This window comes from Nicotiana attenuata, unplaced genomic scaffold, assembly GCF_001879085.1.
Source record: "Nicotiana attenuata strain UT unplaced genomic scaffold, NIATTr2, whole genome shotgun sequence".
Lineage (NCBI taxonomy): Eukaryota > Viridiplantae > Streptophyta > Magnoliopsida > Solanales > Solanaceae > Nicotiana > Nicotiana attenuata.
Genome location: NW_017673253.1, coordinates 56,376 through 113,858, shown reverse-complemented (window position 1 = coordinate 113,858; position 57,483 = coordinate 56,376). Strand labels below are relative to the sequence as shown.

At 38.7% G+C, this 57,483-nt stretch overlaps 2 protein-coding genes across 2 annotated transcripts; both read left to right on the top strand.

Moving 5' to 3' along the window:
• Nucleotides 1-22,578: 22,578 nt before the first annotated feature.
• On the top strand, nt 22,579-23,376 carry LOC109215846 (histone H2B.3). Its single transcript, XM_019379959.1, has one exon. The coding sequence runs from the start codon at nt 22,774-22,776 to the stop codon at nt 23,212-23,214; it is 441 nt and encodes a 146-aa protein (XP_019235504.1). The 5' UTR covers nt 22,579-22,773; the 3' UTR covers nt 23,215-23,376.
• An 11,354-nt stretch (nt 23,377-34,730) lies between these two features.
• Nucleotides 34,731-38,597, top strand: LOC109215845 (DNA-directed RNA polymerase III subunit RPC6-like). Its single transcript, XM_019379958.1, has 2 exons — nt 34,731-35,144; nt 37,630-38,597. The coding sequence occupies exon 2, from the start codon at nt 37,630-37,632 to the stop codon at nt 38,350-38,352; it is 723 nt and encodes a 240-aa protein (XP_019235503.1). The 5' UTR covers nt 34,731-35,144; the 3' UTR covers nt 38,353-38,597.
• The last annotated feature ends 18,886 nt before the right edge of the window (nt 38,598-57,483 follow it).

Genomic DNA, 57,483 nt, shown 5'->3' with positions numbered 1-57,483 from the left:
TAGACTGTGCTGAACGAAGTCTCTCCTGAATGATCTTGACCTTGTCCAAGGCCTCCTGAACCAAATCCGTACCTATCAACCGAGCCTCTCCCGGCTCAAACCATCCAACCGGAGACCGGCATCGCCTACCATATAAAGCCTCATAAGGAGCCATCTGATGCTCGACTGGTAGCTGTTGTTGTAAGCAAACTCCGCCAAAGGCAAGAACTGATCCCACGAACCTCCAAAATCAATAACACAAGCTCGGAGCATGTCCTCCAAAATCTGAATAGTCCGCTCGGACTGACTGTCCGTCTAGGGATGAAATGCTATGCTCAAGTCTACCCTTGTGCCCAACTCTCGCTGAACCGCTCTCCAGAGTGTGAGGTAAACTGCGTACCCCGGTCTGAAATGATAGACACGGGCACACCATGAAGGCGAACAATCTCCCGAATATAGATCTCAGCGAACCTCTCAGAAGAATAGGAGACTGCCACAGGAATGAAATGCGCTGACTTGGTCAGCCTATCAACAATAACCCATATCGCATCAAACTTCTTCCGGGTCAACGGAAGTCCAGTAACGAAGTCCATAGTAATCCGCTCCCATTTCCACTCGGGAAGCTCAATCCTCTGATGTAAACCACCAGGCCTCTGATGCTCGTACTTAACCTGCTGACAATTCAAACAACGAGCCACATATGCTATGATATCCTTCTTCATCCTACGCCACCAATAATGCTGCCGCAAGTCCTGATACATCTTTGCGGCGCCCGGGTGAATAGAGTACCTGGAGCTATGGGCCTCCGCTAAGATCAACTCTCGAATCCCATCGACGTTGGGCACACAAACTCGCCCCTGCAATCTCAAAACACCATCATCACCTAAGGTAACCTGTTTGGCGCATCCTCGCTGCACCGTGTCTCTAAGGACACATAAATGGGGATCATCAAACTGCCGATCACGGATACGCTCCAATAACGAAGAACGAGCAACCGTGCAAGCTAACACACGACTGGGCTCAAAAACATCCAGTCTCACGAACTGATTGGCTAAAGCCTGAACATCCAAGGCAAGCGGCCTCTGACTGACTGGAATATAAGCAAGACTGCCCATGCTGGCTGACTTCCTACTCAAAGTGTCGGCCACCACATTGGCCTTCCCCGGATGATATAAAATAGTGACATCATAATCCTTCAACAACTCCAACCATCTCCTCTGTCTCAAATTCAACTCCTTCTGCTTGAACAAGTACTGAAGACTCTTGTGGTTAGTGAACACCTCACATGTCACGCCATACAAATAGTGCCTCCAAATCTTCAAGGCGTGGACAATAGCCGCCAACTCTAAATCATGCACTGGATAGTTTTTCTCATGAATCTTCAACTGCCTCGAAGCATAGGCTATAACCTTGTCATCCTGCATCAATACTGCACCAAGTCCAATACAGGAAGCATCACAATAGACGGTATAAGGCCCAGATCCTGTGGGCAAGACCAACACCGGTGTCGTAGTCAGGGCTGTCTTGAGCTTCTGAAAGCTCGCCTCACACTCCTCCGACCATCTGAACTGGGCACCCTTCTGAGTCAACCTGGTCATCGGGGCTGCAATAGATGAAAACCCTTCCACAAACCGACGGTAGTAGCCTGCTAACCCCAAGAAACTCCGAATCTCCGTAGCTGATGCTGGTCTAGGCCAGTTCTTGACTGCTTCTATCTTCTTCGGATCCACCTGAATACCCTCAGATGATACGACGTGGCCCAGAAATGCTACTGAACTCAGCCAGAACTCACACTTGGAGAACTTGGCATATAACTGACTATCCCTCAGAGTCTGAAGAACCACTCTAAGGTGCTGCTCGTGCTCCTCCTGGCTGCGGGAGTACACCAAAATATCATCAATAAAGACTATCACGAACCTGTCCAAATATGGCCTGAATACTCGGTTCATCAACTCCATGAATGCTGCTGGGGCATTGGTCAACCCAAACGACATGACCAAGAACTCGTAATGCCCGTACCGAGTACGGAAAGCTGTCTTAGGGACATCGGATGCCCTAATCCTCAACTGGTGGTAGCCAGATCTCAAGTCAATCTTGGAAAACACCCTGGCACCCTGAAGCTGGTCGAACAAATCATCAATCCTCGGTAGTGGATACTTATTCTTAATTGTTACCTTGTTCAATTGCCGGTAATCTATACACATCCACATCGAACCATCCTTCTTCTTGACGAATAACACTGGCGCGCCCCAAGGCGAAACACTGGGTCTAATGAAACCCTTATCTAACAGATCCTGCAACTGGTCCTTCAACTCCTTCAGTTCCGGCGGGGCCATACGATATGGAGAAATAGAAATGGGCTGGGTGCCTGGAGCCAAATCAATACAGAAATTGATATCTCTATCGGGCGGCATACCCGGCAGGTCCGAAGGAAAAACATCGGGAAACTCCCGGACAATAGGCACAGAATCTATGGGAGGAACCTCGGCACTGGAATCACGAACATAGGCCAAATAGGCCAGACACCCCTTCTCGACCATACGTCGAGCCTTCACGTACGATATGACACTACGGGTAGAATGACCTGGAGTCCCCCTCCACTCTAAGCGAGGCATACCCGGTAAGGCTAAAGTCACGGTCTTGGCATGGCAGTCCAAGATAGGGTGATAGGGTGACAACCAATCCATACCCAAAATGATATCAAAGTCAACCATATCTAAGAGCAACAAGTCTACACGGGTCTCAAGACCCCCAATCACTACAACACACGAATGATGGACTCGGTCGACCACGATAGAGTCACCCACCGATGTATACACATATACCGGAATACCAAGGCATCACTAGGCATGACCAAGCATGGTGCGAAATAAGATGAAACATATGAATACGTAGATCCTGGATCAAATAGTACTGAAGCATCTCGATCACAAACCAGAACCGTACCTGTAATCACCGCATCTGAGGCCTCTACCTCGGGCCTAGCCTGGAGTGCATAGCAATGGGGCTGAGCCCCACCACCCTGAACTGAATCCCTAGGTCGATCTACTGCTAGCTGACCTCCGCCCCTGGCGGTCTGAGCTCCACCTCTATGGCCTCTACCTCCACCTCTATGGCCTCTACCTCCACCTCTAGCTGGTTGAGGAGCATCCGGTGCCTGAATCATAGGACGGGGACCCTGCTGCTGCGACTGAGTACCCCTCAATCTCGGGCAAGCTCTCCTGATGTGACCATACTCACCGCACTCATAACACCCCTCTGAACGCTGTGGCTGGCCCTGGCGACCTGAATGACCTCCACGGAAACTCTGAAGTGGCGGTGCGCTGATGGGAGCTGACGGTACACTGAGGGACTACTGATCAGAATAATGCCCACGGTAACCACTATCACCTGGGGCACCTTGAGAAACCTGGAGGGCTGACTGGAAAGGCCTGGAAGGCTGACCCCTATCATAAGAATCCCTGTCTCCAGATGAGGCACCACTGAAACAACCTGAGTGACGGGGTCTCTTGTCTGCTCTATGGCTACCCCCCTATGCTAGAACCATCTCAACTCGGCGGGCTACATTGGCCGCCTCCTAAAAGCTGATCTCACTACCAGTCTCCCTAGCCATCTGGAGACGAATCGGCTGAATCAAACCATCAATAAATCTCCTCACCCTCTCCCTCTCAGTGGGGAGTATAACAATAGCATGGCGAGCTAGATCGATAAACCGGGTCTCATACTGAGTGACTGTCATAGATCCCTGCTGGAGACGCTCGAACTGCCTGCGAAGAGCCTCTCGCTGAGTAACTGGGAGAAACTTCTCCAAAAATAACTCTGCAAACTGATCCCATGTCAATGCTGGCGACCCCTCTGGTCTGGCTAAACAGAAATCCCTCCACCAGGTCTTGGCGGATCCTGCTAGACGAAAAGTGGCGAAGTCGACCCCATTGGTCTCCACAATACCCATAGTCCGAAGAACCTCATGGCAGCTATACAAGAAATCCTGGGGGTCCTCTAAAGAAGCACCGCTGAATGTGGTGGTGAAGAGCTTGGTGAACCTATCCAGTCTCCACAAAGCATCTGTGGACATAGCCGCTCCATCGTCGGTCTGAGTCACGATACCCGGCTGAGCTATCACAGCTGGCTGAACCACTGGAACCTGAGCCTGGGGAGCTACCTGCTCCGGAGTACGTGTAGCAGGAGTCTGAACTCCTCCTCTAGCCTGAGAAGTGGCTGGTGCTACTGGAAGCAAACCCGCTCTAGCGACGCTCTCCACAAAGCCTACCAATCTGACCAAAGCGTCCTGAAGAACTGGGTGGCTATAAACCCCTCTGGGACCTGAGCTGGGCCCACTGGCACTGCTGGGGCTGGGGCCGGAACCTCCTCGTCAAAACCGGCCTGGGGCTCCGCCGCTGGTGCTGCTGCTCGGGGCTGAGCTCTGCCCCTACCTCGGCCTCTAGCACGGCCTCGTCCTCTGCCCCTAGCTGGAGCTGCCTGGGACTCGGACTGCTGGTCTGAAGATGAGGAAGCGCGTGTTCTCGCCATTCTGCGAGGAAACAGAGTAGAAGTTCAATTAGCATTGAGACCTCAGACTCTACTAAGCTTGTCCGTGAGTTGTAAGACCTATGCAACCTAGAGCTCTGATACCAACTTGTCACGACCCGGAATTCCCACCCCCGAGAGTCGTGATGGCGCCTACTAATAGGAGCTAGGCAAGCCAACTTAATTAACAATTTCATTAAACACATGATCCTTTTTAACAATTAATGGCATTAAATAAAGGCGACAAAATTTAAAATCATAGCGGAAGACTTAAATGTAGGTAGATGATCAATAATACAGAAGTTCCAACACATATATCTCTACCCCGGGACTGGAGTCACATCCTCACGAACCACTAAGGAGTACTACATACAAAGTCTGAAAGAAACATAATCTGTTTATCTAGGGAATAATGAGATGACAGCCAAAGCGTAAAGATAGAAGGGAGACGCCAGGCCTGCGGACGCCTGCAAGCTACCTCGGGTCTCCCTGGACCGAAGGTTCGCCCCCGAGCTAAAGCTACTGCTGCTGCTCAATACCTGGACCTGTGCAAAAATGCACAGTGTGTAGCATCAGCACAACCGACCCCATGTACTGGTAAGTGCCTAGCCTAACCCCGGCGAAGTAGTGTCGAGGCTAGACTGGACTCCACATAAACCTGTGCAATTATAAATATACAACGAAAATCGAAGTACAAGGCAACTAACAGCATGGGGGGAAATCCCAACAAGGGTGCACAAACAACCAATAACAACCATGCAAGAGTAAATCGTTATTTCTCTTTTTCTTTCATTTCCATATCCTAACTCTCATTAGCACTCGTGTCAAGCTCTAAGGCATTTCTCATTTCACATACCCTCACCATTTGTATTTCAGACCGAGCCAACGCTCCACGAGGTTCTACAATCACAATATCTTTCACAAGGTGTTTACCACGTATAGAAGCCATTAATAACATGGAAGGCATAACAATATCCAAACAACTCACATATAAGGACTCACGGTCATGCTAGACCCCAATGTATAGGAACTCGTCACCATGCCTATACATCGTACTCGATCATTTAGCAATTAGCAAACAAGACTCGACTCATATTCCCTCAAGCTAGGGTTAAACCAAACACTTACCTCAACTTTCGCGGCCAATACAATCCTCCAAAACCGCTTTCCCTCTCGAATTCGGCTCCAACTCGACCAAATCTATGCAATAAGGACTTCATGATATCAATATGTGCTAAACAAATCAAACCCAATGACTAACTATAGCGTTTTCATCAATTTACCCCAAAAGGTCAAAAATGCCCCCGGACCCACATGGTCAAAACCCGGGGTTCGAACCAAAACCCGTTTACCCATTCCCCCAAGAACTCAAATATGTAAGTTATTTTGGAATCGGTCCCCGAATTGAGTTCCAAAACCCCCAATTTTAGAAAACCTAGGTTCTACCCTAAATTCCCAATTTCCCCATTAAAAACCTTTGTTTTGAAGTTGAAATTATGTTTAAGGATGTTAAGGAGTAAAGAAAATCAGTTAGAAAACACTTACCAATCGTTTTGAAGAAGTGAAATCGTTTGGAAAATCGCCTCTTATGTTTTGGGTTTTGAAAAAGTGAAAATGACTGAAAATCCCGACTTTATATACTGTGCTGGAGACTGGCGCAGACCGCACAAAAATGCACCGCGGCCGCGCCGAGGAAGGGAAGAAAAATGACTCTCTGAACCTACCCAGCGCGGACCGCACTGATTTGGTGCGCGGCCGCGCTGGTTGAATGGACCCAAGACCCACTCTCTGAATCTCCCAGCGCGGACCGCACTGATTCGGTGCGCGGCCGCGCTGGTCGACCTAGACTTCACTGGCCCTCTGAACCTAGCCACGCGGACCGCGCAGAGATGCACCGCGGCCGCGCGGCTTCCAGCGCGGACCGCGCGGAAATGACCGCGGCCGCGCTGGGGGCCTGCAACCCCTGAACCTGCAACCATCTGCTATATTTCTAGCCTAAGACCTCCCGGGACCTACTCAAAACTCACCCGAGCCCTCGGGGCTCCAAACCGAACATACATATAAGTTCAGAAACATCCTACGGACTCATCCGTGCGATCAAATCGCCCAAACAACATCGTAATCATCAAATTAGGCCTCAAGACCCAGGATTTCCTTCCAATTTTCATAAAACATCAAGTTTAGAGTTTTTAGTCCAAAACACGTCAAACGACGTCCAAATTCAACCAAACTTTACAGAAAGTACGTAAGCCATATATAAGACTTGTACCGGGTGTCGGAACCGAAATACGAGCCCGATACCACAGTCTTTTAATCAAATTTCATTTCCAATTTTCTTAATTATTTCCAGAAAAACAATTTCACACAAAAATTCATTTCTCGGACTTGGGACCTCGGAATTTGATTCCGGGCATACGCCCAAGTCCCATATTATCCTATGGACCCTCCGGGACCATCGAATCACGAGTCCGGGTCCGTTTGCCCAAAACGTTGACCGAAGTCAAACTTAATCAATTAAAACATTAGAATTTATTATTTTTCTCACAAATTCATATTTAAACTTTTCCGGCTACGCGCCCGGACTGCGCACACAACTCGAGGCAACCCCAAATGAGGTTTTTACGGCCTCAGAAGTACAGAGGGAGTAGGAATACAGGTGATGACCCTTTGGGTCGTCACAGAACAACTTCTCAGAGAAATTGCAAAGCAACTGCAAAAGGACAGTAACACAATAGTTATTCAGTATGCTATTACTCAAGGATATCCACCAACTACAATTTGCAGCGATATGAGTGTTAGTGTTTACATGCAATTGAAACAATCATGTGAGGGATGACAACACTTCCCCTGTGTGTGTCGTTTGCTAAAAATACTATAGCTGCAAGCACCTCCAGTTTCGATGTTGCTCCAGTTTCATCAAAAATTGCACAATTTGAAAGCACTGGTATGATTAGTACGTTTGACGTGCAAGAAGGAGATGACAACAGTATAGAACTTGATGATGCAAATATCATAACTGATCAATTTCATCAAAAAGTTGAAAAAGGACAAACTTACAAAGACAAGAACTTGCTAGCTCTCGTTATGAAACAATATGCCGTTAGAGAAAAATGTCAATATAGGGTTAATAAATCATGCCCAAGAAGGTTCATCTACATGTTTTCAAGTAAAAAACTATGTGATACATACATAGTATATAATTATGCTAAATCAGTATACTATGCGAGTGTGGAGTTGTATTGGTTTGTCTGTGTTTTTTATCAGTGATACTGGTATAGTATATAAGTATGATATATCAGTATACTGTGCGAGTATATAATTGTACTGGTTTGTGTTTGTTATTATCAGTAAAACATAATACCAATATAGTATATATGTATGCTAAATCAGTATACTATGTGAGTATAGAATTGTGCTAGTTTGTCTATGTTTTTTATCAGCAAAATATGATACCGATACAGTATATAGGTATGTTATATGAGTATACTATGTGAGTATATAATTGTACGAATTTTTGTGTGTATTTTTATCAATAAAAAATGATACATAATTGTATTTGTATTATAAGCAGGTATACCCTTGAATGCATGGATGAAAGATGCACTTGGAGACTTAAAGCATCAAGCATGCGAGCATCAAATCTATTCAAAGTGACGAATTCTAATTCTGTCCACAGTTGGTTAAATGATAAGAGATTTTGTTCACAAAAGCAAGCTATCTCAGCTTTTGTTGCAGCTGTGGTACAAGATAAACTTGTCCCGAAAACCATATATACACCAACAGATATCCAGAGAGACATCCAAAAAGAATATGGTATGGACTTAAGCTACATGCAAGCATGGGAATCAAAGAAAAAGCAATTCAATTGTTGAGAGGAACACCAAGTGAGTCATACAAGAAAATACCAACATAGTACGCTAACCCAAGATAAGTGACACGACTGCACACTGAAGGATATGGGAGCTTCTTGTATGCATTCATAGCTATATATGCATCGATTAGAGGATGGATCTATTGTAGGCTAACAGTTGTAGTTGATGGAAGTTTTTTAAAGTCAAGATATAAAGGGACCATACTCACGGCTTCCATGCAAGACGCAGAGGGTAAGAATACAATCCAATTACATTCAGTTAAAGAAAAAAAAAAGATTTTCAAATATTATATGATACAAGTATGGCATACAAGTATACCAACAGAGTATATAATTATTTTGCTACATACCTGCACCTACCTATGACTATACTACTATATGAAATACAAAATTTAATAGTGTGTACAATCCAATTACATTCAGTTAAAGAAACAAAAAAGATTTTCAAATATTATATGATACCAGTACGGTATACAAGTATACCAACATAGTGTATAGTTATTTTGCTACATACCTGCACCTACCTATGACTATACTACTATATGAAATGCTAATTAATATTGTATGTTGTAATTGATATTTTGTTCTTTGGGTTTACAGGACAAATTCTACCCCTCGCATATGCAATTGTTGATTCGAAAAATGATGCATCGCGGGAGTGGTTCTTCGTGCATTTCAGAGAAACCTATGGACAAAGAGAGGGAATGTGCATTGTATCAGACATGCATGATGATATATGGAGAGCAACTTCAATTGTCTATCTAGAAGTCCCTCATTGTGCTTGTATGTTCCATCTGTGGAACAACATAAAGATAACTTCAGGAAGAGCCAAAAACAAATCAAAGAAGTATACTTTGCGTTAGCTAGAGCATACATTGTTGAAGAATTCAACTGGCATATGACAGAGTTAGAAGCCATTGATAGTAGAGTGAAAACATACCTGATGGATATTGGATATGATAAACGGTCCCGGGCGCATTCCAAGGCAAATAGAACCATGACCATGACATCGAATATTACAGAATCATTAAATGCAGCAAACAAGCATGCAAGAGACCTCCCAGTTGTGAATTTGCTTGGCTTTATGACAACATTGATTCAAAAATAGAATTACACCAATCAGAATGATGCAGTGGAATCATTTATGAAGATTGGTGCAAAGTATGAAAAAATATTGGCAGATAATACTATCTTATCACAGACGATGACGATATGCATTTTCAAAATCATAAAAACACAGCACGTACTGTAGTTTTACTTTTGTACCTTAGTGATTTCACTAAACAACTGAATATTGTTATTTAAAAAATACTATTACTTCATATAGCTAATGACTTTTCTTAATTAATTATTAGGTGTTGCCATCAACTCAATTCTTACATTTAGTAATTGATGGCCAAACAAGAAATGTGGTGCGCCTACATGAAAAAAACTGCACTTGTGGGAGGTTTCAGCTAGACGATATTCCATGTCCACATGCAATGGCAGTTATACAAAAATTCCATATGGATTCATACAATTATTGCTCAGATTACTACAGCATAGACTACTTGCTGAAAACATATGAGATACCAGTAAATCCTTTGCCTGATGAAACAACGTGGCAAATTCCAGAACATGTCTCTTCGCAGGTGGTACTGCCACCAAAAGGAAAAATCAAATCAGGATGACCTAAAAAGAAGAGAGGCATAGGAGGCTGGGAAGGAAATACAGTTACATGTGCACTATGCGGGAGAAAAGGACACAACCGGAGAACATGCCGAAATATTCCAAAAAGAGATTGATATAATGCTTCAATGTTTTTATAGAACTCATATATCATAGAATCATATCATTTGAATTGCAAAGAAATAAAATACATTTCTTGCGACATATATTTGGTATGATGATTCTTTGCTAAATTACTTTTTGGCAACAAATTTATATGACTACTTGTGTTTTTAATAAGAAACTGTTTATTTTCTATTTTAGTATATAAAAGTGGGATGCATTTACATCTAGTTGCTGCAGGAAAAAAGATGCTAAAATTTAAATGTGATACCCAAGTGGTATATCTGTATACCTTATTGGTATATCTGTATACTTTATTGGTATCAAAATATGTGCAGAAATAGAAGTGGTGCCCCAAATGCAATATTTGTACATACATCGTTAACAAAATGGGCACGCTTTGCAGCTCATGTATGTATTGAAGTATAACAAATTGGAAGCCATTTACATGCAGTCATTGTACATCATCAGGTACATAAATACAAGGTGATACCCAAATGGTATATTTGTATACCTTAATGGTATATAGTTGTATTGCACTAGTATGGATAAATCAAAATATGCGCAGAAATACAAATGGTGCACCAAATACAATGTGATACCCAAAATGCGCACGTTTTGCAACTCATGTCGGTACTTACATCTAGTTGTTGCAGGAAAAAAGGTACTCAAATATAACGTGATACCCAAATGGTATATCAGTATACCTGATCGGCATATAGTTCTACTACACTAATATACCTGAACCAAAATCTTTGCAGAATACAACTAGTGCAGCAATGCAAATTATGCACAGATTTTCTTAGATTAAACTACAACTAACAACTACTCTCGATATAATTTCAAAACCAATTCACTTTCTAAAAATATTTCTTCTCATTCAAATCAATGCCCGCCATGTTCTTCAACAAAATAACAACATAGTTCCTCTTTTTGAACGTCGTAACTCCCTTAAAAATACACCTCCAAAAACAACTTCTGTTGGCAGCGAACTAACAATGCTCCTCCTACTGCAAATGGCAGTAGGAGTAGGAGCTAACAGTGCTGCTGTAGCAGCCATGTTCTACACTAATGGCTTGACTTCAAGTGCTGACAAAATTCTGTCTCCGAAAGGCACTCCTAATAAACCAACAACTTTATGGAAGAAGCCTAAGAAAAGCCTAAAAACAAACTGAAGATAAATTCCAACATTAAAAAGTTATAGCAATATATTGTACTATAACAATTATATTCCTAGAAAACACTTTTAAAAGCTAGCATTTTTACAATCTAATAATGCAAAATACCATACTTCACCAAAACCTATTAAAATCCTGTAAAGTTTTCATGCTACGATTAACTAAAACCAAAAGGAGACCTATACTACTTCTTGTGTTTCTTTCCACGAATCTTTTTAGGTGCTACTGGAGCCTCAGATTCACTTGATTCGCCATGCAACTGCTTGTTCCTCCCATAGTGCCACAATAGTATACCAAACCTAGCTCGAAGACCATCCACACCAAAATTGGCAACATGGATTGTAAGATCTTCAATAATATACTCAGGAAAGCATGCAACATATACTCCACAATCTCTTAAATAAAACAAATGAATAGAATATAAAAATCGATTAGAAGTGAAAAATGTTAATATGAATGAGGAAAACAAAGTAAAAAAAAGTAACTATTCTTACGAATTTTGTTGTGTTGGCAGATTTGTAATCAGTTCAATCTCAAAAGGATCAGTCAACTCCTTTCCCATGTGCAAACCATTTTGTACTACAATGTCACTTCTTTGGTTATAAGATTCAATGCTAACTAGAAACAGGGGGATCAACACATCATATGCCCCTGCCACCTTTTGAATAGCTTTTTTCTGCTTTCGATTACGTAGCGAGTCATATACGTAAAAACATCTCTTGTGGAATGATACACACCCCAATATCTAATGCCACTTTTCTACCAAATTAATTGGAAAGAGGACATGATCAACCTGGTGCCATGGAGTGTTGCAATGCATCCTAAATTCTTTCATGTACTCCATGATATCGTATGATCTATCAACCAAATGATCTTGTTTCCCACCTTTTACAAATTATGTGAAAACCCTTTGAATGGTATTATTAAAAAAGAGTATATGTAGTTGTGACATTGATTGGCATATTAATTCCATATTTCGCCTTCTTCCTAAGATAGTAGAATATAATATTCAAGTGCTGCAAAAAAGAGAGGAAGAAAACATGACTAACACTAACAATATAAATGAACTACTACAACAATAAATATAAAAAGCAGTACACATACCGAACTAGACAACTGCCTGCCAAAATAGTTTAAGGTATGGAAAAACGTCTTATCATCAATCTGTTCAACTTCAAAGTCAAAACAAGGGTCCAACTTTTGATCACCGGGTAAATACAATTCCCTATTCCGTATAAAAGAAGATATGGATAAGAAATATAGCAACAAAAATTAAGAAAACATGAAACCAAAAGTACATGGAAACCAATACGCACTTTCCCAATTGCATGTTTGCTTCGACAAAGTCTGAGAATGCAGTCGTAAGCTTATAATCAACAGCTACTGAAATGTCATTTACAAATGGAAATCTTCCTTTGATAACCTTCGGGGATCCCCCAACTGCACTAACACCAGATTGCCAGTCATTCCTATATGGCGACTGTTTTACAGCTGCAGGGCGCCTTCTCCGTGTGAAAACTGCAGGAGTTGTTTCAACATCTGTTTGTGTCTGGACAATACTTCTTTATATCGACTGATCAGGTTTAGACTTATTTACATCACGAGTTGTCAATTCATTTCCAGATTGATTTACATTATGTCTCCCTCCTTGTGTAATGGCAGCAATTAGATCAAGTTGAGAATCAATATATTCAAAATCAGAATCCAAGTGAAGATCACCCCCATGTTGACATGGAGCTTAAATTAAAAAATGCTAGTGAATAAACAAATATATAAAGTTAAGAAATTTTAAAAAAAGAATGAAAAGTTATACATAGAAGACATTACCAGAAGGTAAATTCACATTACTGCCACCAACATCCACTTGACCAACACCATCAACCCGAGATGCTGAACACATAAAAGCATTGTGAGCACGTGATTTTTGCCCTAAGCAATAATTCCCAAAATTTCAAACAAAACAATTTTTCTAGTATTTTATAAATTTTTGTGAATTTTGTGGCATTCTTTGGTAATTGTTGCATTTTTATTTGTGCATTTTAATCCATATGAAAATACAAAAATATGCATTGGCATTTAGGGATTTAATTTCACAATTTTAGTATTAATTAGTTTTAGAATAAAATGTAAAGAAAATTGCAAGAAAATAGTTCTTTGCATTGTTAATTATTGCATTTGTCTTTAAATAGAGTTATAAGTAATTTTAGGAGTTAAATAGTGTAATTAGGTCTTTGCTTTGTTTTAGCATTTTATAAAATCAGCCAAAAATAAATAAATACAAAAATACAAAAATTGATAAAAGAGAAAAAAAAAGGGTATTAAAAATGGTCTTAATTGGAGACCAAATTTGGGCCAAAATCGGTCAGCCCAAACGAAATACCCCAATCCAGGCCGGTCCATACCCGTCCCAACCCGGTCCGTCTCCCCTACCCAGCCAAACGACGTCGTTTTGGTCCTAGTCAATCCTGGCCGTCGAGGTTTCATGATCTAACGGCCAGGAAGCTAGGGTCAATTCATATATATGTGTCCAAACGCACCCCCCCTACCCCCCTCACCACCCCTCTCTCACCCCATCTCTCAGATGCCCTATACTCGCTCGTGTAACGCCGTCACCCCACCGCCTTCCTCTGCCATTCTCCACCCCAGCGCCGCCGGCCGAAAATCGCCGTCGCCGGCGGCATTGCTCCGATCAACCCCAAAATAACACCCCGGCCTCTCCTGCTCGTCCTCTTCCCGTTCCTGCCCTTGGTTTCCCTCGAATCTCGCCGGAGTTTGTCGAATATCCCGTTAAAGTTTTCCGGCCAAGTCGCCGGTTACGCCAAACGAAAAATACTGTTTTGTTCAATTTCTTAAGTTAATTTCAAATTTTAGTGGTTGATTTGCATTTCTTAGCTCAATTTCTGGTAGCTGAAGTTCAAAAGTAGTCCTGGTTTGAGTTCAAGTAGGTTTTGAGTTCAATCAAGTCAGTGTTGGGTCAACTTATTAGGTGCTGGTTTCTGCGATGTATTCCTGGGCTTTGTGAAGTGTCTTGGTTTAAAATCGTTCCTGAACTGCTGCTGAAAGTTGTTGTTACTACTGCTGACTCTATCCTTCTGCTTTCCTTTGCAAATTCCAGGTACACAGTTTTGACCCACTGATGTAGCACCAATTTGGAGTGAAATGAATGATGTTTCAGCTTGTGTTCATTTGAATATCTGAAATATTTAGCCTTACTTGTTTGAATTATATTAAACCAGTGATTGTGTAATTAGGACTGTTTTATTTAACGTGTAGCAGACTGTTTAATTGGATTGTTTGGGACCGTTTTTTTTAACTTGTAGCCTGTTGGCCTAATTCAGTGAACTCCAATGAGCATGTGAACTCTGCAGTCAGTAGTTTAATTTGGTTTAATCTGTGGAATTCCATTGGTATTTGTAATAGTTGGATAGCCTAAACATGGTTTGAATATGAAACTGGATTCTGGCCACAAGTAATTCGCTAACCTGAGTAGATTGTATACCGTTCCTATCGTCTCCAAAATCAGACCATTTTGAAATAATTTTAAGTTTAAATCAAAATTCTGTTTGGTACAAGGCTTGCCGGTAAATTTAAGGCTCAATAGCCTTGTTTGTTGATTTTGGGCCTTAGTGACTTAACGAGCGGCCCAGACTCAGGTCAGTTTTCAGTGTTCATTTGGGCCAAGGCCTTGACTAGTAGCATGCTAGTATAACATGGGTGCAAGTGCCCTTCGTTGGGCTCATCTTGAAAGCCCAATGGGTGGTTTTGACACAGAATCCGTCTTTGGTTTATTGCAGTCCAATAACGGGTTAATTAGGACCTTCCCTTTGTCATTGGAGACATTAACATAAATTATAGATTGCTGATTGCCTTTTAGTTAATAAAAGAGATGAGCCTCGCCCAAACGATACAAATAAAGCGCGGGGCCCTCGATAAATGCTTATACTAAAAATATTAGATTTCGGAGTGGGCCGTTTAGCGAATTTCACGGCCTTCCTTAAAGATAATAACGCGTTAGTCTTTTAGGCGCGTATTTTAATAATATTACCTTCCTAAATTCGGGTGCACATTTATGTGACCCAAATCCAAATCCCAACGGAGTCGAAATGTGTTAACAATCACGGGTGCACTGGTGCGACGTGGTTCAAGGCGCATTTTCAGGACGTTGCAATTCTTATTAAAAATAGAAATAAAAGCGGTTTAATAATAAAAGCACATAAGTTAGAACACGTTTTGGGATCGGATAAAATCAAATATGACAGTTGAGCGACCGTGCTAGAACCACGGAACCCGGGAATGCCTAACACCTTCTCCCGGGTTAACAGAATTTCTTACTCGGATTTCTGGTTCGCGGACTGTTAACAGAGTCATAATTTCCTCGGGTCGGGATTCAACTGGTGACTTGGGACACCATTAATCTCCCAAGTGGCGANTGCATTTCAAGTGATTCGTAGTTGATTGCTTGAGCCTGCTTGGTTTCAAACTTTTCTGGGCTGTTGAACTAACTTCCTGAGCTGTGTATTGTTGCTGTTTGATCATCTCTTGGTCTGCTATTGTACTGCTGCTGCTGATCTCTTCTTCTGTTAAAATTCCATTTCCAGGTACATATTCAAATCACAATTTGGTGTAGCTTTGAGTGAAGTGCTGAAATGAAAGACCTATTCATCTATTTTCTAAATATGTGTATTCATATTGTCATAATAGCTTAGATACTGATAATGAATGTTGTTCAGGATCATCTCCAAAATTACATAGATGCTAGATGATTAAACTGGATACTGGATTGTATAATTTGGACTTTGGACTGTTGAATCTGTTTGTGGACATGATCAGTCTTAGTATGATTTGATGTTGGATCTAGTTTCATGTTTTGTGGACAAGTAAAAATCAGGACTAGTTTGGATTCACAATCGCCTGTAAAATCACATATGCCATCCGTGCTAATCATGAGTTCAAGTTTAGGAGACTGCTCAAATACTCTCGCATGAAATAGTCTGTACTAGCAGTTTACATTTTGCAAGTGATAAGCCTGAATGCTGATTTATTAATATGAATGGAGTCAATTCAAACATGATCAGTCTATCTTGTGTAGTATTATTGTAGTTTTCAGTTTGTTCTTCACCTAGTGTTATCTAATAATCCACTGGCAGTTAAATAAGTGAAATAATATGAGTATTAAATTGGAAGTTGAATGATCAGTGCTTCGTTAACCTGAGGGGCACTTTGAACAACTTGAATAAATTTCAGTAATTATCCAATACAACTGAATTGGAATTTGGCCTGGCTTAACCGTTTGGGCTCAATATCCTATTATCAAGAAGAATAAGTCTCAGGGCCTCAATGAACGGCCCAGGATCAGTTGGATGCTTGTGTACGTTTGGGCCTGGGCCCAGGTCTGCTTGGTCAGTTTATGGTGTGCACATATTTTAACTTTCCTTTGTTGGGCTTGTCTTGGAGCCCAGTGGCTGCAATAAAGCAAAGTCACTATTAGGTCCAATAATAAATAGTTAGGGTTTTATTAGAGACGAATAAATATAGAAAATTATAGATTGCTTTAGGATTTGCCCTTTAAAATAAATAATAGATGAGACGAGCCTCGCCAAATAAAACACACAAATTGCGGGGCCCTCATTAATTGCTTATATCAAAATATTTAGACCTCGGGACGTGCCATTTAGCGAATCTCATGGCTTCCCACAAAGTTAATAATACGCTAGTGGCTGTAGGCCCGGCATTTAATAATATTACCTTCCTAAACTCGGGTGCACATTTATGTGACCCAAATCCAAATCCCAACGGAGTCGAAATGTGTTAACAATCACGGGTGCACTGGTGCGACGTGGTTCGAGGCGCATTTTCACGACGTTGCAATTCTTATTAAAAATAGAAATAAAAGCGGTTTACTAATAAAAGCACATAAGCTAGAACATGTTTTGAAATCAGATAAAATCAAATACAACAGTTGAGCGACCGTGCTAGAACCACGGAACCCGGGAATGCCTAACACCTTCTCCCGGGTTAACAGAATTTCTTACTCGGATTTCTGGTTCGCGGACTGTTAACAGAGTCATAATTTCCTCGGGTCGGGATTCAACTGGTGACTTGGGACACCCTTAATCTCCCAAGTGGCGACTCTGACATCTTAATAATAAATCCCGTTCCGATTGTCACTTCAAGTTGGAAATAACTCCCTTTATCATACCCTCTTCCGCGGGTGTAGGAAAAAGGAGGTGTGACAAGCATTATCAGCATCACTACTTAAAAAAAAAACTATCAAAAATCTCTCATTTACATACTAACTACAGAATTAGTAACATCAACATCGTACCATGTGGAGCAGTATTAGACTCAATAACAACATCTACTCGTGTCTGTGCAGGGATTCCTGATGGAAGCGGAGCAGGTCCCGACTTTTTAACATCATGAGATGACTGCTTATATTTTGCTTGATGTGTAATGGTGGCGATTTGATCAATTGCAGATGCAGACAGTTCAAAGTTAGAATCCAAGCCAAGATCATTCTCATTTACGAAGGGGGCTGAAAAAAGTTTAAAAAAAGGGTTAGTGAACGCACAAATACATAGAGTTAAGTAAATAAAAAAAGAATAAAAAAATTACATACACAACATTTTACCAGAACGCAAATCATCATTAACTATGCCATGACTTGTTGTGACGTTCTTCACATTGACACCACTGGCACCTCCATCTCGACCAAACCCCACCAAAACCAGACACTAAACATATAAAAGTATAAGCAAGAGTACTATTTTTAAAAAACAACAGCAAAAAAAAAATTAAATCTGTGATTTACATACTAGAAGGCGCTTTGGGCGTGCTATCTCCAATAACTACATGATCATTCCCAACGTGGCCCCTTTCAAACTGGTCATAATCGTTATGCATCTCTCGAAAGTCAGGATCATTATCCTGTTGCTTATGCTGAAAATGAGAAACTAACGATTTTATTATTATGTATATTACAAGAATACTATGTGCACTAAATGTAAAGAATGGAATAGTATCCTATAAGCATATATTGCATCTTTAAACAATATACTATATCATTATATTATATAAAAGATCAATACCGTTGAATTTCCCTCTGGTTTCATCGACTGCCTACCAATAGCTGCAAGCACTTCCTCAAACTTGGTCTCTACAAAAAACTTCAAACCTTGTAACTCCTTCATTACCTCAGCATTGGTAGGTTGGGAATCACCTCGAGTACTTTCATGCATACTTTGTGCCTTTGGCAATTGAGTGCCAAAAACCTGAAAGCTATCAGGCTGACTGTCAGTGCACTCAACTTCAATTTCAAGGTTTAGACCACGCACATCAAATAGTTGCTTCTCATCATCAGTTGGGGTGATGTTCTTTAGCTGCAATTCCTAAGCACACTAGTTATAAATAGAAATGATAATAAAGTATGGAAAGATAAAAGATCCCTATTACCATATGATACCAATATAGTATACATATATACCAACAGAGTATATCATTAATCTGGTATTGCTACAACTAACTGTGACTAAACTACTATACCAAAAATATTAAAAGATGCAATAAAAGTATGAGAAAATTAAAGTATAAGTACCAATAAAACTATAAGTAGAAGAAAAGATCCCTATTACCATACGATACCAATATGGTATACATGTATACCAACAAAGAATATCACTGATCTGGGAAATTGCTACAACTACCCGTGACTAAAATACTATACAAAAAATATTAAAAGATGCAATAAAAGAATGAGAAATTAAAAGTATAAGTAGCAATAAAAGTATAAGTAGCAGAAATGATCCCTATTACCATATGATACCAATATGGTATACATGTATACCAACAGAGAATATCATTGATCTGGGATATTGCTACAACTACCCGTGACTAAACTCCTGTACCAAAACATTAAGAGAGGCAATAAAAATATGAGAAAATTACCTGCTCGCGTTGCAAGCTAGACATTCACAAAGCAACTCGCTCATTCGGTATTTGACCCATGACTACCCAATTCAAAATTCGAGGAAGTTTGTTTCCAATATGATCTGCAAAGTGACCATCCAAACTTGGGCAACATTCATACAATCAAATCTGTAAAGCCAACGGGAAGCCACCGAGTCTATAAAAAGAAGGCTTATCTTGAAACTTGTTGGAACACGAGTTGATTGTAGCGTTATAAATATCTATACCCCAGGGATAATTATTAAAATCACCGCACTCAACCAAGTCAATGTAAGACCGTGAAATAACCTTTGTTTTGAGTTGAGAAAGTAAGAAGCTGTTCACAAAATAAAGAACTGCTATCTTCAACGCATCATCATCTGTTTCCCATTTCTTCTTCGTAAAACAGTCTGCTAGCTGGCCAATGTCACAGATGCAATCCCAAAATATATTGAAACCAACCTATTCTCTGCTATGCTCTCTATACTTGTATCACCCTTACATTTCAGTCCAGTAACAAGTGCAAATTCACCCAAATCAAAGCCGTAGAATCACTCACTACAAACCACATCTCATTTTTTACCTCATGATGTACTTCTTTAATAAGCAAATGGTGCATAACCCGAATCTGCACAATAACTGGTGGCAGATTAAAAAAATATCCAAAGCATGTTTTCTTAAACAGCCGAAGTTGCCTCTTTGATAAATTCTCTTTCAATTGATGAATAACATGGCAGTTGGTATCCCAACCAACCTTTGGTTTATAACCTAAGTCCATAGGCACAAGAAAATCCCAACACTACAAAACATGTTCATATAAAATAATTTCAGAAATAGAATTCACTTAAAATGCAACTAAACCAACCAAAAATATTACAACTACCATACGATACCAACACGACATATAACTATACTGGCAGGGTATACAATTCTACGGGCTAATTTCCGGCAACTATAAATGACTATACTACTATTACATAACAGCTATACTGTACGATACTACTATTATTAAAGGAAAAACAAATAGCGAAGAAGCCAAAAAAGGATCCAGAAGCATATGATAATATATAGCTATACTAACAGGGTAAATAGTTGTACGGAATTGTTCCAACAACTCTCTATAACTATAATAACTACTCCCTTCATTTCAAATTAAATGAGGTAGTTTGACTCGGCACGGAGTTTAAGGGAAAAAAGAAAGACTTTTGAAATTTGTAGTCTTAAAAGCTTAAGGGGTAAAGCTTTGTGGGGCCATGACTTTTGTGTGGTTATAAAAGCTTCTCATTAAGGGTAAAATGAGGAGTTTAAAGTTGAATTATTTTCAAATTTAGAAATGTGTCATTTATTTTGGAACAGACTAAAAAGGAAAGTACCTAATTTAATATGAAACAGAGGGAGTATCACATAACACACATACACTATGTCTATAGGCACAAGGAAATCTCAACAATGCAAAACATGATTATATAAATTATTTAAAAAATAGAATTCACTTAAAATTAACACAACTGACTATAACTATAATATAATACAAAAGCATAATAGGAAAGCAAAAAATAACAATGTACTATACATTCAAAAGCACAGATCCTAATTTTAAAAAAATTACCTTTTGGGGTGCGACACCAATTTTTTTCTTCTTTTAATTGAGAATCATCGCTATAATCAACATCTACCGGTTGAGTCTCTGTTTAAGGCACGGATTCACGTCGGCTTCCCACTAACTCAGAATCCTCAACAACTTTACCTTTTTCCTTATCAGCCACAGGAACACCTCCCATGACTGGTTCATAATTTGTGTCGGGTAATGACTGGTAGGGAGTTCCATCGACTGACGAAGCATTAATATTGTTGCCTTTTTCACCCTTTAATTCTACATTTTCAGTTGTATTTTCAACATGACTACTGCTAGGGTTACGGCTAAACACAGACTGAGAATCAGAAAAATAAGGAAAAACTAGGACCGGACATGGCTGAGGCAACAGATTCGGCAGCTACTTATGTTGAAGAATGATGTTATCCACGGCGCCACCATCTACGCGCACAATGCTTCCGACCCATAGAGAAAACAACAACCCATAGACATTGATTCACAAAAGTAAAAAGAAAAAGACAAAAATTCTATGATTTTAACAACCCACTTTCACTAAAATGTACTTTCAGAAGCAAAAATTTCATCCAAAAATTACTACTAGACGAAGAGATAGAACGGAATCGGAAGAAAAAATTAAAAACTCGAATCTGGGTGAAATATGGGTTCTCATGGTTTGGCTATGGAGATTTGGAAACTGTTCTCTGGTCTAGTGTTAACTGTTAAAGGACGAAGACAAGCGTTAAAGACGGTGGGTAGCTTGGGCCGGTGAAATAGGTGGGCTGGATTCTTTAGTCTAGTGTAAAGAACGAAGATAAGGCCTTAAAGACAGTGGGCAGCTTGGGCCGGGCGAAATATGTGGGCCAGGTAAATAAATTGGGCCGCACGGGTAGGAATATTAAATAGTTTGGGCTTAATAGGTATAAAGTGAGATTTTCTCCATAAAAATAGTTCCAAAGAAACTTGACTGTTTTAGTAAAGTATTGTTATAAATGAGAGCTATCATAGAGAGGTGTGACTATAGCTCCTGTTTGGTCATAAGGTTTCTTCATTTTTTTCAAAAAAAAATTTAAATATTGTTTGGTTATAAAAAGTGAGTTGTTTTTGGGCAATTTTTGTGGATGAGTTTTTCATGTTTCAAAAAGTAATCTAGACTAGATTTTCAAGTTTTTACTCACAAACTTCAAGTTCTTTTAAAGTAAAATGTATGTTCAAACATAATTTTTATTTACAAAAATTATTTTTTATATCAACTTCATTATTTTATCTCAACCAAATTAATATTCAAATGCTAATTTATACAATGGCGGTGAGGGTTCCACGTATTTTTTATTCAAATGAGTGATGGTGATGACCTCAATAAGTCATGTCATTAAGGTCTAAAAATGAGGATGCCGAAATTAAGTAAATCCCAACAAGGGAAAAATGTATTTTTTTTGACAATAGATTAAAAGAAAAACATCATATAAATAAGACACAAAAATACTAAAATTGTGAATAAAATTTTCAATCAATTTCAAAGGAAGATGCTCTCATAGTCATATTTATTGCAACGTTATTCCTCCTTTTCCCTTTGATACCAAATTTTCGGACATTAATTTTTATCAGGCGGGAATCGGTTTTCACTTTTTCAGCTACCGCCTTAATGAAAGTTGACGAATTTCAAATTCAAATCCCAAAACAAAAAGACATTTCACCTCAACTCACCAAACCCCTCTCAACCGTTGATTAAAACAAAGATCAACGGTCAATACCACGATCCGCGTCATTTAGATTTAAACAATCAGAACTCTTTCGAAAACATTATATAAACAAACCCGCAATTCCCAATTTCTTCATCAATCGTATTCGCATCTCTTCAAATTTACGCCAAACCTTCTCTTAACCTAAAATCTCCATTTTTCTCTCCTCAAATGGCACCAAAGGCAGAGAAGAAACCCGCCGAGAAGAAGCCGGCTGCTGAGAAAACCCCGGTCGCCGAGAAAGCACCAGCAGAGAAGAAGCCCAAGGCCGGAAAGAAGCTCCCAAAGGACGCCGGTGCTGCCGGAGACAAGAAGAAGAAGAGGGCAAAGAAGTCAGTTGAGACTTACAAAATCTACATCTTCAAGGTTCTGAAGCAAGTTCATCCTGATATCGGTATTTCGAGCAAAGCTATGGGTATCATGAACAGTTTCATTAACGATATCTTTGAGAAGCTTGCTCAGGAATCTTCTAGACTTGCTAGGTACAACAAGAAGCCTACTATCACTTCTCGGGAGATTCAGACTGCTGTGAGACTTGTACTTCCTGGTGAATTGGCTAAGCATGCTGTCTCTGAAGGAACTAAGGCTGTTACCAAGTTCACTAGCTCTTGAAGAATTTTAGGGTTTCAATGTTTAATTTTACTGTCTTTAGGGTTTGTGTTAGGTGTAAAAATAGTTGCTTTAAGTATTTAGTGCTTAGCTTCCTTTGATTTGTAACGCTTGTTGTGTAATCGACAGCTAATCATCTATGAAATTTATCAGTTTTTTGTGAAATTTCTGTGGGTTTGAGAAAATTTGGTGGCGTGTTTTTGTGAGCTGAAGATATATTGCGCTTTTGTTACGTCATGCGGTTGAATAATCCAAAATCTATACTAAGGTAATTTCGTCTTTACTCAAATACCGTCGTCCCACGGTTGGTGTAAGTTAGAATATTTACTTCTTATCTGCTAAATTGCGCCTATTCTGTTTCCTCTTGTCCTTATCCTAGACCTCAACTTGTGATCGACAAATTAGTCTCTATTTGCAGTGTTATTTTAATTTAATGGCGCTGAAACAGCTACTTTAATCTTTAAATGTTATGTTAGTTCCATTTACGTAATAATAAAAGACACTTTTTATTATCAACCAATTTGATGCGGTGGGTTGTTACATTGTTTCTCTGTCCCATTTTGCTCTTATATTTTAGGGTATGTTTGGTATATTGGAAAATGTTTCCTTGGAAAATAAGTAATAATTTTATTTATTTTCCATGTTTGATACTTAAATTAAGGAAAATGACTTCTCAAGTGTATCCATAAATAATTTAGATGTAATAAATATGAAGCCATAAACTTTTAAACCAACATCCTTCCGAACCCACATTTTCATAAATTTAGAACCGCTCAACTTTCGAAACTGCGGATTTTTTTAACCCGTATACTTTATAATTTTTAAACTCGTAAACTTCCAAACACATAAACCTCTAAACTCATAACTTTGAAACTTGTAAAATTTTGATCATTTAAACCGATAAATTAAAAAACTAAAACTGAAAAATATATTAAATAATAGGCAGAATAGCCTAAATGGCACCTGTACTTCACCCATCTTGTCATGACGGTCCCCAAAGTTAGACATTTGCCAACTGAACACTTATACTCATTCAAAACGTGAATAATAAACGCTTATCCAACGTAGCTGCCAGTGCGCGTATGACAATCGCATACACGTAGGACGCCACGTCAATAATTAGAAGACCACGTAGGCTCCAAGTCACTACCATGGCCAAATAGGATTAAAAATCGGCCCAAGATTATTTAACCCCCAAACCCACATTTGCCCCTTATTTTATAATTAACCGCGTAGTTTGGGCTTAGATAGTATCGAACAACAATGAGTGTCTCCTCTCTTCTCTCCTGCGATTTCTCTGATGAGGTTATTCTTCACTTCCCGACTTCAGTTCTTTTTCGATTACCAAACTGGCTGATAAAGACTCCCCAAACTTGCTGAAAATTACTCCCACTAAGAGACAACATTCTCAAGCTTGTCAAATTACCCAAAAACTGTGGAATCAAACCAGAAAACCTATTCCCACCAAGGTCAAGTATCCCCAATGAAGCAAGATTCATTATACTCTCAGGAACTTCACCAGTTAAGGTATTGTTAGCCAATCTAAACTCAATGATCCTAATAGCATGAGGAGCATTGACAGATGACCCATTACAGAAAAATGATGCAGGGACCATCCCAGATAGTTGATTTCGCGATAGCGCAATTACTTGTAAACTAGAAAGTGAACCAATTGTAGCGGGGATTAATCCCTACAGATTATTATCACCAGTGCTTAATGTATTAATGAGGATATGTGGGCTTGAAATTGATTCTGGATGTTGTTAGAGATTACCTAGATCTAGAAACTTTACACATTACAGCTGCGACAATTTTCTAATGGAGGTTTGAATTGGAATGGCGTCAGTAGCTTGTTAGTTGGAGGAGAAGCAGAAAAAATCGACTTTCAAAACAAAAGGAGATGGCAAAAATTGATGGGCAACGAAGAATTACAGGAAAATAAAATTCTATTTTTTTACTGTTGAAGCTAACAAAGAAAGAAGAAGGCATCGGATTTGCTAAATTTAGCTTCTATAATGTTCAACAACGGAGAATAAGGTAGAAAGAAGCAGATGGTTGTTAAATAGGCTAATTTATTACCTTTAGGGCTTTTTTAAATATCTTCACGCCCCTTACAGGCGTGTGAATCACGCACTGAAACCACATATGACACATAGGATAAGCCACGTTGGATAAGCGTTAATTATTCACGTTTTGAATGAGTATAAGTGTTCAGTTGACAAATGTCTAACTTTGGGGACCGGCATGACAAAGATGGCGAAGTACAGGTGCCATTTAGGCTATTCTGCCTTAAAAAATATTTTTTTGTTGTTGGGGTTGGGGGGGGGGGGGGCTGGCGGCAGAAAAACGTAAAAAACAGAATTTGAAATTACACAAAAAAAAAAATCTTTTTTTTGCGGGTTTCAAGCTAGATTGTAGAAGTGGGCGATACGTTTTTGTATTTCTATCAGAAGTTCCTTTAATGGTGGGGAGAGCATTCCCTTATCTGAACTTGGTGGTGGTGGTGGTGTGGGGGGGGGGACGCAGTTGGGTGGGTGTGTGGTGCAGAAAAACGAAAAAATAAAAATTCGAAATTGCAATAAAGTAATAGGAAAGTTTTTTTTTGCAGGAGGGGTGGGTGGGTGGGTAGGAGGGGTAATAGGGTGGGTGGTAACGGAAAAACTTAAATTTGAAAAAACAAATCTTTTTTTGAGAGAGGGGGTGGGGTGGGTTGGTGAGGGTGGGGAAGACTGAGAAGGAGTTTTGAAAAATATTTTTCTTCTCTTGATAAGGAAAACATTTTCCTCAAAAAATGAGTTCATAAGGAAAATATTTTCCAAAACACTTAAGCCAACCAAACATGGAAAAATCGAAAAATATTTGCATTCATACCAAACACACCCTTAGTACTATTTTAAAGAGGAATTTTTATAAAGCACTATACTCAGTTTCAATTGTATTCGTTCGCTTATCCTGTATCGATTGTATTCGTTCGCATAACGAATACGACCAAGGCGAAATACAGAAAAATAAAGTGCTCTTGTTGAGAGTCAAACTGATCAAGACCTCCGCTAACTAAGTTGGTACTCTAACCAACGAAGCTACAAGAGCTTGTTGCTCTCTTGTTTCAGTTCAAAACAATTAATCTTTTGTTTCATGAATTTGCTATAAAATTTAAATTTAGCTACAAATGCTAAAATTTGCTAATAGTATAGCTACGAATAGTAAATTACAGTATACTATATATTTGACGTATCGCGTAATTTTCCCTATTTTAAACCCACCTTTTCCACAGTACTCTTCTCTCTTGCCGATACAAGTTTTAATTTGAACTTCTTGTTACTAATCATCTGCTTTTCTCCTTTTTAAAATTTGAACAGAGCAAGCATAAATATATATTGACTATATCATTGTTGCATTCGCGGTAAAGGTCGTTACAGGACTGGCTGGACCAGACTGATGGTGGAAAAACCTAGCCCGTTTGGTTACTGTAACGGGTGGCTGATTTTTAAAAATAGCCAGATTTACAACTGGTCGTTCAAAATTAGCCCAGTTTCAAAAGTAATCGAAATTTAGCCACTTTTTATGTAAAGATAAATCTGAGCGAAAACATTGTTCAACACCCGGAAAATACTCCAGTATATTATGCTGGAGTTCCAGCATAAGTATACTTGAACTCCAGCATATTATACTGGAGTTCCATGATAGTATGCTGGAACTCCAGCATAATATGATGGAGTTCCAGCATAAATACACTAGAACTCCAGCATAATATACTGGAGTTCCAGCAAGTATAATGGTCCAGTATAATATACTGGAGTTTGGAGCACCAGTGCTCCAGTCTCCAGTATATTATACTGGAGCCAGCAAAGTATACCGGTCCAGCATAATATGCTGGAGTTCATACACAAGTGCACTGAACTCTAGTATATTATGCTGGACCGGTCTCTATTGCAGCAAAACGGTGGCTATTTTTCATTGACTTGGTAAACACTGGCTATTTTTGATTGACCAGTCCGAAAACTGGCTATACCGTGAAATTTAAACGTAACGGGTTAGTTAGTGTGGGCTGGGGTAAGCAGGTTGGTAGTGGGCTGGGTATTTTCGAGTTCTATTGGGCTCGTCGAGGTTCGGGCTTATCCGGTTCGAACCGAGCCGGGGGAATTGGTATTTGTTCTTTTTAATTTTGTTTTAATATTTATTTCAATGTAATTGATACGTGAGTATTTAGAAACCTCTATGTTATAAATAAGTGATTTTAATACATAAATTTAAAGTCTTAAATTTAAAATCTAAAATTTAAAATTAAGTTCTAATAAGATCAATATGTGAGGACAAAACATCAAAAGCTTTCATTGACTGGTACTTCAAATTAAATTTGTAAATTCTATTTCGAACTTTTTATTTTTAAACTTGCAAATTAAAAATTTTACAACAACTATTAAAAATAAGAAAGAGTGCATTCACATGTATTGTGTCATTTTTGTTAAGTTCTACTATATCAACATGGGTGTCTGGGACTCCCGGACTGCTTAAATCGGAAGCATTTAGTATTATATCTCCAATTTTCTCGTCCTCCGGCACATTTACTTCTTCACGTCCTTGATTTCATCGCTATGATCTAATCCAATCTCTGAAACACACTAGAACTTCCAAAATGTTGTTATTCAATGAGTGACAGGTATCTCTTAACTGTTTTCTTGCTTGGCTAAATGCGCTCTTTGAAGCAACTAAAATCGGCACGTTTAACGTGTTTCGAGCCATTGCCGAAAGAACATAAAATTGTATCAAGTTGCTTCTTTGTGCGGGGTGCCATTACCTTTTGCAAGTAGAACTATAGTCCATCACTGCTCCTGCTACTAGGTTGATGTTCGCTTAGTGTGGACCAAATAGTATAACTTTCAGGACCGTCATCATCCTCTATAGCAGCGCAATCAGATGTAGAAGCCGAACTTGAAGGTATATTTTCTTTAACATCTACAGTAGAAGAAGCGTCAACTATGTTAACATAAAAATTATATAAAACTTATAATTTTGCATTTAGGTCAGAAATACAAGTGTGAACATCAAAGGTTTTATTTGGTCCTATATCTTTATAGATATACAAAGCATTAATAAATTGGCGACAAGTAGCCATCTTGATAGAAGAGTTTAAAATAAGTAAATATGTTTATGATGATAGCCCCATCATCCTCACCTCTTCAGCGTCAAGGTCAGAGCCCGTCTCATAGCCGTCATCGGCAACGCCTTTACCCCTCCCGTCGGTCGACGAAAAAGGAACATCGGCCGGTCGCGAGGCCGATGGCTCATCTGGCCGCAAAGAATTGGAGATCCTCACAAGCGGCCCCTCAGCTTCCACTCTGGTTTCGGGAAGAGGCATACCCTCTACGGCCTCAGTCAAGGGCGGAACCTCGGACGGTAACTCGGCGTCATCTTTAAGCTCTATAGTAGCTGCTTCATGGATGGAAAAATCGCCCCTTACCGAATCGACAGACCAGGCAACCCCATCACTGACGTCCACCGATCTTTTACGGGGAACTAAATTTCCATCGCTCGGCGACGAGTCATCCTCCTCGTTCACTAGGTTATGCAAAGGGGAATACGGAAGCTCCGTTGTCGATATACCCGCAGGCGGAGAAGAAGCCGATACAGAAGCAACAGTAGGTGTGGCAGAGAACCGAGTAGGCCTGGCCACAGAACACAGGATAAGGAGCCCTCGACCTCCTCGAATTGAAAAAAAGGAAAATCAAGGGCTATCACTACCAATAACAAAGTATAATGAGCAAACAACCACGAGGTCAAAACATTAAAAACGAAAAATAGATGAACTCACTGGCCAAAGAAGAAGCATATCTGAACTTCTTGATAAAGCCCTGCCATTCGCAAATCCCCACAGTATGAGGCAGAATCCGGCCAACCCAATCGAAAATGTCCCCGACCAAAGGAGGAGGCACAACTGTGACGACCCGACCCGTCGTCTCATGTATTACAGCCCCGTTTCCCCCATTTATTGCTCTTTCATGTTTTATTATCAGCAACGGGTGAGTTAGAGTTGAATTGAATTGGTGTGGATAGGAAATGAGACACTTAGTCTCTTTAAGGAAGGTTTGATTTGGAAAAGTCAACCGAACGTTGACTTATTAGTTAGAAGGCTCGGATGTGAATTTCGGTGATTCTGTTAGCTTCGGGAGGTGATTTGTGACTTAGGAGTGCGATCGGAAGTGATTTTGGAGGTCCGAAGTAGAATTAGGCTTGAATTGGCAAAGTTGGCATTTTGGCGAATTCCGGTGGATAGGTGAGATTTTGATCCGAGGGTCGGAATGGAATTCCGAGAGCTGCAGTAGCTCTGTTAGGTGATTTTGGATATGTGTGCAAAATTTCAGGGCATTCGGAGGTGTTTTGGTTGGGTTTTGATCGAATGCATAATTCGGAAGTTTTTAAGAAACTTAGGCTTGAATTCGATGTGATTTGATGGCTTTAGCGTTGTTTGATGTGGTTTGATGATGGGAACAAGTTTGAATGAGGTTTTAGGATGTATTGGTGTTTTTGGTTGAGGTCCCGGGGGCCTCGGGGTAAATTCGGGTGGTTAAACGGAGAATTCGGAGTTTGTTGCAAGTTTGAAGTGCTGGTTCTGTCATTTCCGCATCTGCGGAAAAGGGACCGCATAAGCGGTTCCGTAGATGCGGCGTATTGGTCGCAGAAGCGGTCCTTGAGGGACCAGGGCTTTCCACAGAAGCGGACGAAGTTCCGCAAAAGCGATCACCGCAGAAGTGGTTTTGGGACCCCAGAAGCGGTCCTGGGCGACTTGAAGGAAAACCGCAAATGCGGTGAGTAGGCCGCAGAAGCGGAAACCGCAGAAGCGGTGAAATTGTCGCAGAAGCGAAAACAACTGTTACAGAAGGGTTTTTTTTATATTGTTTTCATCTGCGAACAAGAGTTGGTTTCCACCATTTTAAAGCGGTTTTGAGAGCTTTGAGCGAGAATTTTCGAGGGCTTTGACTGAGAATCAATTGGAGGTAAGTTCCTTGGTCTAAATATTCGAGTTTATGGTAGAAATTACATGTAAATTGTAGAAAATTCATCAAAAACGGGTCAAGCTAGGGCTTGAAAAGTTGTGATGTAAAAACGGATTTTGAAGGGGCATTTGAACTCCGATTTTGGTAAAATTGGTATGTGTAGACTCGTGGCGAGACGAGGAATCCAGTGATGTAAATTTCGTAATTTTTCGAGAAGTGGGCCCGGGGCTCGGTTTTGCCAACTTAGTGAATTTTGGTATTTTTCGAGTCTTTTCGATTGGGTTATGTTTCTTTAGCCTATTGTAATGTATTCGTTGTGGTTTTGATCAGATTTGGCGTGCGAAGAGGTTGATTCGAAAGGCAAAGGCATAGCGAGCTAGACTTGTGGCCGGCTTGAGGTGAGTAATACTTGTAAATGATATCCTGAGGGTTTGAAACCCCGGATTTGCACATCATAGTGCTGTATTGTGGTGACTTGCACGCCAGGTATGAGCGTGGGGTAGAGCACCGTTGGGGATGGTGACTTGGTCCGTCCTGGTTGTTGATTTTACTGCGTAATTGACTAAAACCTGCTTGATGCTATCGTGATTTGGGCTGATTGCCATGTTTTGGGCTTCGTGCCGATTATTTGAATCCTTTAGGGATTATTATTGCTGTTTTCATGACACTTAGCATGTTAAATGACTTCAGTCCTGAGTTAAACACAGTTTTGAAATGTGCAGTCATATTGCTAAAGTTTAAAGACTTAAATTGCATTTTCTGATGTTTTGAGTTAAAAGCTATTACTTGACATTGCTCAAGTGGCTCATTTGCATTGATCTGGACAGAATATGGATCGGGCTGCACGCCGCAGCGATACTATGATGATATTGCGCTTGGGCTGTAGGAGCCCCTCCGGAGTCTGAACCCCCACAGTGAGCGCGGGTACCCAAATGGATCGGGCTGCGCGCCGCAGCGGTCATATACATTGCATTGCATTCATGCATTGGTTCCTGTTTGCAATGCGTGTCATGACATTCAGCACTCTCATTTCATTGGCATTCATGCTACTTCTTGCACTGTTTACCAGATACCCTGGTGTTATTTGTTGATGGAGTGCTGTGCCCGAGGGGCTGACTTATGTGCGGACTTGCACTATCTGATTACGCATTCATTTGCTTGACTGTTGGAAAAGGATATTTTCAAAAGAGGTTTTTAAACAGAGCCAGATATTTTCTAAAGGATTTTTCACGGTTTTACTGTTTTCTCAAAGGGTTGTACTGTCCTATATAGCATGATGGAGTGCTCTTACGTGGTTTTTGCCTCTCAGTTATTATTTACTCTTATTACTCACTGAGTTGGAAGTACTCACTTTACTCCCTGCACCTCGCGTGCAGTTGCAGGTATCGTTCACCCGGTAGCGGGTTATTAGCGGATTGAAGGTATTGTTATTATAGCTGAGCAAGGTGACCGCCAGCGTTCGCGACACCGGATGTTGTCTTTTGTTTTCCAGAAATTTTACTTGTATATATATTTATTGGCCTGTAGTTGTGTTAAGGTTTCCTTAGATGCTCGTGACTTGTGACACCCCGGTCGGGTAGTAATTAACAGTTTCTAATGCCATTAAGTTGTATCTTCTATTCATTTATGTTTAATAATTGTTAGTGAAAGGATTTGGGTTAGTTGGCTGGCCTTGTCTTCACGAGAGGCGCCATCACGATCGGGTATGAGAATTGGGTCATGACAACAACCTTGGCTGAATGAAGAAGAGATAACATATAAGAGATTACGACTAGAAACAGATAAATCAAGTGCGCTTCACCAAAGAGAAAATGGATACTTATGAGCGTGAATCCAAGTCTCAGGAAAGCCGTCCCAATTGGCTACCACGTCTTTAGTTCTGACATATAAGTAGTTGAGCCAAAATTGATGATTTGCCTTATCGTCCATCTTCACCACCATGCATTTACCTCCTCGGCGGCGAATGTACAACATCGTCCCCCTATAGTAGCTGAGGGCGAAGTGGTGCATAAGATGGCGGAGTGTGACCCCGACTCTGGCCAACTCCGAAAATTTTGTGAGCATCCTAATAAGGTTGTAGATGTAAGACGAGAGTTGAGTCGGGCAAACACCATAGTAGCGGCATAATTCCTCCGCCAATGGGAGAAGGGGGAGAGTATAGCCGACCTGGAAAGGATACGTATAGAATGTGCAATATCCGAGGCGGTGAACTTGCACTACATCATGCCCTGCTGGGACCAGATTGACGTGGGCAGAAATTTTAAATTTTGCCCTAAGCTCGGCCAGTTCGGCCTCTTTCATCAGAGACTCTGAGATGTCGGGCTCACCTTCAGGCGCCTTCGAAAAATAGGACCTAACCTTTTTCAATACGAGGGATTATTTATTCCACCGTAGGAAAATTCTCATCCTCAATAGCAACAAAGACACTGTCAGCATAAGGGGGCATCAACACCTCCCAAGGGACGAGTCAGATGTCATACCAGAAGTAGAGGATACGTTAGACATTGTGAACACCTAATTTTTGCCCTATGCCTAAAATACTGTAAAATAGTTTTAATTGCTTTTATGAAATTTTTGAAATTTTCTCATACTTAGTAGCATTCCAAATCATGAAAATAACAAAAAACATGTTATATTTTTACTCTTTGCATTTTAGATCTAATTGCATTTTTTTAAAACACCAAAATTACAAAAAATAATACTACGTTAATCATTTTCTTGCATGTTTAAATTAATTAGTTTAAATTGATTCATAATTTTAGTGGCTTAGTAATGAAAAATAGGAGCAATTAGGAGTTCAATTAAGGTGGCTAAATTTGAAAAAAAAAAAAAAGGAAATAGAAGAGAAAAAAGGGGTTGCAATTTTCAGGCCCAATTCCCACACACCCACGCCCCAAAAACTGTCACATCTTTATTTCATGCCATCTTGGTTTAATTTGCATTTTTAGAAATTAATTATTTTTTAATTGTTATATTAAATACATGAAAGTCACAAAAAATAAACATTAGCTTTAATCAATTAGTTTATTTAATTAGTTAAAATGCTAATTAGATCGTTTTGGTAAAACAAATTGAAATTTTTACCTCCTATAGCAAAGGTTAACACCTTATTTATTTTAAATAAATACCATTTGAAAAAATTATATTCTATAGATACCTTTTAATGTTTATAGCAAAATATCTAATTTTGGTTACCTCCTCTAAGCCACTAAATACGCTATTCAGTTACACTATTTTCTTTCTCTTTCTACTTTGATACATGCCATTCTTCCCTATTTTTTGGGCTATTCTCCGACGCCAACGCTCTTGAACTAGACTCCGTCATTCTTCCATCAAATCCCTACTGCTGCTTTTTACAAACCAATTGCCAATATATTCCTCTTTCTTAACACTCCGCCATTCTCCCACCAAATCCCTACTGCTGCTTTTCACAAATCAATTGCCAATATATTCCTCTTTCTTAACCTGTTCCCCCTTTTATAGTAGTAGAAAAATAATTTTCACCAGAAGAAGGCAAAGAAACCTCGATATTATCATCATAGGGAGACCAGTAACAAGAGATAACAATTGTGGATTCGCCGGAAATTAGACTGTTGGCGGATTCGCCGGAAATTAGGGTTTGTTCTTGAACAAAGACGACGGAGTTTGGGGCTGAGTAACTTAATTTTTCTGTTAATATATTTCAATGTATTTTCAACGTATCACGCTGTATTTTCATGTATTCATTGTCTTTTTTTTTTCCATTGTAATTCAATGTATCTCGCTATATTCATGTATTTCATTGTATTCACTGTCTTTTTTTTCCATTGTATTTCAATGTATCCCGCTGTATTCTATGTATTTCATTGTATTCACTATCTCGCTATATGCCATGAATGTATTCATATATATTTTTTTAATTATAATTTATGTATTCAAATGTATTATATAATTTCTCTGAAGATTGCTATGTTTTGGGGTATTTTTCGGTTGAGAATCTTTTTTATACAAGGAAATACAATTTTTGTGTGTTATAATTGAGCTTGTTGAGTTATATTAGGAGTCTATTATGTTAATTGATTCACTTTCCGTTTAAAAACAGTGTAATCCCCTGTTTCATGCCGTGAATACAGTCGAATACATTAATCTGTCCACCTATAATCCCATGTTTCACGCCATGAATACAGTCGAATACACTTAAATACAACAACTAATTAGTTGGACTTCCCTGATTCACGCCTATTTTGCTACTGTATTCATGAATACAGTAGCTTAAATACATCTAATATATCTTATAACAACAGAATACGTATCTACAATCCGTAATATAGCAAATGATATCTATAGATAGCTAATTACCAGTAAAAGATAGTGCTTTATGAAAATTTCTCAAACAAATTTAATTAGTAGTAAAGTGGCTTATTTTTGAAAGATCAAATTTGCCTCTTGTTTCAAATTGGCCCAATTTCAGGGCCCAAATCACCCATGCCCATATCGTCCCAACCCACTACCCAAATACCCATTCCCTACCACTAAAACAACCCCTAAAGTCACAACAGAGAATCAGATCGAATTGACTCCTCTCTGAAGAGAAGCAAAAACGGCGTCCCCCCCCCCCCTGCACCTCTGTCATCGAGATCGACAACAGCCACTCTTCTCGACCACACACGAAAAATACACACACACAAAAGCATTTACCAACAAATGAAAAAGCAAGAAGAAAATTGAAAGTTCTGAAGATTTTGAAAGCTGAAAACGACAAAAGAGGTTTCAAAATTAGAAGAAAACTGGGAGAACAGGGAGTTTCGAAGACTGCTGTTTTCGCTGCTTTATCTCTCCAATTTCTGGGTGTTCGAGTTTTGATTTTGATTTCAGAAGCTGAAGCTGTGTTTTGTTGATTCTGTGCTTCCCTTTCGTCTTTATTTGGCTATTCAAGTTTGTCTCTACTGCTGCTTAGAGGTATTTATCTCAATCTCGAAATGTAATCGTTGTTTGGACATCCCTGTGCTATAAATTTGCTGAAATTTGTGTGTGTATATCTGGTGGAATGTTTTCTGTCACTGTACATTTTACGATAAGTAGGTTTGGTGTATTGAACACATAAGCCTAAATGTTCACGGAAACTGAGCATAAAATTTGGTTCTGCAGCTTACATGAGGAATTCCTCTACTGGTGTATTTTGCATCACACATTCTAAGTTCTAATAAATGTATGCACTGGTCTAAATTCCTCTACTGGTGTAGAATTATAATGTATTTATAGCTAGTTTAAGGGGAACCAAAGGTGTTCTTTGTTTAATTTCAGTAATGTATTGTAGGCTGGAGGGGTCTTTTTTCACTGCAAGAAATAGAGTCTTAGGATGGAAAGTGGTTTTAGCTAGGCAATTAGTGGATATTTTTATTATGAGATGAAAGCAATAAAATGGTTTGTAGTAGATGGAGTACGACATCATAATATGGAAATTTTATGATAGGGAAAATAAGCAAATGATTTTAAGTGAAATCTTGGATTCAATAGGCAATGTATTTATAGCTCGAACCTTGAGGAGATATGTTGTTGTAGGGTTGCTACAGCAGCAGCCTTCTAATTTTTGGACAAAAATTTGTGGCATTGGAAAGTGGCTGTCCTTTCTTCGCTATGTGAATGTGAAAAATCCTTTTCTTTGGCAGTACTCTGTATCCTTGGATTTATGGATACGTTTCAACGATCTTGTCTGTGTGTGCATGCTAATTAGCAATGCTTTTTTCCATTTAAGATAACTGAATATTTTTGACGTCATATGAACGCTATCTCTAGTTTAACTGAGTAAAAAATAAAATAAAATGTGCAAGTAAACAATGGTTATTGTCAATCCGGATTTTTTCGTTTTGGACGAGTTGATTGTGTAGTTCTAAATTTGAATAATGTGTATTCGTATTTTTCAATTAATTTTTAGATTGTCTTATATGTACTTCTACAAAGAAACTCCATAATACTTGAATCTTTCACACGCGTTCTTGAACTCTAGGAAAATAATCAATTCTCGGATATTCGTAGTTGCTTTAGGCACGTTTTAATCAAATTATCGTGATTATGTACGCGTTCGCGTGACATGACTACGATTTCAAAAAATGTATACTCGTAGAAATGCTTTTAGGCGCGGCTTAAATTATTGTTGTGATTGTGTACACGTTCACGTGATATAATTACGATTTCCAAAATTAAATCGAGGTATGCGTTCGCGCAACTTCGGCCAAACAATCTTAAATTAATAAAGCGTGACTAATTGTGTACAATTTGGCATCTTTCAAGTCATTTGTTGAGAAAGCTAAGATAGATACTCATGGTCTTGATATTGAAACGAGGTGGAAATCCACATATACAATGTTAGATACAACTCTAAAATTTGAAAAAGCCTTTACAAAAATGTATGTGGATGACCATAAGTATCAAAAGAATTGTCGAGAAATAAGTGTTTTAAGAGGAAATCCATGAAGAATATGAAAGCTTTTATCAAGTTTCTTAACATTTTATATCAGACAACTTTAAAATTTTCAGGCAGTTTATATGCTACTTCCCAACTCTTTCTTCCATGAATTTTCAATCTTCGAAATGCTATTATAAAGTATACCAAAAGCGATGAAAGTAAGCTTGAGAAATATTGGGGTAAGTTTGAGGATGTGAATATGTTATTTCCTCTCTTCTCTGTATGTCTCTCTTCTCTTTCCTCTCTTTCGTAGTATTATTTTTGTTTTAATTTGTTTCATCCTCGTTTGTTTTAAATTTAATATATTGAATCATTCTTCTATAACTGTCGGCTATTAGTGAATTGGTCCAATTTCATGGTGTAGGAATGAAATGAAAGGTTGAATATGATGCGTAATTTTGGGATAGAAATTTGTAGTTAGTGAGAAGTCAACCAAATTAGACATTTGGGCGTCACAATTTGTTATTGGAAAATTCGAATAGAATATTCTCAGAAATAATAATTTAAATTTCTTAATTCAAGTGACAAAGGTTGGTTGAGGGAGTTGTGACTTAGGTCACAAATTCAAGCCCCCAAGGGTTAGTTCAAGTGGCAATGGTTGAGGGCAAGTTCAAGCCCTGCACCATGAGAACTAAGCCTGATATTTAAGTGGAGAAGAGTAGAGGGGTGGTCCATTATCCCCGAGTTTCGAAGGCTGCGGTTGGCCCCGGATGGATTTCTCGGTCATTTAAAAAAAGTATCTTACTCTGTAATTTTTAGTTGAAATAAGAAATATCGTAGAGTTCAAATAGAGCGTTTCTGCATTTGTTGATTTGGGATCTTGTTGGCATGACTGACTATTCGGAGAGAACTGATTTTGCTCTTACTCCTAGTTACTGCATGAGTCTGAACTGGAATTATTGTCTTCTCCATGCCACTTTAATTTGATAAGAACCAAGGTAAAATTCATCTCTTTGTTTGCTCTTTTTATGCTCACAGATGAGTCGATTAGGGGAAGCAGCCGCCATGAAGCGAAAAAGACCAGACTTGGATTCACCTACTCAGGGACTTCCAGATGCTGAACGTGTAGTGCTCAGTCTGGTCAAAAATAAAAAGAATCTGGGCATCTGGGTGGCAGAGGTGAAAAAGGAGGCAAACCTCCCACCAACTCTTGTGGATAAATCCCTGACCGCACTCGTGAAAAAGAAGTTGATAAAACAAGTTGTGAATATCCAAAATAAGGGAAAGAAGCATTACATGGCTGTTGAGTTTGAACCTTCGGAGGAACTGACTGGTGGTTCATGGTACTCTGAGGGAAATCTTGATAAGGAATTCATCACCGTTCTCAGGGACACGTGCCTCAAGGTCATAGAATTGCTGAAAGTTGCTACGGTGGAGGGAATCCACAACTTCTTGAAGAAAAGGAAAGTTGTTGAGTGCACAAGTCAGCAAATTGCGGAAATATTGAACTCTATGGTTCTAGACAATGGTATTATAGAGGTGAAGAGCACTGGATTGGGAGAATATCATTCTATTCCTGTTGGATCAGTTTGTTATCGAACTGCAAGCGGAGTTGCTTTAGGGACTGGTCCGAAAACAATAGGGCCAATGGCTTCAATTCCATGCGGTGCTTGCCCTAGGATTAGTCAATGTTCACCCAATGGAGTTATATCCCCAGAAACCTGTGTCTATTACACTAAATGGTTGAACACTGAATTTTGATGGACTTGTGATAAGTAAATCCGGTGTACATTGCATTACCACATATCGGTTGCTATGTGATTCCCTGTTAATCTTTTTGTTTAGATGGAAGTAACTTTCTGATTACTCATAGTTTTCAGTTTTTATTAGAACGTTTGAACTCAGCAGAAATATTTGCTGCTTTTTTATGCCTTGAAATCTCTTCAGGTTGATCGGAAAGATTGTCTGGTCATGTTACCTTTTGCTAATAAAAAGCTTTCATCTAATGTTTGTTGGCCTCTCAAAGTGCGATGACAATTCTCACAAACTATCATGGCAGCTAACTGTCACGTGAACAAGTCATTCTACCATCTGTATTTATTTCGCTAGAGATGAAAAGCTTCGCTACATGAGATCGGCACATTGGCTTCTTCACTTCTTCCAATACTTGAAAAAAAACAGACATTCCAAAACAAAATGATGTACTTTCAAAAGCAAAACAACACTATTTTCAGGGCATGAAGCCAAGTCATAGTACTTTACTAGATGTAGCACGGGCCCAACAATCTTGATTATGATATCATCCTTTAAATTGCTCTAGGTGTAAATAATGTTTGTCATAAGTAGTATTTTAGTTAGATATGAGGACATTTACAATAAAACATATTGCTTTACCGAGCTTCTTTTGGACATGCTGATCACTCCAATACCTGCAAAATGAAAAAGAAAAATACTTATATCACCAGACAAAGAAAAACCAAAAGTTAATAATCATCAGAGATGAAACACTACATAGAGTTAAGATCAAGGCCAAAAAGTACAGTACACAGAATCTGGTAAAGCTGGAGCTATAGGTTAAATCTATTTATCTAGTAGAATTGAAGTTAATGATTTGAGAAGAATAATATGCTTTCTTGACACCATTTGATGCCAGGAAAAAAAGAATGGTAAATGAACAACTCCGACATGAAATAAATTAAATTTAGAATCACAAGTAAAAGGTTGCATGCTCATTTCTACTTGCACAATCCAATGATTGAGGACGTCTCATTCAGAATTAAGTCAATAAATATAAGCGGAAATGGAAGGCATTGATCGGTTTTATAAAACTATTATTAATATGGTTCCTCTATTAATTTTCAGTCTTTTAACATGTAGCTTAACCCTTTTTTTTTCTTCCTAGTTCTCTGCTGTAAAATTTTCTTACTTCACACTATGTAAGTGGTCTAGAGATATAGAAGGTGGCTTGATTAATTAGAGATGCCTATGTGAAGATTATGGAGTATAAATAGAGCAACTTGAGGTCACATAAATAAGGGATAATAATTCAGTAAATGGAAGTTGGTTGCACAAATCTATTGCATAATATATTCAACTGTAATACCAAAGGATTATATCTTAAAATTGAGTAGAAGAGTTAAGTAGATTTAAATATGTAAGAAAGATCAACTGATCTCATTTATATTTCTGCTACAGTTTGTTTTCTTTTCACTTGGAGACAAGATAATTAGAAGGAAAACGACACTGTATAGCTGCTGTAAAAATAATAGCCGAAAATTATATAAAACTTATATTTTTTGATATATATATACATTCTGTATGTTATATGCAAAATTATATAAATTTTATCCAATTTTTCGACTACCAGATGTAAACAGTTTCTGGCGCGGGCTAAAAGTGATAATACCCTAATTAGAAGGTTGGAGAAGGTGATTCAATGACAAATTCAAGTTGATTTTTCAGATATGTAGGTTAAATTCAATAAATTACAGTTGAAAAATAAGATAAAGAAAAATAAATAAATATTCTTCAGGCTGAGGCGCAGATATCTCGCTCTCTTTAAGGAGATTCAAGCCCACTACGGTAACATCTTCACCGGTCCAGCAGTAATAATATTGACTTGTCACCTCCGGGATACAACAGCCCCACAACGTCGTATGACTCGAACAAACTCTGGACAAGTTGTTAAGTCCAAAGCTCCACCAAAGTGAACACCTTCCTTCAACAGAAATAATATTCTCTTTTGTAGATAATAAGTTGGAGACTTCGATTTTCTCCTTCTCTTAACTCTCTTTTTCACTACACCAATTTCATTTTTTTCATGCACACTACAATATTTTCCATCTACTACACAAGGAAGAAATACCACTATTTATTGTAACGACCCGGCCGGTCGTTTTAAGAATTAACGCCCCGATCCCCTATTAACTGCATTCCTCGTGTTTGTTTTTGCTATTGTAAGTTGCCGGGAGGATTTAATTGGAGTTTCGGAGAGTTTTGGGACACTTAGTCCCTAAATGAGAGTTAAGTTTTAGAATTTGGACCGTAGTCGAAACAGTGTGAAGGAGGACTCGAAATAGAATTCCATTGGTTCCGTTAGCTCCATTGGGTGATTTCGGGTTTAGGACCGTGTTCGGATTGTGTTTTGGAGGTCCGTAGCTTAATTAGGCTTGAAATGCCGAAAGTTGAACTTTTGAAGTTTCCGGTTCGATAGTGAGATTTTGATATCGGGGTCGGAATGGAATTTCGGAAGTTGGAGTAGCTCTGTAGTGTTGAATGTGATGCGTGTGCAAAATTTCAGGTCATTCGGACGAGGTTTGATAGGCTTTTTGATCGAAAGCGTAATTCGGAAGTTTTTGGAATTCTCAGGCTTGAATTCGATGTTAATTCGATGTTTCGATGTTGTTTTAGGTGTTTTAAGGATTGGTATAAGTTCGGATAGTGGTATATGATTTGTTCGTGCTTTTGGTTGAGGTCCCGGGGGCCTCGGGTTGGTTTCGGATGGCCAACAGGAAGTTTGGAGTTGGAAATTTGCAACTGAAGCTGCTGAGTCTGCTGTCATAACCGCATCTGTGACTTCGGGATCGCAGGTGCGATTGTGCAGAAGCGAAAAAGAAGCCGCAGATGCGGCCACGAGGAAGCAGGGCTAGTACCGCAGAAGCGGCTATCGCAGGTGCGGGCATGTTGTCGCAGATGCGGAAAATGGGCTTCTAAGTGAAAACCGCAGATGCGGTACCGCAGGTGCGAAAAGCCTGGGTCAGAAAATATAAAAGACTCCCTTCGCGATTTTGGTCTTTTTTCTCAATTATTTCAATTCAGGGTGGAGCTTTTGAGAGCAATTTCAAGGGAGATTTTCAGAGGGATTCATTGAGGTAAGATCCTTGGTTCCTAAGCTCGTTATTATGGTGATTTTTATTATTTTAAGCATGAAAATTTAAGAAAAATCAGTGGTAAATTGAGGGTTAGGGCTTGGCTAATTAAAGAGTTTGAGTGGTGATTTGATGGACCATTGAGGTCCGATTTTGGTACTTTTGGTATGTCTAGACTCGTGAGAGTATGAGGATTCTAAAAATATAAATTTTACCCGATTTCGAGACGTGGGCCCGGAGGGCGTTTTGGTTATTTTACCTAATTTCGCGTATTAGCTTAGAATTTATTTGTAGAATCAGTTACTTGAAGTGTTATTTACATTATGCAATTGAATTGAATAGATTTGGGCCATTTGGAGCCGAGTACTCGTGGCAAGAACGTGGTTTCGGGTTGATTTTGAGCCGGTTCGAGGTAAGTGGCTTGTCTAACCTTGTGTGGGGGAAACTCCCCTTAGGATTTGGTTTGTTGATAATTGAAATGCCTTGTACGTGAGGTGACGAGTGCGTACTTGTGCTAATTATTGAAAATCCGTTTTCTTTAAGTAACTATAAATGTGATTTCCTTTTTCCTGTTCATACCGTGTGTAATTTAAGCCTGCTATTAGCTTAGGGAAGCATGTCTAATTGCCTTATTTGCTTAAACTGTCTTATTTGGATTTTTTGTGGCATGCTAGGTTAGATATACCTATTTTTACCTTGGTGTGAAATTAGGACTGAATTGAGTATTCTTTGTGTTGCTGCTGTGTGTTTACTTTGGGACTACAAGACGGTATCCCGGGAGATCCCCCTGCTATTTTACTTTGGGACTACGGATTCGTATTCCGGGAGATCCCCTGCACCTGTATTGATTGGGACTGTAGTGCGGGATACCGAGAGATCCCCAGCACGTATATTGAGGATACTAAGAGATCCTTAGGATACCGAGAGATCCCCAGCATATATATTGAGGATACTAAGAGATCCTCGGGATACTGAGAGATCCCCAGTACACATATTGAGGATACTAAGAGATCCTCGGGATACTGAGAGATCCCCTGGTTTTTATCTCTGCGTTGAGCTGTATTTATTTCCGTGATTTCTATGTCTTCTGTTAAAGTTGTTGTTGTTTCTTTTATCCTGTGTTACTTTTACTATCGCACTTAAGTATACTGTCTTATTCTACACTGTTATATCTTGTATTTTCCTTTAATCTCAGTAGGGCCCTGACCTTCCTCGTCACTACCCGACCGAGGTTAGGCTTGGCACTTACTGAGTACCGCTGTGGTGTACTCATGCCCTTCCTGCGCATGTTTTTCATGTGCAGATCCAGGTTCTTCCACTCAGTCTTATCACGCTTGAGGCGAAGCGTTTTGTAGAGACTCCGAGGTATATCTGCCGCGTCCGCAGACCGGAGAGTCCCTTTCTATTTTCAGTACTAGTATAGCCCTTTCTGTATTTTTCCTTGTTGGTAGACATTCTGGAGTTAGAGCTTATTATGTAATCTTTTAGCTTGTGATTCATGGGATTCCGGGTTTTGGGAAATGTTCAGTTTTTGAGATCTTGTGTTGGTACATGCCGAGCGCCATCTTAAACACTTCTAAAATTGTTTATCTTTAATTTTTATTTGTTTTCCGCATTTTGTTCCTTTTTCCGCAAATTGTTAGGCTTACCTAGCCGTAGAGACTCGGTGCCGTCACAACAGTTCACGGAGGGCGAACTTGGGTCGTGACATCTATAGGTGTAAAATCTCTTCCATAAACTAAATATCAAAGTAGTGTGATAATAAAATTGTAGAACATGGTTGGTGGTTACAAAATTTATTCTTTAGTGGGTAATTAGTGGTAGATTATGGCATTAGTGGTTCAAGAGTTATACCAAAATATAATAACTATTTTCTTGCCAATTATAACCACTATCTCACAAGAAATAACCATTTTAATATTATAATTTTAATATTAAAATGCACTAACACCAACAAGATATAACTCATTTTTCTTGTGCTTGTTTAGCGGAGCATTTCCCCCTTAGACAGATCATGGAAATAACTATTCTGAGAGTTTATTTTCCTCGCTTCTGTCTTTTTTTTTTCTTTTTCTTTTCAATTTTTTATATTGGCGTGAAAATATGGGAGTAGTCTTTTTAGATTTTCCTTTGAAGTATATGTAATGCGGTACATGGCAGCTCGGTGTACTAAGTTTTCACTATGCGCGAGATCTAGGAAAGGGCCGGACACACGAGTAGTTTATATTTTTGGTCTCTAAAGTTTGCCTAATTGCCTTAAAGTCGATTGGTCAGGAGGATCTCAATAATGTCATCAATATTGTTTGGGTTTGAACCAGTGAGGTCTTGTGAAAGGACACATATTATAGCAGTGCTTTCTTTGTGAAAAAGCTCATAACACGGTTTGCATTCACATAAAATTTATAAATGACTAAAATTTGGCTTCATTTGATTGGATACAACACTTTTTCAATATGCCAAGCAATAAACTACAAACGATCATTGCAGGATAGTATTTGACTTCTGATTAAAAGAGATCAAACATATTCTTTCATCTACAACTAGACATTTACTAAAATACTTTCATGAAATTACAATATCGTCCACTATACATACGCGGATCCATGCGAAAGTCTCTTGAAAACTTATCTTCGTACCATCAAAAGTTGTGGTGGGATGAATAAGATTCCTCTGATCTTAACTAGAAATTTCAGACTCGAGCTCTGGGAATGAAAAAATTTATGATAGGAAATTCTTCCCCTTTATGGGCTTTATCGATGTGAATCTAAATAGTCGAGACTAGAGCCAGTGAATTCTCAAAATAAAATGGTTATTGAACAAAGTTAACTTATCTACAACTTAGGATTCTAAAATAAAAAGTCCATCCCACATTCCCAAAACCCTATTTTCCAAGCATTGACATGTTAAGCCAATGTGATTTGTTTCCCAAGAAAGCCACCCTTTCTTGGCTTCTTGGAGATGGAGTTTTTCTAATTCCTTTGCAAATGATAGGATAAGTGCAGAGGGAGACAAGAAGCGGCGAAAGGTGAATGATATGAATGACAGATGACCTAACGTACATGACTACACTTTTTTTGGTTCATCCCAATGCTATTGTCTTTAGGGAAATGAACATACGCAAAAACTTTATAAGTATTAACCTTGCTCGCATCTATCGGCTCGGGTTGAGAACCATGAGTTCTCAGGTTTAAATCATAACAGAAGCAAAAACGCCAGGTAATTTATTCATATTTGTTCAAGTTTTGGTGAACTTACCAGATGCCTGTGCCGATTGAAGATAACAAGTGCCTCATGAAAATAGTCAAAATGCGCATAAGTTGATCCACACAATTAGGAAAAGTAAAAGAAAAAAAAAAGAAGTATTATCCTTGCGCTACATCTCCAACATGTTATGTACAGTCTTACCTAATCATTTATGCATGGTGTTTTGCTAAAGTTGGATTACTTTGTTGGACTATCTTCTTGTTATTTTATCCTTAGTTTAGTCGTGTGATATAATTGATTGGATATGTCGACCAGCATGAGTTTAACACATATTATTTCGATTGAAAATCTTGACCAAAAAAAAAATGTCACACATAAAAATCAGAATAAATGATCAGTAGTAAAATACTTTTCATGATTCTAGTTCAATTCGACTACATAATCATTATATTGATATTGTCTAATTAGGCTTAATCGAGAATATAATGTAGTTGATTTGATCAATCGGACAAGTTGAATGATTATTATGTAATTAATTCACAAAGCTTTTTGCATCTAGAAAGAAAAAAATAACATGACAAACGAAAAGATTGTTCCTAGGTTGTATAGGTGTATGTATACAATCGAAAAGATTGTACCGTGGAACTATTTAGCGTATGTTTTAAATTATATACTAGTACATATTTATAGTTTAATACGACCAGCTATATATTTAATGATATGGTTTGAGTTTCATGACATTTGTGATACAAGTACTGTTGTCAACTTAAGTCTTTCTTTTGACCACCGAATTGTGGTGAAATAGATATAATTTTTTCACCTTTAACTAGAGGTGTCAGGTCCTGGCCCCGAGATGAAAAAATTTAGTAAAAAGCGCATTCCCTCTTAATAAATCTTACATAACACGAATTTGAATTAGTCGAGTGACAAGCTAAAAAAGATCTTTCTTGGTCGCAGAACAAGAGGAAATCAAACATTGTATGGTAATCTCCTGGAATGGAATCAATGGCTCATCCCGACACCTTTTATTTTCTTTCTTTTTCTCTTATTCATCATTTCTTTTCCTAATAAATATACTTATATTAGAAATTATGTAACGTAATAGTTATAGTTATTACAAGTCAAAACAGTTCGAGCGTTCAAGTCTTCAGAACAGTCCTTAGTAAAAGCTGATAAAGCAAAGGAAGGGGGAGATAAGTAATATAAGGGATGCCATGGTTGTCGTCCATCTGAGGGTGTGAGGTTCATTCCATACTTAGCCAAGACATCTGCTACAACATTAGCTTCTCGGTATACATGTTATATTGTGAAAGCGCAAAAAAAAAAAAAGTGAGACTAAAAGTGGCTATTAGTGCCTTCTCCAACCAAGCTTATAATTAGATAGAATCAAACAAATTCCTTTTAATTTGTAGTGCGCTGGTATATATGAGGTTGCCATACGTTGGGCCCCTATAGAACATTCTGTCTTTTCATATTTAGTACTAATATTATAAATTTATTATTTGTCTGGCACACTTGTATTTATATTAACCTATGCTAAGAAAATTTATGTCTTCTTGTATATATAAAATGTTAGCCTCTCTAATATTCTTATAATGAAATAGATTAGAACACATGGTGTTAAAGTTGGGGTTTTATGTATTTAAGTATATTAAATACTTAAAAGAGGGTGAATGGGAAATGGAGGGAAATTAAATTTTTAAGTGAAATTTTAATTTTTCCCCCTTGGCAAAGGGACATTGTCCCATATTGGAAGAGGAAGAGGTTTTTTATGGGTATATAAGCAATTGCTCTTCTTCTAGCTCTTAAAGAGTTGAGAAGAAGGCAAGCCTCGCGCCGCCGTCGTCGTCGTCGCTCGGCTCGGCTTCGGATATTCGGATTTGGTCAAATTATCGATTGAATATTAACAGAAATGTTATTAAATATTTATTTTAATAATAGAATATTAATATTAAAATAAATATTAATATTAAATCCAATCCGTTTTTCTGTTTTGGTAACAGAAAATTAACTACCCTCTTCAATTTTCTCTCTTTATTGTTATGGCACCGTTTTGCATAAACAACCATTCTGAAGCGTTGCACCTCTTCAGATATCAGCCCAACTTTGGCTATAAATACAAGACTATTCTGCTCAGAATTTCCATACGATTTTCTGAGTTTCTCCTCCTTCTTCTGCATACTTTTAACATCAAACAAAGCAACAATAAGTGCGATTTGCTACCGAACTTTGTGTTCGCTGAAACACTAGGGTTTGAAGTACCACTACACCAGTGTGTAATTCGTTCTATCCTCGGAGAAAATAATCCATAACCTTGGGTACTAGGAGGGGATTAAATTTCATAAGGAAACACTGTGAATTCAGTGGGCTCGAATTGATTTCTATCTCTTTACGTTTTCTGTTTATATATTATTCTGCTTTGTTTTTCCAGAATTAGTTTACAAATACAGTTTACTAACAAGCTTAGGAATTTAATTTTATTTTCTGTATTTGTACTCACTGAATCTGGAAAGTAAAACCTTTGTGGTTTTGTACTCTATTGGAGATTAAAATCTACGTGATTTTAACGTTTGTGTCATTCTTTTACAAAAATGACTAATGAAAATGTGAACCAAGTTGTTCCGATGGTGACTGCCAATGCCTCAACGAGCCGAACAACACCGGCAGCATTGGCACCGGCGGAGAAACCCGAAAAATTTTTCGGGATTGATTTCAAGCTCTGGCAGCAAAAGATGTTCTTCTACTTGACTACTCGAGGTCTCCAGAAATTCATCAAGGAAGATGTTCTTGTGCTGTCCGATGAAACTCCAGAAACTGAACTCTTTCTCGTGATTGAGGTGTGGAAGCATTCAGATTTTTTGTGCAAGAATTATATTCTAAGCGGGCTGGAGGATGCTTTGTATAACGTCTACAGTGGCGTGAAAACGTCAAAAGAACTGTGACTGCGCTTGAAAAGAAATACAAAACCGAAGATGCCGGGTTGAAGAAGTTCGTTGCTGCAAAGTTTTTGGACTACAAAATGGTAGTTAGCAAGTATGTTATTACCCAAGTCCAGGAATTGCAAGTGATTATTCACGATCTCCTTGCTGAAGGTATAACTCAAATTAATACTGATGTTGAAAGTAGTAATCTTAGTATTTTTACTAACTGAAATTTCATTGAAGGTCTTGTCATCAATGAAGCATTCCAAGTAGCAGTGATGATTAAGAAGTTGCCTCATTTGTGGAAGGACTTCAAAAACTACTTGAAACACAAACGTAAGGAGATGTGCCTTGAAGATCTCATTGTTCGGTTGAGAATCGAAGAGGACAACAAAGCTGCTGAAAAGAGAGGCCGTGGAAACTCAACAATAATGGGAGCAAATATTGTTGAAGAGAACAAAAAGAGGAAGAAGGCTTCTGGACCGAAATACAACCCAAGCAAGAAGCGGTTCAGTGGAAATTGCTACAATTGTGGAAAAGCGGGACACAAATCTACGGAGTGTCGTGCTCCGAAGAAAGACAAGAAGAAGGGTCAAGCAAACATGGTTGAAAATCATGATGATGTTGATGACTTATGTGCCATGCTTTCCGAATGCAACTTGGTGGGCAATCCTAAAGAGTGGTGGATTGACTCTGGAGCCACTCGCCATGTTTGTGATGTTAGATAAGCTTTTGCTACTTATGCTCCTGTTGGACCCGATGAGACACTTTCTATGGGAAATGCTGCAAAGGCCAAGATTGAAGGATGTGGGAAGATATTTCGCAAAATGACTTCCGGCAAAGTGGTGACTTTGAACAACGTCCTTCATGTTCCCGAGATTAGGAAAAATTTAGTCTCTGCTGGACTTCTTGTTAAGAATGGTTTTAAATGTGTTTTTGTTTCCGATAAGGTTGTAATAAGTAAGAACGGAATATTTGTAGGAAAAGGTTACCTTACTGAGGGCCTTTTCAAGCTGAATGTAATGGTTGTTGAAAATAATAATAAAATTTCTGTTTCGTCTTACTTACTTGAGTCAAATGAATTATGGCATATACGTTTGGGTCATGTTAATTATGAAACCTTGCGGAAAATAATTAATTTGGAAGTATTGCCTAAATTTGAATGCGACAAATCAAAATGTCAAATATGTGTGGAATCTAAGTATGTTAAACATCCTTATAAGTCAGTAGAAAGGAATTTAGATCCTTTAGACTTAATTCACACAGATATTTGCGATATGAAGTCAATACCATCTCGCGGTAGAAAGAAGTATTTCATAACTTTTATTGACGATAGTACTCGATATTGCTATATTTACTTACTTAATAGTAAAGATGAAGCAATAGACACATTCAAGCAATACAAAAATGAAGTTGAAATGCAACTTAACAAGAAAATCAAAATGATAAGAAGTGATAGGGGTGGTGAATATGAATCTCCTTTTGAACAAATATGTTTAGAATATGGAATTATTCATCAAACAACGGCCCCTTACACGCCCCAATCCAATGGGATTGCAGAAAGAAAGAATCGTTCATTAAAGGAGATGATGAACGCATTATTGATAAGTTATGATTTGCCACAGAACTTGTGGGGGGAAGTCGTTCTTACGGCTAGCCGAATACTAAATCGAGTACCCCATAGCAAAACTGTGACGACCCGACCCGTCGTCTCAAGAGAACCGCTCTGTTTCCCCCATTTCCTGCTTCGTTATGCTTCATTATCAGTGTCTTGTGTGAACGAGTTGAATTGGGTTGATTTTTGGAAGGAAATGAGACACTTAGTCTCTTTAAGGAAGGCTTGTTTTGGAAAAGTCAACCGGATGTTGACCTATGAGTTAGAGGGATGTGGATTCCGACAATTCGGTTAGCTTCGGGGGATGATTTTTGACTTAGGAGTGTGATCGGAAGTGATTTTGGAGGTCCGGTGTAGAATTTGGCTTGAATTGGCGAAGTTAGTATTTTGGCGAATTCCGGTTGATAGGTGAGATTTTGCCGAGGGTAGGAATGGAATTCCGAGAGTTGCTGTAGTTTCGTTAGGTGATTTGGGATGTGTGTGCAAAATTTCAGGTTATTCGGAGGTGATTTGGTTGGGTTTTTGATCAAATGCGTGTTTCAGAAGTTTTAGAAGAACTTAGGCTTGAATCCGATGTAAATTTGGTGTTTTGATGTTAGTTTTGGTGTTTTGAGAGTGCAAATAAGTTTGAATGATCATATGTGACGTTTTAGTATGTTCGTATGCGGTCCCGAGGAGCTCGGGTGAGTTTCGGATAGGTTTGGGCTGCGTTGTGCTCGTTTTTCTTATGCTTCGACGTCGTTTCTTCAAGCATAAATGATATCATATTGAACAAATGAGCTCCGATTACTGTTTTGAATGAAGCATTAGATCCGTATCTTAGTTACGGACCCGTAGCAAAAAGAATCGTCTGAATTTGGACATCGTATGAGGATTTTATGGCCATTTTACCAAGGTTGCCCAGATTTTCAGGTTAATGACGAAATTGCCCCTGACGGCGTATTAAAAACCTGCACTATTTGCAAATCGTAAAACCTACATATCTCCTTCATTATAAGGTCAAATTGAGTGATTGAAAAGCCTAAATTCATTAGAATTTTGCAAGGAAACCATTGGGAGCAGTAAAATGCGTGAACAATATACCTATAATGAGCAGGTCGAGTTTTCTTCCAATTTTTGAACGGGAAGAAGCTTCTGAGGCGATTTTTAAGAGAGAAAATCAGTGGGTATCACAGAGGTAAATGATTTGATTATTAAAACTCGTTTATGGGTGATTATAGACCATAATCCCAGCCTTTAATTCATGAAAAACAGTAGAAAAATAGGATTTTGGGGCCTGAGATTATGAGACCTTTAGGGGTCGATTTGAGGGGTCAAACGGACTCCGATTTTGGTGTTCTTTATATGTACGGAATCGGGAGAAGATGAAGAACACTTTTCTGTAAAAAATTTTGAGTTTCGAGAAGTGGGCCTGGGTCTCGGGTTTTGTCAATTTCGGGATTATTGATGTTTTTCGATTATTTTCGATTGGGTATTGATCCTATAGCATAATGTGACGTATTCGTTGTGGTTTTGGTCAGATTCGATGCGCGAGGAGGTCGATTTGAGAGGCAAGGGCATAGCGATCTAGGATTTTGGCCGGCTTGAGGTGAGTAATAGATGTAAATGCTGTTCTGAGGGTTTGAAACCCCGAATTTGCACATCGTAGTGCTATGTGAGGTGACTTGCACGCCGGATAACGGGCGTGGGGTAGAGCACCGTCGGAGATTATGACTTGGTCCGTCCCGCTTAATAAAATTACTACCTAATTGATTGAAGCTTAGTTGATATCCTTATAAAAATGGATTAATTGTCATAATTTGGCCTCGTGCCAACTGATTGAATCCTTCAGGGATTGCTCTTACTGGTTTTTTACCATTTTTACATATAATTGAACTCAGTCCTAGTATTTGATACTGTTTTGCAAACTCAGCCACTTTTTCTCAAACATGGAACTTAAATAATATTTATAATGAAGTTTGGACTGAATATTTATATATTATTGTGCCCGAGGGGCTTACATGATTCTGGACTGAGTATGGGATCTGGCTGCGCGCCGCAGCAGTATTATATTGATATTGATATGAGGCTTAGGGCCTACTGGATGCCACGAGATGGCTTGATATTGCGCTTGGGCCGTAAGGGGCCCCTCCCGGAGTCTGCACACCCCCAGTGAGCGCCGTCGACGATAAATAAATGGAGCGGGCTGCACGCCGCAGCGGGTACTGGAGAGTACCGGTCTATGTGTTGCATTGCATATTTGATTGTCATTTAATTATTTATCTGTTTTGGGATTTTCCATAATTATTTTCACTAATTTTACTGATTTTATACTACTGGGTTCAAGTTGCTGTATTTATAGAATTACTTTGTGCCTATTCAGGATTTCTTATTCTCAGCCTTTATTTATGTTTATTACTCTCTGGGTTGGAAGTACTCACATTACTCCCTGCACCTTGTGTGCAGATCTAGGTGCACCCACTGCGGCTGAGTGAGGATTTCTCTGCCGAGCATCATATCTGGGAGCATCAAGGTAGCTGCATGACGTCCGCAGTCCTGATCTTCCCATCTAACCTATTTGCTTTATTTCCGCATTTCTTTAGAGCAATATGTAGTAGGTTGACACCCGTGTATTAGAGGCTCAGACTTGTGACACCGAATTCTTCGGGTTGTGTAGTAGTATTTCTACTTGGGTTTTCCGCATGTTTTAACTGTATTTCAGAGTTTCAGTATTATGACTTAGTAATTATTTGTGTTAATTGAATCATGAGCTGTATAAAAAGGGTTAAGGTTGTTGAATTGGTCGGGCTTGCCTAGCAGTGTGTTGGGCGCCATCACGACCGGGGTTGGGGTCGTGACAAAAACACAATCCATTCCATATGAAAAATGGAAAGGAAGGAAGCCCAACTTGAATTATTTTAAAGTGTGGGGGTGTTTGGCAAAAGTGCATGTTCCTAAACCCAAAAGGGTAAAAATATGACCGAAAACCGTTGATTGTGTTTTCATAGGATATGCGACTAATAGTAAAGCATATCTATTTCTGTTTCATAAATCAGAAAATCCCGACATTCATAATAATACGGTTATAGAATCAGATAATACTGAATTCTTTGAAAATACATATCCGTATAAAAAGGAATGTGAGTCGATTGGTGAAGGAACTAAACGACCTCGGGAAGAAATAAAAGAAAGTACACTTAATCAGGAGGATCCAAGACGTAGTAAACGTCAAAAAACGTCTACTTCATTTGGACCAGATTTGTGACTTTCTTATTGGAAAATAAACCTCAAACATTTAAAGAAGCTATGTCTTCTTCGGAATCATTGTTTTGGAAAGAGGCAGTCAATAGTGAAATAGAATCCATACTGAACAACCATACATGGGAATTGGTTGATCTTCCTCTTGGAAATAAACCGTTGGGTTCTAAATGGATCTTTAAGAGAAAAATAAAAGATGTGGCACTATTGATAAATTTAAGGCAAGACTTGTGGTCAAAGGGTATAGACAACGAGAAGGTCTTGACTATTTCGATACATACTCTCCAGTTACAAGAATTATGTCCATACGAACGTTAGTAGCATTAGCTGCAGTTTATGGTCTTGAAATTCATCAAATGGATGTTAAGACAACCTTCTTAAATGGAGAGTTGGAGGAAGAAATTTACATGGAACAACCTGAAGGGTTTGTGGTTCCAGGTAAAGAAAAGAAGGTATGTAGACTTGTTAAGTCCCTTTACGGACTAAAACAAGCACCCAAACAATGGCATGCGAAATTTGACCAAACAGTGTTATCAAATGGTTTTAAAATAAATGAATGTGATAAATCTGTGTACATTAAAAATATTCTAAATCAAATAGTCATTGTTTTCTTATATGTGGATGATATGCTGATAATGAGTAATGACATTGCCAACAGAAATGCGACTAAGCGCATGCTAACTGGCAAGTTTGATATGAAAGACTTGGGAGTTGCTGATTTAATTCTGGGAATTAAGATCCATAAGACTTCTCAAGGTCTGGCATTGTCACAATCTCATTATATTAAAACAGTACTTGAAAAATTCAAGCACTTGGGCTTTAAAGTTGCAAATACTCCAATTGACATGAATCTTGCATTAGCAAAGAACAAAGGCCAAAGCATATCATAATTGGATTATGCTCGTGTGTTGGGTTGCTTAATGTACATCATGAACTGTACACGACCAGATATAGCTTGTGTTATAAGTAAATTGAGTCGATATACGAGCAATCCAGGTCATCTCATTGGATGCCATGAAACGAGTTTTGGGGTATTTAGTACATACCCAGGACTTTGCTTTGCACTACAGTAAATATCCTGCGGTCATTGAGGCATACTGTGATGAAAATTGGATCACCGGTTCAGTTGATTCGACGTCCACAAGTGGATATGTATTCACTATTGGTGGAGGAGCCGTATCTTGGAAGTCGTCCAAACAAACTTTTATTGCCCGCTCTACAATGGAGGCTGAGTTCATAGCCTTGGATAAAGCCGGTGAAGAAGCTGAATGGCTCCAGAATTTCTTGGAAGATATTCCATTTTGGCCCAAACCGTTGGCGCCAATATGCATACATTGCGATAGTCAAGCGGCAATTGGAAGGGCTCAGAGCGTTATGTATAATGGTAAATATCGTCATATACGACGAAGACATAAAACCGTTAGGCTATTACTCTCTAGAGGAATTATTACGATTGATTATGTAAAGTCAAGTGATAATGTGTCGGATCCACTTACAAAAGGCCTAACTAGAGAGGTAGTTGAGAAATCATCAAGAGGAATGGGACTGTGGCCGAGAACAAGTCATAGTGGCGGTAACTCTACCTAGAAGACTGGAGATCCCAAGATCTAGGTTCAAGGAGATCAAACAAAGTCATTAATGATGGTTCAACATTGTCAACTAAACTTTTGGTCCATTCTCGTGATGAGACAATGTTCAGTACCAAGGATAAAACATTAAGGCTTTTTAATGATTTCGAAATTTGATACGGGGTATATCAAATAGTATATCTACGGGATGAAGCGTTTAGGAATCACCTATGTAAGTGTGAAGGGTTAGCCGCTTCAAGGAGAATCTTGCAAGGCCAGTTCTCTATGCACTTATGAAACCAGGCGGTGTTCATGGCTGAAACGAACACAATAATGAGAACCAAAGACGGTTAAGGGTTGGTTGTGTAACTTGTGGTTGTCTAGGTATACACTAAAGTTCAACGGTTCAAAGATATCAAATCTACCGATTCATCGAGTATATCCGACATAAGTTTACTACGGAAAGTTCAAAGGGAAACCTACTTATCCAGATGCAATTAATTCTTGCTTGCGAATCACACAGTTTTTCATGCATGTTTCCGTGATATAGCCATTCCCCATTCATGTGGGGGATTGTTGGGGTTTTATGTATTTAAGTATATTAAATACTTAAAAGAGGGTGAATGGGAAATGGAGGAAAATGAAATTTTTGAGTGAAATTTTAAGTTTTCCCCCTTGGCAAAGGGACATTGTCCCATATTGGAAGAGGAAGAGGTTTTTTATGGGTATATAAGCAATTGCTCTTCTTCTAGCTCTTTAAGAGTTGAGACGAAGGCAAGCCTCGCGCTGTCGTCGTCGTCGCTCGCTCGGCTTCGGCTTCGGATTTGGATTTGGATTTGGTCAAATGATCGATTGATTGATTAATTTTTTGGACCAAATTTATTTATTAATAGTAAAATATTAACAGAAATATTGTTAAATATTTTTTTAATAACAGAATATTAATATTAAAATAAATATTAATATTAAATCCAATCCATTTTTAGTAAATAGCCATTTATGTTGTGGCCGTTTTGCATAAACAGCCATTCTGAAGAGTTGCAACTCTTCAGATTTCAGCCCAACTTTGGCTATAAATACAAGACTATTCTGCTCAGAAATTCCATACGATTTTCTGAGTTTCTCCTCCTCCTTCTGCATACTTTTAACATCAAACAAAGCAACAGTAAGTGTGATTTGCTACCGAACTTTGTGTTCGCTGAAACACTGGGGTTTGAAGTACCACTACACCAGTGTATAATTCGTTCTATCCTGGGAGAAAATAATCCATAACCTTTGGTACTAGGAGGGGATTAAATTCCTTAAGGAAACACTGCGAGTTCGGTGGGCTTGATTTCTATCTCTTTACGTTTTCTTTTTATATATTATTCTGCTTTGTTTTTCCAGAATTAGTTTACAAATGCAGTTTACTAACAGTTAAAAGAATCAAAAAATTTATGTATGTTTTGGTTTTTCTGTTTTATATTTTGTTTACAGTATATCCTATGCTATGAAATAAGAGTTACTAAAGATGACTAAGAAACGAAATAGAAGGGCAAAGATAAAATGAGCTTTAATAACACATCTTTCTCTATTAACGTAGTTTGAACTTAAAGGTCAACAAAAAGAGAAGAAAGAAGAAAAAGAGAAAGAAAAGTAACGATTGTTGTTAGCCTATTTTCTATTAAAAATTAAGTATTTCAAAATTTATTTTCATTTTTCAAGGTTTGAACTAGATCTTTATCTTTCTGATTAAGAATAAAAGAATCTCAACTATTTCATTACGGTAGTTATTGCAATTGTTTACCCTGGAATCCGGATAACAATTGAATTTATATGGGGTTTTAAGGATTCGTGAACTAAAAGATACAAAAGGTTTGGATTGAGGAAAATAAAAGATAAAGACTCAACAATTGCTGCTAAAGTAAATAATCGCAGAATATAATATTGCTTAGAACAATTGTGCTTGATAGCGTACAAGAATTGAGAGAGATGGTACCGTAGTGTAATGGTTTCCGATCCCCTCTTTATGGGGTCTTCTCCCCTTTTATACATTCTGATTAAGGGTAAAAAATAAGGTAGGTAAATTAATTACATCGTGGATCCCTGTGATTACGCCTTAATGGCCTGAAGTGGTTGAGAAAATCACGTTTGGGCGAGATATCCGGCGACGCTTGGTTATCCGTTACGAGTCCGGCTTCCGACCTTGTGTGTTTCTCCATCCGGTGGTGACTCATATCGAGCTCTGCAACGGTCTCGAAATGACTCGACCTCGGTTATTGACGTGGCCGTCGTTCTACCTTGCATCCAGGTCGGGTTCGATGGCCCCGACTTGCCCCGGACCGGACCCAACCCGGTCGGGCTCAAGCAAAAAGGGTATCACCCAATACAGCAATACTAATAATATTGAACTTTTTTATTACATGTTGGCTATAAATTAAAGTGTTGTATATTATGCTGCATCCAGGGGCGGATGTAGTGTTCTACCGACGGGGTCAATTGAACCCATAGATTTCGATACGGAGTAAAATAATAGATATGAACTCATAACTTTAAAAATAAAATAAGTTTAATGCTAAAAACTTTAAAAGTTGAACTTGTAGGGTTTAAATTGTTATTTCTATGGATCGAGCTATGTAAAACCTAGTTGAGAAGAAATGGAAGGGAAACAGGAAATGAGTTGAAGCAGAAATGCAGAAACTAAATCTGTTAAAACTTAAAATACATTGTACAAATGACCCCTATTTATAGAAATGACTAATCGACTTTGGACACATAACTAACTAATATGAAATAAACTAAACTACCTTTAGTTTGTTACACATTAAGTCAGCCCTCTCACAACCCCTCTCCCCCCCTCAAGTTAGGTGGTGTAAACACATCAAACACACCTAGCTTGGAACTTAAGTACTCATGCTGAATTCTGCTTAATCCCTTTGTCAACAAATCAGCATGTTGTTCTCTTGTTCCAACATACTTGGTCGCAACCAGTCCTTCCAATATCTTCTCCCTTATAAAGTGACAATCTATATCAATATATTTTTTTCGTTCATGAAATACTGGATTTGCCACAATCTATATTGCTGCCTTGCTGTTACAATGAATGTTCACAGGCAACTGAACCTCAACTCCTATCTCCTTTATCAACCCCACTAGCCAAACCAATTTAACAACTGTGTCTGCCAAACTCTTGTATTCTGCTTCATCAAAACTTCTAGACACTGTTTTCTACTTCTTAGACTTCCAGGATACTAATGAACCACCTAGCTTGATCAAGAAACTTGTTACAGATCTTTAAGAATGTTGGCATATAGCCCAATCTACATCACAGGTTGCCTTCAATGTGCATATGTTTTTGTTGGACATCAATATTACCCTGCTCAGGATAGTTCTTGGCATATTTAATAACTTTTATTGCTGCCTTCATATGTGATCTCTTTGGTTGCTAGAGAAACTGACTTAGCATTTGCACACTGAACGCCAAGTCAGGCCTTGTCACA

Excerpts from the sequence above, each read along its gene's own strand:
- LOC109215846 (XM_019379959.1), top strand. The coding sequence starts at position 22,774 with ATGGCACCAAAGGCAGAGAAGAAACCCGCCGAGAAGAAGCCGGCTGCT.
- LOC109215845 (XM_019379958.1), top strand. The coding sequence starts at position 37,630 with ATGAGTCGATTAGGGGAAGCAGCCGCCATGAAGCGAAAAAGACCAGAC.